This window comes from Salmo salar, chromosome ssa03, assembly GCF_905237065.1.
Source record: "Salmo salar chromosome ssa03, Ssal_v3.1, whole genome shotgun sequence".
In the NCBI taxonomy this organism is placed as follows: Eukaryota; Metazoa; Chordata; class Actinopteri; order Salmoniformes; family Salmonidae; genus Salmo; species Salmo salar.
The window spans coordinates 98,347,570-98,419,658 of NC_059444.1; the positions used below are offsets into that span (position 1 = coordinate 98,347,570).

Here is a 72,089-nt window from a genome sequence, read left to right on the forward strand (position 1 = left end):
TTTAGTTCTATCAAGTTCATATTTATATCCAAAAACAGCGTTTTACTATGGCATTGATGTTGAGGAAATCGTTTCCCTCCAATAACCGGCAGTCAAGTCAGCGTAACAAATTAAATAATTAAAATTAGAAAACATTGGTAAAATATTATATTGTCATTTAAAGAATTATAGATTTACATCTCTTGAACGCAATCAACTTGCCAGATTTAAAAATAACCTTACTGGGAAATCACACTTTGCAAAATATTCCTAAACCCCTGTGTTTTTCAATGGGATAGGTTTAAAGTCAATACAACACATCAGGTATCCACTTCCTGTCAGAAAATGTCTCAGGGTTTTGCCTGCCAAATGAGTTCTGTTATACTCACAGACACCATTCAAACAGTTTTGGAAACTTTAGAGTGTTTTCTATCCATATATAATAAGTATATGCATATTCTAGTTACTGGGTAGGATTAGTAACCAGATTAAATCGGGTACATTTTTTTATCCAGACGTGCAAATGCTGCCCCCTAGACCCAACAGGTTAAGGACACAATCCCTGATCGTATAGCGACGTACATTAACGAATGGAAAGTTAAAACTGTCGCTGAAGCTGCGGTTTTGGCGGACGAATATGTTTTGACTCACAAAACTGTTTTTTCAGAACCCCGTATTCGGATTGAGTGTAGGCGTTCGGAGAGATTTGGACCTCGCTCACCGAGATACTCTGGTTCACGGGCAGAGTTTTATTCAACTAGGGTTGAGCCTGACTCCCGTGGTAAAACTGACTTTGGTCAAGAGTGTCACTACTGTCAAGGCTCAGGTCATTGGAAAAACGAATGTCCAGTTCTTAGGTCTAAGGATAAATTCAGTACAGGTGCTTTTGTTAAATCTAAGCCTTAGGCGTTAGCTGCGCCTGTTCCAAATCAGTTCACTCCTGACACATTGTCTCATGCCCAGGGGCATGTGAAAGTCCATATTGATCCAGACCATTTACCTTTCATTATGGAGGGTTTTGTGTCTCTGTTAGGAAGTAAGAACCTAGTGCCAGTGAAGATCCTAAGAGACACAGGTGCCTCTGAATCATTTGTGTTGGAATCTGTGTTACCCTTCTCTGCTGAGATTCGGGGAATAGTGTTCTAATTAGGGGAATAGGTTTGAACACTGTCAGTTCCGTTGCATAGACTAATGTTGGATTGTGGACTGGTGAAAGGTGAGGTTGTTGTTGGGGTGCGTCCTTCATTGCCTATTGAGGGTATTGACGTTATCCTTGGGAATAACTTGGCTGGTGAGCGTGTGTGGCCTGTCGTGTTTCCATCTCTAGTGGTTTCCACTAAACCATCAATTGTAGGGATTCCTGATGAGAGTGCGCAGAGTTTCCCCAGAGGTGTTCTCTGCGTGTGCAGTGACACGTTCTATGATTCATGGCGAACTGGTCACTGCGCCGATAAATGAGAACACCACAAAGACGTCTGTCACTGTTTTCCCTGTTATCCCGTTATCTGTATCCCGCTCCGATCTGATCGATGCGCAACGGTCTGACCCCACATTAGAAGAGTTGATTGACCAAATTGTGCCTGTGGAACAGTTGGGTGATGTCGCACATGGCAATTTTCTCCAAGAGGATGTCCTGATGAGAAAATGGGTGTCTCATGGTAGTTGTTTTCTGGGGGAGGCGATTAGTCAGGTTGTTGTACCAGTTAAGCTCTGTGAGTTGGTTTTGACAACTTCTCACAATGACGTTGCTGGACATATGGGTGTGAGGAAAACCTACAATCGCATATTAAGACATTTCTTTTGGCCTAGATTGAAGAGAGATGTTTCTGATTTCATCAGAACTTGTCACACCTGTCAATTAACTGGTAAACCTAATCAAGCTATTAATCTTACATCTAGACGTTCCGCTAGCGGAACACCTGCTCCAATATCCAATGATAGGTGTGGCGCGAATTACAAATTCCTCAAAAATACTAAAACTTCCATTTTTCAAACATATGACTATTTCACAGCATTTTAAAGACGAGACTCTCCTTTATCTAACCACACTGTCCGATTTTAAAAAGGCTTTACAGCGAAAGCAAAACATTAGATTATGTCAGCAGAGTACCAAGCCAGAAATAATCAGACACCCATTTTTCAAGCTAGCATATAATGTCACAAAAACCCAGAAGACAGCTAAATGCAGCACTAACCTTTGATGATCTTCATCAGATGACACACCTAGGACATTATGTTATACAATACATGCATGTTTTGTTCAATCAAGTTCATATTTATATCAAAAAACAGCTTTTTACAATAGCATGTGACGTTCAGAACTAGCATACCCCCCCGCAAACTTCCGGGGAATTTGCTAACAATTTACTAAATTACTCACGATAAACGTTCACAAAAAGCATAACAATTATTTTAAGAATTATAGATACAGAACTCCTCTATGCACTCGATATGTCCGATTTTAAAATATCTTTTTGGTGAAAGCACATTTTGCAATATTCTAAGTACATAGACCAGCCATCACGGGCTAGCTATTTAGACACCCGGCAAGTTTAGCCTTCACCAAAATCAGATTTACTATTATAAAAGTTTGATTACCTTTTGTTGTCTTCGTCAGAATGCACTCCCAGGACTGCTACTTCAATAACAAATGTTGGTTTGGTCCAAAATAATCCATCGATATCCAAATAGCGGCGTTTTGTTCGTGCGTCCCAGACACTATCCGAAATGGTAAATCAGGGTCGCGCGCATGGCGCAATTCGTGACAAAAAAAATTCTAAATATTCCATTACCGTACTTCGAAGCATGTCAACCGCTGTTTAAAATCAATTTTTATGCAATTTATCTCGTAAAAAGCGATAATATTCCGACCGGGAATCTCCTTTTCGGCAAACAGAGGAAAAATCACAAAGACGGGGCGGCCAGGGCACGCGCCTAAGCCCACAGTCCCTTGATCGGCCACTTGAGAAAGGCGATAATGTGTTTCAGCCTGGGGCTGGGATGACGACATTCAGGTTTTTCCCGGGCTCTGAGCGCCCATGGAAGACGTAGGAAGTGTCACGTTAGAGCAGAGATCCTTTGTAAAAGATAGAGATGGCAAAGAAGTTCAAGAAATGGTCAGACAGGCCACTTCCTGTAAAGGAATCTCTCAGGTTTTGACCTGCCATTTGAGTTCTGTTATACTCAAAGACACCATTCAAACAGTTTTAGAAACTTGAGTGTTTTCTATCCAAAGCCCATAATTATATGCATATTCTAGTTACTGGGCAGGAGTAGTAACCAGATTAAATCGGGTACGTTTTTTATCCAGCCATGAAAATACTGGATACCCTAGCCATAACAGGTTAAGCATGTACCACTGTTGCCTATTCCTGTACTCAGCCAACCTTTTGAGTACCTGATTATTGATTGTGTTGGTCCTCTGCCTCGTTCTAAAAAGGGTAGTAATTATTTGTTGACTGTGATGTGTCAGACCACTAGGTTTCCTGCTGCCTATCCTCTCCGGTCTATCACGACTAAGTCTTTTAAAAGCTTTGACTCCGTTTTTCTCACTGTTTGGAATCCCTAAGGTCATTCAGAGTGATCAAGGATCAAATTTCACCTCTAATCTCTTTGGACAGGTTCTCCAACAGCTCCATATTAAACACAATTTGTCTAGCGTCTATCATGCGCAAAGTCAAGGAGCACTGGAACGTTTCCATCAAACACTTAAGTCTTTGTTGAGAGCTTATTGTACTGAGATGGATAAGGATTGGGAGGAGGGGTTGCCTTGGTTACTGTTAGCCGCTAGGGAGGTTTCACAGGAGAGCACAGGTTTCAGTCCAAATGACCTTGTGTTTGGACATAGGTTGCGTGGACTTTTATCTGTTCTCCAGGATGACTGGAAGTCTCCCGAGCGTCCTCAGTCCCTGTTATCCTATGTGTGTGATTTCCGGCGACGCTTGTACGCCCGCTGGTGAAATGGCTAAAGAAAAGCTATCGTCTTCACAGGACAGGATGAAGGGCATATTTGATCGCCGAACTGAGCCTCGTCACTTTAGTCCAGGTGACCAGGTTCTTGCTCTGCTGCCAATTGTTGGTTCTCCTTTTCAAGCCAAGTTTCAAGGTCCATATACAGTGGTGCGCCAGTACACTGAGCAAAATTATCTAGTTGCCACTCCAGAACGGAGAAAAGCACACCAACTGTGCCATGTAAATCTGTTAAAACCCTATTATACACATTACTCTGGGACTGAACAGTGGGAGTCTACAGAGGATGGTAAACCTGTTCTTTTGGCTGATACTGTTACTTCCTTTGGTTCTTCTCATGCTAGGTCTGTGCATGAGGAGGAAGATGTTCCTGGTCCCGACGATTGCATACTGCAAGGTAGATTGAAAAATTCAGAGACACTGGATATTTTGGACAACCTTCTAACTCATCTACCTGTGGATGGGCGGAAAGAGATGGTTGGTCTGATTCGAAAATTTCCAGATTTGTTTTCTGATACGCCTACACGTACAAACTTGATAGAGCATGATATTGACATTGGAGATGCTGATCCCATTCGTCAGCGGTTCTATAGAGTTTCTGCAGAGAAACTGCGTTGTCTGGATGCTGAGGTCAGGTACATGCTGGAGAGTAAGATAGCAGAGCCTTCTTTCTCCAGTTGGGCTTCTCCCTGTATCTTGGTCAGTAAACAGGACGGAACAAACAGATTTTGTACGGACTACCGTAAGGTAAACGGTGTCACAAAGCCAGATTCATTTCCTCTTCCTCGGATTGCGTAGATCAATTCGGCACAGTGTCACGCCCTGACCTGAGAGAGACTTTTTTATGTCTCTATTTTAGGTTTGGTCAGGGTGTGATTTGGGTGGGCATTCTATGTCCTTTTTTCTAGGTTTTTGTTTTTCCTTTGTTTTGGCCTGGTATGGCTCTCAATCAGGGACAGCTGTACATCGTTGTCACTGATTGGGAGTCATACTTAGGCAGCCTGTTTTCCTTTGGGGTTTTGTGGGTAGTTGTTTTCTGTCTTGTGTGTTCACCTGGCAGAACTATTGACTTTCGTTTTCTTGTGTAATTTAAAGTGATTCATTAACCTGTTAGGGCTAGGGGGCAGTATTTGCACGGCTGGATAAAAAAAAATGTACCCGATTTAATCTGGTTACTAATCCTACCCAGTAACTAGAATATGCATATACTTATTATATATGGATAGAAAACACGCTAAAGTTTCTAAAACTGTTTGAATGGTTTCTGTTATACTCACAGACCTCATTTGGCAGGCAAAACCCTGAGACATTTTCTGACAGGAAGTGGATACCTGATGTGTTGTATTACCTTTAAACCTATGCCATTGAAAAACACAGGGGCTGAGGAATATTTTGGCACTTCCTATTGCTTCCACTAGATGTCACCAGCCTTTACATAGTGTTTTGAGTCTTCTGGAGGGAGATCTGACCGAACAAGAGCCATGGAACGATGATGGCCCATTAGACACCTGGCGCGCGAGTTCATGTTGGGTACCCTCGTTCCAATACGTTATAAAAGAGAATGCATTCGTCCACCTTGAATATTATTCATGTTCTGGTTAAAAAAAGGCCCTAATGATTTATGCTATACAACGTTTGACATGTTTGAACGAACGTAAATATATTTTTCCCCCTCGTTCATGACGAGAAGTCCGGCTGGCTTAGATCATGTGCTAACAAGACGGAGATTTTTGGACATAAATGATGAGCTTTTTTGAACAAAACTACATTCGTTATGGACCTGTGAAACCTGGAAGTGACATCTGATGAAGAGAATCAAAGGTAATGGATTATTTACATAGTATTTTCGATTTTAGATCTCCCCAACATGACGTCTAGTCTGTATCGCAACGCGTATTCTTCTGGGCGCAGTGCTCAGATTATTGCAAAGTGTGATTTCCCAGTAAGGTTATTTTTAAATCTGGCAAGTTGATTGCGTTCAAGAGATGTAAATCTATAATTCTTTAAATGACAATATAATATTTTACCAATGTTTTCTAATTTTAATTATTTAATTTGTGGTGCTGACTTGACTGCCGGTTATTGGAGGGAAACGATTTCCTCAACATCAATGCCATAGTAAAACGCTGTTTTTGGATATAAATATGAACTTGATAGAACTAAAAATGCATGCATTGTCTAACATAATGTCCTAGGAGTGTCATCTGATGGAGATTGTAAAAGGTTAGTGCATCATTTTAGCTGGTTTTATGGTTTTGGTGACCCTGTCTTTGAATTGACAAAACATTACACACAACTCTTGTAAATGTACTGTCCTAACATACTCTAAATTTATGCTTTCGCCGTAAAACCTTTTCGAAATCGTAAAACGTGGTTAGATTAAGGAGATGTTTATCTTTCAAAGGGTTTAAAATAGTTGTATGTTTGAAAAATTTGAATTTTGACATTTATTTGGATTCAAATTTGCCGCTCTTGAAATGCACCTGCTGTTGATGGAGTGCACCACGGGTGGGACGCTTGCGTCCCACCTAGCCCATAGAGGTTAAAGTTAATATGAGCACTTACCACGCTGCATCTTGGTCCCCTCTTTCAGATGATCTTTACAGAACTACCAACCACAACTGGATCAAGCAGCGTTCTCGGGAGGGGATGGACACCTGGTCTCATCAGGAGTGGATTGGGAGGAGAGACTGGACTTGGGGCCAGGTGATCGACAGATATCGGAGCCTACCCGGGAAGAACGAGAGGCAGCCCACAATTTCTTTTGGGGGGGGGGCATACGGGTAGTTTGGCTGGACCAGGGGTGAGGCCTGAGTCAACTACCCGTGCTTTTTGTGGTAAGCATGTGCCTGCCTCTCGCACTCTCTCTCCAGTGCGCCTGCCCAGCACGTCCTGTTCCTGCTCTTCGCACTAGCCTTGTAGTGCGCACTCCCAGTCCAGAGCCTCGGGCGACAGTTCCCCGTCCAGAGCTTCCGGCGACAGTTCCACGTCCAGAGCTTCCGGCGACAGTTCCACGTCCAGAGCTTCCGGCGACAGTTCCACGTCCAGAGCTTCCGGCGACAGTTCCCCGTCCAGAGCTTCCGGCGACAGTTCCCCGTCAAGAGCTTCCGGCGACGTTTTACAGTCCGGAGCCTGCAGAGACGGCCTACAGTCCGGTGCCTGCAGAGACGGCCTACAGTCCGGAGCCTGCAGAGACGGCCTACAGTCCGGAGCCTGCAGAGACGGCCTACAGTCCGGAGCCTGCAGAGACGGCCTACAGTCCGGAGCCTGCAGAGACGGCCTACAGTCCGGAGCCTGCAGAGACGGCCTACAGTCCGGAGCCTGCAGAGACGGCCTACAGTCCGGAGCCTGCAGAGACGGCCTACAGTCCGAAGCCTGCAGAGACGGCCTACAGTCCGAAGCCTGCAGAGACGGCCTACAGTCCGAAGCCTGCAGAGACGGCCTACAGTCCGAAGCCTGCAGAGACGGCCTACAGTCCGGAGCCTACAGAGACGGCCTACAGCCCTGAGCCTCCAGCAACGCTCCTCAGCCCGGAGCCTCCAGTGCTCCCCCACAGCCCGGTCTATCCTGTGCCTCTTCCACGGACCAGACCTCCAGTAGCTTTCCCCAGCCTGTTGAGTCATGTGCCTGCTCCCAGAGCCAGGCCTCCTGCATGTCTCCACAGCCTGGTGAGTCCTGTGCCTGCTCCCAGAGCCAGGCATCCTGCATGTCTCCCCAGCCTGGTGAGTCCTGTGCCTGCTCCCAGAGCCAGGCCTCCTGCATGTATCCCCAGCCTGGTGGATGCTGTGCCTGCACCCAGAGCCAGGCCTCCTGCAAGTCTCCCCAGCCTGGTGAATCCTGTGCCTGCGCCCAGAGCCAGGCCTACGGCAAGTCCTTACAGTCCGGCCCAGCCCGAGTGGCCCGCCTGTCCTCCGGCCCAGCCCGAGTGGCCCGCCTGTCCTCCGGCCCAGCCCGAGTGGCCCGCCTGTCCTCCGGCCCAGCCCGAGTGGCCCGCCTGTCCTCCGGCCCAGCCAGAGTGGCCCGCCTGTCCTCCGGCCCAGCCAGAGTGGCCCGCCTGTCCTCCGGCCCAGCCAGAGTGGTACGTCTGCCAGGGTCAGCCCGAGTGGCCCGTCTGCCCGGCGCAGCTATCGGCGCCACCGAAGTGGTGACGCCGAGGGTGGAGCGAGGTCCACGTCCCGCACCTGAGCCACCTCCAGGATAGGTGGGTTGGGGAGGGAGGGTGTAGCACAGTGCCGTCGTTGACGGCAGCCACCTTCCCTTTCCTCCCTTATTGTTTAGGGGGTTTTGTTTATTGGTTTTGTTGGGGTATTGGGGATTTTTTGTGTTTTCTTTTTTAACCTGTCTGGGCCAGTGGGCCGCTTGCGTCCCACCCTAATCAGCAAAACCTCATAAATGCTATAACTTCAATTTCTCAAACATATGACTATTTTACAACGTTTTATAGATACACCTCTCCTGAATCGAACCACGTTCCTCGTCAGGAATGAGCAAAAAATATATATTTAAGTTCGTTCAAACATGTCAAACGTTGTATAACATAAATCTTTAGGGGCTTTTTCAACCAGGGCTTCAATAATATTCCATTGGGACGGTTGCATTGTTTTTCAAAACGTTTCGAAAAGGGAGAGTACCCATGGGCGCCGACGTCACAATGGTAATGGCCCATCACCTGTGACCAATATCAACAGCCTCTCTTTGGGTCAGTTACTACCATAGAAGACTCAATCCACTTTGTAAAGACTGGGGACATCTAGTGGAAGCCATAGGAAGTGCTAAATGATTCACAAGCCCCTGTGTGTTTCAATGGCAAATGTTTGAAGTGATATCCACACATCAGATTTCAGTTTCCTGTCAGGATTTGTCTCAGGGTTTTGACTGCCATATGAGCTCTGTTATACTCACAGACACCATTCAAACAGTTTTAGAAACTTTAGGGTGTTTTCTATCCAAATCAAACAATTATATGCATATTCTAGTTACTGGGCAGGAGTAGTAACCAGATTAAATCGGGTACATTTTTTATCCGGCCGTGCAAATACTGCCCCCTATCCCCAACAGGTTAACCTCTTACATCTAGACGTTCCGCTAGCGGAACACCTGCTCCAATATCCAATGATAGGCGTGGCGCGAATTACAAATTCCTCAAAAATACAAAAACTTCAATTTTTCAAACATATGACTATTTCACAGCATTTTAAAGACAAGGCTCTCCTTTATCTAACCACACTGTCCGATTTCAAAAAGGCTTTACAGCAAAAGCAAAACATTAAATAATGTCAGCAGAGTACCAACCAGAAATAATCAGACACCCATTTTTCAAGCTAGCATATAATGTCACAAAAACCCAGAAGACAGCTAAATGCAGCACTAACCTTTGATGATCTTCATCAGATGACACACCTAGGACATTATGTTATACAATACATGCATGTTTTGTTCAATCAAGTTCATATTTATATCAAAAAACAGCTTTTTACATTAGCATGTGACGTTCAGAACTAGCATACCCCCGCAAACTTCCGGGGAATTTGCTAACAATTTACTAAATTACTCACGATAAACGTTCACAAAAAGCATAACAATTATTTTTAGAATTATAGATACAGAACTCCTCTATGCGCTCGATATGTCCGATTTTAAAATAGCTTAGCACTCACCAATATCAGATTTACTATTATAAAAGTTTGATTACCTTTTGTTGTCTTCGTCAGAATGCACTCCCAGGACTGCTACTTCAATAACAAATGTTGGTTTGGTCCAAAATAATCCATCGATATCCAAATAGCGGCGTTTTGTTCGTGCGTCCCAGACACTATCCGAAATGGTAAATCAGGGTCGCGCGCATGGCGCAATTCGTGACAAAAAAAATTCTAAATATTCCATTACCGTACTTCGAAGCATGTCAACCGCTGTTTAAAATCAATTTATCTCGTAAAAAAGCGATAATATTCCGACCGGGAATCTCCTTTTCGGCAAACAGAGGAAAAATCACAAAGACGGGGGCGGCCAGGGCACGCGCCTAAGCCCACAGTCCCTTGATCGGCCACTTGAGAAAGGCGATAATGTGTTTCAGCCTGGGGCTGGGATGACGACATTCAGGTTTTTCCCGGGCTCTGAGCGCCCATGGAAGATGTAGGAAGTGTCACGTTAGAGCAGAGATCCTTTGTAAAAGATAGAGATGGCAAAGAAGTTCAAGAAATGGTCAGACAGGCCACTTCCTGTAAAGGAATCTCTCAGGTTTTGACCTGCCATTTGAGTTCTGTTATACTCAAAGACACCATTCAAACAGTTTTAGAAACTTGAGTGTTTTCTATCCAAAGCCAATAATTAAATGCATATTCTAGTTACTGGGCAGGAGTAGTAACCAGATTAAATCGGGTACGTTTTTATCCAGCCGTGAAAATACTGCCCCCTAGCCATAACAGGTTAAGAAATAATGTATAGCGCAAAGCCTTATTTTTATATTGCCAAACAGCTTAAAACAGATTTACATCAACTTCTGCAGATGTCAGTGGGGAAATGGTTTCTGTCTCTCTCATGGTTCTGAACTCTATGCTGGAGTCACCACTCTAATGAATAATTTCAATGGAAGTATTTTGCACTCAGACTGGGACCCTTTGGTCACTTTCTGTGACTTGTCATCAACTGTAACAACATCATTCTTACCAACATTTACTGGTTCAATAACAAACTTGAAAATGATCAGTGACTTGACTCTTTGGAAAAGCGTATTCTCCATTGGCTAACCAAGTTCCCTAATGCTTTACTTATAGTAGGTGGGGATTTTAATATTTCTGTGAATAATGTAATGAATAGATGGTCTCTGGGACAGTCCACTTCTATGAATATACGTTTGAGGCAGTTTGTGGAAAGGTTTGATATTATAGATATTTGGATAGTAAAGTTTCCTAATGACTAGTCTTTCACTTGGAGTAATAAGACCCGGTCCAGACAATCACCACAGATCTTTGGTTGGTGTCTAAATGTTTTGATAAACAGGCTATTTCTGTTAACCTGTTGGGGCTCGGGGGCAGTATTGAGACATTTTGAAAAAAATATGTGCCCATTTTTAACTGCCTCCTACACCAACTCAGAAGCTAGGATATGCATATTATTAACACATTCGGATAGAAAACTCTGAATTTTCTAAAACAGTTTGAATGGTGTCTGTAAGTATAACAAAACTCATATTGCAGGCAAAAACCTGTGAAAAATAGATTTAAAAAAATGTGAATTTTGTGACTGTACTATTTAGTGTCATTGTTTTATAGATACCATAGTGAGAAAGGATTCATTTCGCAACACCTACGGCTTCCACTAGATGTCAACGATCTTTATAAAGTTGTTTGAAGCGTCTATGATAAACAGAGAGCAAATTAGAATCCAAGGAAGTTGACATGTCATCACTTCATTTTTTTGCGCCTGCGCATAAATCTGAGAAACGTGAGTTTGTCATCATTTTTATCTAGACATAGGATAGGTTGTGTGAAAATATTACTGATGTTTAACGTTAAAAATGGACCAAAAGATTAATGCTAAACAACATTTGACATGTTTGAACGAACATAAATAGATTATTTACTAGGTTTTTTTAGCTTTTCGGCGTGATTTTACAAGCCCCCCAACCACGTTTTGTGGGAGCATAATGAACGCTAAGTACTTGGTGTTATTTGGACATAAATTATGAACTTTGTCAAAAGAAACCACATTTGTTCCGGACCTGGAATGCCTTCCGGACCTGGGATCCTGCCTTCTGATGGAGATAATCAAAGGTAAGGGGGTATTTACAATGTTATTATCGATTTTAGATGATGCTAACTGTATAGCATAGCCTGTTGTTCTTAGCATAGCACCCCGTTTATTGCAAAATGTGATTTCCCAGTAAAGTTATTTTGAGATCTGGCCATTCGGTAGCAATTACGAGATGATAATATATTATTCTTTGAATGACAATATTATAATTTACCAATGTTTTCGAATAGTAATTTTGTTATGTTCACCGGAAGCATTTCAGAGAAGAAAAAAATCTGAATTTCACGCTACTGTAAAATGCTGTTTTTGGATATAAATATGAACTTGATGGAACAAAAAATGCATGTATTGTATAACATAATGTCCTAGGAGTGTCATCTGATGGAGATTGACAAAAGTTAGTGCATAATTCAAGCTGGTTTCTGCTTTTGGTGACACCTGACCTTGAATTGAAAATGGATGTTTGTACTTTTGTGGCTATGTACTGTCCTAACATAATCTAACTTTATGCTTTTGCCGTAAAGCCTCTTTGAAAATCGAACAATGTGGTTAGATTAACCTCTATGGGACCGGCGGGACGAATTCGTCCCACCTACGTAACATCCACTGCCAGCCTGTGGCGCGATTTTCAAAATCTTCAAAATCCTATTACTTCAATTTCTCAAACATATGACTATTTTACAGCCATTTAAAGATAAGACTCTCGTTAATCTAACCACACTGTCCGATTTCAAAAAGGCTTTACAACGAAAGCAAAACATTAGATTATGTCAGCAGAGTACCAAGCCAGAAATAATCAGACACCCATTTTTCAAGCCAGCATATAATGTCACCAAAACCCAGAAGACAGCTAAATGCAGCACTCACCTTTGATGATCTTCATCAGATGACAACCCTAGGACATTATGTTATACAATACATGCATGTTTTGTTCAATCAAGTTCATATTTATATCAAAAACCAGCTTTTTACATTAGCATGTGACGTTCAGAACTAGCATACCCCCCGCAAACTTACGGGGAATTCGCTAACATTTTACTAAATTACTCACGATAAACGTTCACAAAAAGCATAACAATTATTTTAAGAATTATAGATACAGACCTCCTCTATGCACTCGATATGTCCGATTTTAAAATAGCTTTTGGTGAAAGCACATTTTGCAATATTCTAAGTATATAGCCCAGGCATCACGGGCTCGCTATTTAGACACCCGGCAAGTTTAGCACTCACCATAATCATATTTACTATTATAAAAATGTCATTACCTTTTGTTGTCTTCGTCAGAATGCACACCCAGGACGTCTACTTCAATAACAAATGTTGGTTTGGTCCAAAATAATCCATCGTTATATCCGAATAGCGGCGTTTTGTTCGTATGCGTCCAGACACTATCCGAAATAGTAAAGAAGTGTCGCGCTTGGCGCAATTCCTGACAATAAAATTCAAAGTATTCAATTGCCGTACGTCGAAGCATGTCAACCGCTGTTTAAAATCAATTTTTACGTCATTTTTCTCGTAGAAAAGCGGTAAAATTCCGACAGGGAATCTCCTTTTCGGCAAACAGAGGAAAAAATCCCAAAGGCGGGGGCGGTCGGGGTCACGCGCATAAGCTAGTGTCTCTTGATGGGCCACTTGAGAAAGGCGATAATGTGTTTCAGCCTGGGGCTGGAATGACGACATTCTCTTTTTCCCGGGCTATGAGAGCCTATGGACGACGTGGGAAGTGTCACGTTAGAGCAGAGATCCTTAGTAAATGATAGAGATGGCAAAGAAGTTCCAGAAATGGTCAGACAGGCCACTTCCTGTAAAGGAATCTCTCAGGTTTTGACCTGCCATTTGAGTTCTGTTATACTCACAGACACCATTCAAACAGTTTTAGAAAATTTAGGGTGTTTTCTATCCATATGTAATAAGTATATGCATATTCTAGTTACTGAGTAGGAGTGGTAACCAGATTAAATCGGGTATGTTTTTTATCCAGCCGTGTCAATGCTGCCCCCTAGCCCTAACAGGTTAAGGAGATGTTTATCTTTTAAAGTGTAAAATAGTTGATGGTTTGAGAAATTGAAATTATTAGATTTTTGATGTTTTGAATTTCCAGCCTTGTTAGCAATCCCGACTCGGGGTTCATTGCTAACCTGTAGCCCCAACAGGTTAACATCCTGGTCACTGCCCTTACTGATCATAGAGCTATTTATATTGACATTACACTGTTTCTCTGATAATGGCCCTTACTGATCATAGAGCTGTTGTTACGAATCCCTTTGGCCCTGCAGTCTAGGGGGGATGGCAACGAGACCGTAACATCATGCAACTTATAATAGTGATAAGAAACAGTGAGAACCAATAACCACAGACAACTACAATCTACCGTCAAACTCTAATGGTTTATTTATAAACACATGGTAATGGGGTGTGAGAAAAGGGGCTGAGCTGGACCCAAGCAAAGAAACAATAATCCAAAAACACCCCTAAGCTAGACTAGCCTACCTCAATAACAGCTAGCTAACTATCCAAAAATACAGTGGGTGGTCCGCCCAGTTCTAACTAGGGTACTTAGACAAAGTATTCCTACGGGTAATGTATGCCCATGGGCGACTTGTCTTGGTACCCCCTTTTCTCACCAACAAACAAACAGTCAACACTTTAACAAAAACAATACTCACAGGTGGGATGGACAAAGTGACATGTAGTTGCAAACCAAAAGAGAGATCAATACAGAAAGCGAGCTGGGAACATAGAGCAAGATTGAGAGAGAATGAGCACAAAGATTGATCTTGAGCTGGGGAGAAAACAACTGACTGGGTTTTTAAACCAAGGGAAAGGGGCTGTGATAGGTTGAGGGAAAAGGAACAGGTGTCTTCTGATTGGGGACTGATTGATGACTGATTGGGGAGTGATGATTGTCACCTGTGAGGGGAGAAGGAGAGAAAAGAAATACACAGGATACACACTTGTATCCGTAACAGCTGTTTATATTGACATTACACTGTTTATCTCTGATAATGGCCCTTACTGATCATAGAGCTGTTTATATTGACATTACACTGTTTATCTCTGATAATGGCCCTTACTGATCATAGAGCTGTTTATATTGACATTACACTGTTTATCTCTGATAATGGCCCTTACTGACCATAGAGCTGTTTATATTGACATAACACTGTTTATCTCTGATAATGGCCGTTACTGACCATAGAGCTGTTTATATTGACATTACACTGTTTATCTCTGATAATGGCCCTTACTGACCACAGAGCTGTTTATATTGACATTACACAGTTTATCTCTGATAATGGCCCTTACTGACCATAGAGTTGTTTATATTGACATTACACTGTTTATCTCTGATAATGGCCCTGGCAGAGCATCCTATTGGAAGCTTAATAGCTCTATTAAAACATGAGTTGGTCCAGATGGAGATAAACAATGTAATTACACACTTCTGGAACAATGCTATGAATAACAATTCATACAGTAATAACTGGGAGATGTTTAAATATGAGGTTGGAAAATATGCAAGAAAACATGGGAGTATTGTTGCCAAGACCAGGAGAGCTGAAGAAGAAAGTGTTATTACAAAGATCACCTGTCTTGTTCAAAAGCCTGTTGAATGTCTATCAGATGTTAAATGACTTTAACATATTGGACCAAAAAACCTGTATGGATGGTATATTATCAGCTATTAGCAATAAGCATTATCACCTGCAACCCAACTGATGCAGCATAGTGGCTATAAATACATAGGCTGAAGCATGGGGTTTGTCTATCTACATTATCACCTGTATCAACTGATGCAGCATAGTGACTATAAATACATAGGCTGAAGCATGGGGTTTGTCTATCTACATTATCACCTGTATCAACTGATGCAGCATAGTGACTATAAATACATAGGCTGAAGCATGGGGTTTGTCTATCTACACAATCACCTATATCAACTGATGCAGCATAGTGGCTATAAATACATAGGCTGAAGCATGGGGTTTGTCTATCTACACTATCACCTGTATCAACTGATGCAGCAGTGTCCACATGGTCTGATAAACACTCCTAACAACCAGACCACTAGGAGGTGTCCACATGGTCTGATAAACACTCCTAACAACCAGACCACTAGGAGGTGTCCACTTGGTCTGATAAACACTCCTAACAACCCCACCACTAGGAGGTGTCCACATGGTCTGATAAACACTCCTAACAACCCCACCACTAGGAGGTGTCCACATGGTCTGATAAACACTCCTAACAACCCCACCACTAGGAGGTGTCCACATGGTCCTAAAGCAGACTGTTGCATCATTTTGTATCACATTTCAGTGATTAAACTGGTCAGATTGCTTGCGATTAGAGTGTTGTGCCACTAACCGAAAGGACACTGGTTCAAATACCTGAGCTGGATGATGAATGTGTGAATTATCTTGTCATCTTTTTGGGTAACCACAATGGAACATCTTTAAGGACATAAACTGGCAGAACAGGTTTCAGCAAAGTATGGAGTCATTGTTTTCAGGAAGGTGTACCTACGGCCACCTGAACTACTGCCCTTCAAAGACAAACAGCAGTCTACACAAACAGTGATTCTGAGAAAAATGGCCTGAAAGTTTGTTTTCTAGTCCATGCATATCAACCCTGACTACTGATCTGACCTATGACCCCTAAAATACTGATACAGCACTCTGCCTTGGTATGACCTTAAACAGCTGTATGGGTAATGAAAAAGCAAAGTGCAGCATGTAGAAATCTAAATGTGTTGATCCAGCTTTCTTGTTGTTTTTCTGTTTGATGGAAACAGTTTGAGAGTTCTAACTACATTCCAACTGTATTTAATGGTGTTATGTAGTTGTGTTGTCATGTTGTGAATGTTGTATTGTAGTAACCCTCAACTGTATTTAATGGTGTTATGTAGTTGTGTTGTCATGTTGTGAATGTTGTATTGTAGTAACCCTCAACTGTATTTAATGGTTTTATGTAGTTGTGTTGTCATATTGTGAATGTTGTATTGTAGTAACCAACTGTATTTAATGGTGTTATGTAGTTGTGTTGTCATGTTGTGAATGTTGTATTGTAGTAACCCTCAACTGTATTTAATGGTGTTATGTAGTTGTGTTGTCATGTTGTGAATGTTGTATTGTACTAATCCTCAACTGTATTTAATGGTGTTATGTAGTTGTGTTGTCATGTTGTGAATGTTGTATTGTAGTAATCCTCAACTGTATTTAATAGTGTTATGTAGTTGTGTTATCATGTTGTGAATGTTGTATTGTAGTAACCAACTGTATTTAATGGTGTTATGTAGTTGTGTTGTCATGTTGTGAATGTTGTATTGTAGTAACCAACTGTATTTAATGGTGTTATGTTGTTGTGTTGTCATGTTGTGAATGTTGTATTGTAGTAACCCTCAACTGTATTTAATGGTGTTATGTAGTTGTGTTGTCATGTTGTGAATGTTGTATTGTAGAAACCCTCAACTGTATTTAATGGTGTTATCTAGTTGTGTTGTCATGTTTTGAATGTTGTATTGTATTAGGCCTAACCCTCACCAATTTTTCCAGTGACGGAGAGAGCCACCAAACAAGACACAGAGACAGCAACAGAAGAATAGGATATGATGGAGAGAGACACCAGACAAAACATAGAGAGAGCAACAGATGACACAGAGAAAGTGAGGGAGAGAGACACCAGACAAGACACAGAGAAAGTGATGGAGAGAGACACCAGACAAGACACGGAAACAGCAACAGACGACACAGAGAAAGTGATGGAGAGAGGCAGAGGAGGGGAGAGCACACAGCAGACTGTATCAGTAAGCTGCTATAGGGATTCTAATTACTGCATTGTGTGTGTGTGTGAGAGAGAGAGTTTAGGTGTTGTAGGATTCTTTAATCAGTGTGGCTCATTGGAGAGGTCAGAGTCTATGTTTGAAGTTGTGGAGTGGTTTTTGGCAATACACTTTAGATGTATTCAAGGATTTAGCTGTTGAAATTCTGTCCTGGACCCCCCTACTGGCTATGGGCTAAGCCACCAATGTCTTCAAATCCTAGGGGAGAGAGGAGCTGCTACCCCTGGGGAGAGAGGAGCTGCAACCAGGAGAGACTGCGACCCTGCTCTATAAGAGCTTAACGATTGGTGATTGTTGGGGCACGATTGGCAGGAGCTTCAGTGATGAAGACTGCTGAACTTGCTGATGTTTCACAATATGCCACGGCCGTCTCAGTCACCAGGTCTCAACACAATTGAACACCACCATCAATAAAACACCAAATGATGGAATTTATCTTTCAACGACCGAATGGTCATCCAGACTGTTTCTATTGAGAGATAAAAGGTAAGACGATGATTGTTATGTGTATTAATATAGTTGATGATATTATGTGTATTAATATAGTTGATGATATTGTTATGTGTATTAATATAGTTGATGATATTGTTATGTGTATTCATATAGTTGATGATATTGTTATGTGTATTCATATAGTTGATGATATTATGTGTATTCATATAGTTGATGATATAGTTATGTGTATTAATATATTTGATGATATTATGTGTATTCATATAGATGATGATATTGTTATGTGTATTCATATAGTTGATGATATTGTTATGTGTATTAATATAGTTGATGATATTGTTGTGTGTATTCATATAGTTGATGATATTGTTATGTGTATTCATATAGTTGATGATATTGTTGTGTGTATTCATATAGTTGATGATATTGTTATGTGTATTCATATAGTTGATGGTATTGTTGTGTGTATTCATATAGTTGATGATATTTTTGGTGGACAGTGTTATAATAGTCCTACTCTCCTTAAAATGTTTTTGATATAAATTAGATATGTGGGGTGAATTCGTTCTGTGCGCATCTGTGTGCCCCAGGGTGATCCTACACTATCTACAATCTAAAAGGGTTCTTTGTGTCATAAAATAAGTCGTACTCATCGTTGAAAATGTCATACATGCGAGAGACGGACCAAGGCGCAGCGGAAGTGTGGACACTCATGTTTCTTTAATCAACAAAACAAGTAAAGTATCCACTGGAAAACCAAAAACAAAACCATGAACAGTACTTACACCGGTGACAGTGTGGCAGGCTCAAACCAACGCAGTGCACACAACAATTCCCCACAAATGACAACCACAAACACACCCTAATATATGGGACTCTCAATCAAAGGCAAATAGATAACACCTGCCTTCAACTGAGAGTCCCAACCCCAATTAACCAAAACATAGAAACAAACACACTAGACTAAACATAGAATACATGAAAACCAAACAGTGCCCAAAAACCCCGGAATGTTTAAATCAAATGCCCCTTCAACAAACACACCACCCCGAACCACATAAAACGAATACCCTCTGCCACGTCCTGACCAAACTACAATACTAATTAACCTTATACTGGCCAGGACGTGACACTTTGGCTGTCCCCATAGGAGAACCCTTTGTAGAACCCTTTTTGGTACTAGGTAGAACCCTTTTGGGTTCCATTAAGAACCATTTCCACAGAGGGTTCTACATGGAAGCCAGAAGGGTTCTACCTGGAACCCAAAATAATCTCCTATGGGGACAGCCGGAGGACCCGTTTGGAACCCTTTATTCTAAGTATGTACTGTATCATAGGTCTATAGACTTGTCTTCTCAAAACACAACAAGCAACAAACAAACATGTTCTCTTTATAATCTACTGTTAACTCTTTTCACTCAGGAAGGTATGTTGTGTGAAAGAGAGACAAATAAATATTGTTCGAGAGACTAACAACAACTTACACTTCCTCAAAACAGGTTGTGTGTATTCATTAGTGCCCACCGTAGCAAAACATTTGGCAACAGAAACCGTTTAGGTAACGTTGTACAGCGTTTAGAGTAAACTGTTTATGTTTTATTTAACATTTTAAAACTGTTGGCTGTGGAGTAAACTAATGAATACAACCCAGGTTGTTGCCTACGACTCGGCATGTTGATACCTGCCTCTTGCTGTAACCTGAACGTACCCTGGGGCGTATACTATGATACAGGCTTGATATACTGGTTTTCTAAAGTTAGCCAGCTTCAGTTAGCTTCACATTCCAGCTCAGGCGTCATCCATCAGAATATACAGAGCGCTAGTCATCAGGAAGCTGCTCTCTCAGCAGAACAGAAAATATCTCAATGACTTGACATGTTCTGGTTGTGAATTCAGGCTACAAGGTAAGACTCTTCCCAGGGATTATTGTAAAGTGTGTAGAGAAATTAAATGTATGGTGTAATGTTAGTATAGTGAATGACAGTAAAACACCCCTAACAGTCTACTACTACTGAGACAGGTTGGTGTAATGTTATGTCACAGTTGTCTTCGTCTTCTGACGATAATGCGAAATCGTCATCAGAAAATGTGGACCAAAACGCAGCAGGTACGTGAATGCTCATCTTGATTTTTAATTAATCTCAAAAATGAACATACAAAATAACAAAACACAAAAAACGAACACTCGACAAATAAACAGTCTGGTAAGGCACAAGGCTATACACAGAATAATTACCCACAAATCACACACACACCCTAATATATGGGACTCTCAATCAAAGGCAGATAGACAACACCTGCCTTCAACTGAGAGTCCCAACCCCAATTAACCAAACATAGAAACACACACACCAGACTAACCATAGAATACAACCACATAGACCATCAACCAAAAACCCAGAAATACTAAATCAAACACCCTTTACACAAACACAACACCCCGAACCACATAAAACAAATACCCTCTGCCACGTCCTGACCAAACTACAAAAACAATTAACCTTATACTGGCCAGGACGTGACAGTACCCCCTTTAAAGGTGCTACCCCAGAAGCACCTTAAAAAATAACCCCAAGCAACACCAACAAAAAAAAGTCCCCTTTTCTAAAGGGAGGGAAGGGAGGGTGGCTGCCGTCAACGACGGCACTGTGCTACACCCCCCTCCCCAACCCACCTATTTCTGGAGGTGGCTCTGGTTCCGGCCGTTCCAGGCTGTCGGGCCACTCTGGCATCGCCGAGGGGCAGTCGGGCCAGTCTGGCATCGCCGGGGGCAGTCGGGGCAGTCTGGCAATTCGGGAGGCAGTCTGGGCAGTCTGGCAACTCGGGACAGTCTGGGCAGTCTGGCAATTCGGGACAGTCTGGGCAGTCTGGCAATTCGGGACAGTCTGGGCAGTCTGGCAATTCGGGACAGTCTGGGCAGTCTGGCAATTCGGGACAGTCTGGGCAGTCTGGCAATTCGGGACAGTCTGGGCAGTCTGGCCACTCCGGCAGGTCAGGGCAGTCTGGCCACTCCGGCAGGTCAGGGCAGTCTGGCCACTCCGGCAGGTCAGCGCAGTCTGGCCACTCCGGCAGTTCAGCGCAGTCTGGCCACTCCGGCAGTTCAGCGCAGTCTGGCCACTCCGGCAGTTCAGCGCAGTCTGGCCACTCCGGCAGTTCAGCGCAGTCTGGCCACTCCGGCAGTTCAGCGCAGTCTGGCCACTCCGGCAGTTCAGCGCAGTCTGGCCACTCCGGCAGTTCAGCGCAGTCTGACCACTCCGGCAGTTCAGCGCAGTCTGACCTCTCTGGCGACTGTTGACTGGCGGGCAGCTCTGACGACTGTTGACTGGCGGGCAGCTCTGACGACTGTTGACTGGCGGGCAGCTCTGACGATGACTGTTGACTGGCGGGCAGCTCTGACGATGACTGTTGACTGGCGGGCAGCTCTGACGATGACTGTTGACTGGCGGGCAGCTCTGACGATGACTGTTGACTGGCGGGCAGCTCTGACGATGACTGTTGACTGGCGGGCAGCTCTGACGATGACTGTTGACTGGCGGGCAGATCTGACGATGACTGTTGACTGGCGGGCAGCTCTGATGATGACTGTTGACTGGCGAGGCTGGGTTGACGCACTTGTAGCCTGGTGCGTGGTGCTGGTACTGGGCTTACCAGATTATGTACACGCACCTCCAGGCTAGTGCGGGGAGCGGGAACAGGACGAGTTGGACTGGGTTGACGCACTTCCGGGTCCGCACGAGAGACAGGAGCTGGAAACCCAGGGCTATGGAGGCGCACAGCCGGTCTAGATCTTACCTCCTGCACAACCCGCCTTGGCTGGATGGAACTAGTAGCCCTGTACGAGCGGGGTGCTCGTACAGGGCAGACTGGGCTGTGCAGGGGCCTGATGGTAGCCGTGCGTAGAGCGGGAGTTGGGTAGCCTGGTCCTCGGAGGCGTACCGGCGACCAAATGCGCTGCGCAGGCATCCTCCTACCAGGCTGGATGCCCGCTCTAGCACGGCACCTGCGAGGGGCTGGAATAACGCGCACCGGACTGTGCGTGCGTATGGGTGAGATAGTGCGCTCCTCAGCGAAACATAGCGCTCTCCACCCCATACGCTCCTCCATATAACCACGAGTAGCTGGCTTCCGGCTCTTCTTACGCCTAGCCAAACTACCCGTGTGCCCCCCCCAAAAATGTTCTTGGGGGTGCCTCTCGTGCTTCTCCTTCAGCGCGTACTTGGCCTCGTACCACCGCCTCTCTGCCTTGGCTGCCTCAATTTCCCACTGCGGGCGTCGATAATCCCCAGCCTGATGCCAGGGTCCGGCCCCGTCCAGAACTTCCTCCCAAGTCCACTTCTCCCGCCAGTCCAACTCAAACTCCGTCTGCTCCTTCCTCTGCTGCTTGGTCCTTTGGTGGTGGGTGATTCTGTCACAGTTGTCTTCGTCTTCTGACGATAATGCGAAATCGTCATCAGAAAATGTGGACCAAAACGCAGCAGGTACGTGAATGCTCATCTTGATTTTTAATTAATCTCAAAAATGAACATACAAAATAACAAAACACAAAAAACGAACACTCGACAAATAAACAGTCTGGTAAGGCACAAGGCTATACACAGAATAATCACCCACAAATCACACACACAAACACACCCTAATATATGGGACTCTCAATCAAAGGCAGATAGACAACACCTGCCTTCAACTGAGAGTCCCAACCCCAATTAACCAAACATAGAAACACACACACCAGACTAACCATAGAATACAACCACATAGACCATCAACCAAAAACCCAGAAATACTAAATCAAACACCCTTTACACAAACACAACACCCCGAACCACATAAAACAAATACCCTCTGCCACGTCCTGACCAAACTACAAAAACAATTAACCTTATACTGGCCAGGATGTGACATGTTAGTATAGTGAATGACAGTAAAACACTCCTAACAGTCTACTACTACTGAGACAGGTTGGTGTAATGTTAGTATAGTGAATGACAGTAAAACACTCCTAACAGTCTACTACTACTGAGACAGGTTGGTGTAATGTTAGTATAGTGAATGACAGTAAAACACTCCTAACAGTCTACTACTACTGAGACATGTTGGTGTAATGTTAGTATAGTGAATGACAGTAAAACACCCCTAACAGTCTACTACTACTGAGACAGGTTGGTGTCAGTTTAATCATACAACATGGAGCTGACTGGATGTGGTCAAGTCAAATTCAATACATCAATATTCATATATTATAGTTCTACATTTAACATTTCATATGATAATGTAATTGTATCATAGTTCCACTATAGTGTAGTGATCCTCTACATTTCATATGATAATGTAATTGTATCATAGGTCCTCTATAGTGTAGTGATCCTCTACATTTCATATGATAATGTTATTGTATCATAGTTCTACTATAGTGTAGTGATCCTCTACATTTCATATGATAATGTAATTATATCATAGTTCCACTATGGTGTAGTGATCCTCTACATTTCATATGATAATGTAATTGTATCATAGTTCCTCTATAGTGTAGTGATCCTCTACATTTCATATGATAATGTAATTGTATCATAGGTCCTCTATAGTGTAGTGATCCTCTACATTTCATATGATAATGTAATTGTATCATAGTTCTACTATAGTGTAGTGATCCTGTACATTTCATATGATAATGTAATTGTATCATAGTTCCTCTATAGTGTAGTGATCCTCTACATTTCATATGATAATGTAATTGTATCATAGTTCTACTATAGTGTAGTGATCCTCTACATTTCATATGATAATGTAATTGTATCATAGTTCCTCTATAGTGTAGTGATCCTCTACATTTCATATGATGCGTAGGTTGTTTGCCTTTTACATGTGCATCCTGAGTTTGATTCCCTGCCCCGCTGATCACTACATTGGTGTCAGAAATGGTGTCTGAGACTTGCTTTTTTTTAAATTGCATTTGGGACAGTGTGAGCCATGTAACAATTCCCACCATGTGGGTTAAGCCTATTCACTTCCCTGCCCGCTGTTTGCCTACAATATTAATAGCATAGGCTACCCGACATTCGTTGAACAAAGAGACACAATAAAATGAGTGAAAGGATTTTAGGATAATATCAGTAAGTGTTGATTTAGAGTTGTCTTCTGTGTTTAGACTTCTAGTTGCCTTTATCAACAGGGTGAAATGTAATAAATGACATCTCCTCAGAGTTGGGAAGATCCTACATCTGTACACATTATTTAACATGGTGACATGGTGCTGCTAGTGATAGAAAACATTAAGAGACAGAATACAGGCAGTGGAGTTTGCACAAAGTTTACATACAACAATATATTGAACTAGGTAGACTGAGCATAGAGCTAAAAGCTATAAGCACGGGGAAGAAACTGTTCAGATGGGGGTCTATAACATCCAATCACGTAGGTTTACAGCAGCTGACAGTTACAACTTCATTGCTAATAACTCAAACTGCCTTATTTAACAAAAGACATCATCTCTGTACAGATGTAGGATCTGAATTTGATCACCCTGTTGCAGGAAAACTAAAACTTGTAGTGTATTTGATGTTTTAAAAGTCTTCTGAAGTTTGTCATTTCCACATTCCACTTTAAAATGTTAATTATAATCCACATACTTTTCCTGCTGTAGTAAACTGTCTCAAATTAAGATCCTACATCTGTAGCAAAATACCTGTCTCCATGTATTCTCCTTTGACCATTGTTATTTGACATCTTGTATTTACTGTTGTTTAGGCTGGTAGAATGAGTTGCCAGTGAAAGCTACTTCATCTGCAAGAAAACAGACGGCTGCACCAGTGACTGTCAGAAGTTTTGTGATTTCCTCATATGAACGTGAAAGTAAGTGTGTAGTCTACGCAGTTACAAAACGGCTGTTGAAACTGTGGAACATATTTCTCGGTAACATTAGAAGTTGGATAAATGTGTTGATATGTAGGAAAGATGGGCAAACTCTCATTGGTCTTGGCTTTCTACAAACTGTTATAAGGTTAGTCTATGTCAGACATTCAATTATCAGAGTAGGTTTGAGCTATGATCTCTGTGAACTGATCTGAACAGGTTTAGACTGGTCATCTATGATATGTAGGTTATATACAGTACATTCTCTGTCCTGCTACTGGTAGGACTAGAACATTATGTTCATCTGAACAGGTTTAGACTGGTCATCTATGATATGTAGGTTATATACATTACATTCTCTGTCCTGCTACTGGTAGGACTATAACATTATGTTGATCTGAACAGGTTTAGACTGGTCATCTATGATATGTAGGTTATATACAGTACATTCTCTGTCCTGCTACTGGTAGGACTATAACATTATGTGAACTGATCTGAACAGGTTTAGACAGGTCATCTATGATATGTAGGTTATATACAGTACATTCTCTGTCCTGCTACTGGTAGGACTATAACATTATGTTGATCTGAACAGATTTAGACTGGTCATCTATGATATATTTGACTAGGCAAGTCAGTTAAGAACAAATTCTTATTCACAAAGACCGCCTAGCCCGGCCAAACATGGACGACACTGTTCCAATTGTGAGCTGCCCTATGGGACTCCCAACCACAGCCAGATGTGATGCTGCCTGGATTCAATCCAGGGACTACAGTGACATCTCTTGCACTGAGATGCAGTGTCTTAGACCACTGTGCCACTCGGGAGCCAGAGTCGAGGTTTAGACCTCTAAACATTTAGATCACTATACATTATAACCTAGTCTACTTTATATTATATAACATCTACATATCACTAACAACCACTACTATACATTATAACCTAGTCTACTTTACATAATATAACACCTACATATCACTAACAACCCACTACTTTACATAATATAAAATATCTTACTTGATGCAAATAAACTTTCTGAATGGATCAATGATTTCCCCCTCAGATCAATCAGATCAATCATGTCCGTTTTAGCCCTTCTGTCTATATTCTCAGATAGTTTAGAAAAGAACAGACTGAAAGACAATAAATAGCCTACTTTTAATGAATAAAAATAAGTGTGAGACATGGCCTTGTGTTGCTGTACTGTCTAGAACTACCTTAACAAACAGTGACTTATTATTATTATTGACAGTTACCATGGAGATGAAATGTCAGAACTACATGTTCATGTGATGCATTAAATCACCTGACTGTTTCTATGTCTGTTAGTAAATGTTTTATTTCTCAAAGAGATAATGAATAAATGAGAACAATAATTAGTTGTCACTGTGTTAACCACAACCAACATGCTGGATCTCTGTTTAGGGGACAGTGCTCTAAAAATGAGTCTCTCTGGGGAGAGAGAGGAGGGGGGACCTGCCTCTAAAATGAGTCTCTCTGGGGAGAAAGAGGAGGGGGTCCCTGTCTATAAAATGCATCTCTCTGGGGGACATGACACCAAAGCTAAGAGGTGAGATAACAATTTTAGGAATAATTTATTAAGTTTATTTCCAAAATAAATAGCTATCTTAAGATGAATGCAGTTACTGTAAATCTCTCTGGATAAGAGCATCTGCTAAATCAGGGGTTCTCAATCCGGGGTCTGTGGAGGTACTGCAGGGGTTCCACGGCACCCTGACTGTACTCGTTGCAATGTTTGACATTTGATAGAATTTTCACATGACACAACCACTTTGCCTACTCTTAATTATTGACTAATATAATGGAATGCATATTTTCTTTACCAATTCTGATCGTTGTTACAATAAGAATTTTGACAATTTTACCATTATATCAACACACTCTTCACACCCGTTTAACAACTCTAAATAGCTTTGGCATAGTGGGCATCAAGTCCCTTGCCAATAATGTTGCCTACAACGTTGCATACAATGTTCATTTTCATCGAACACAGATTACGCCCGAGATGCCTTCAATTTGCCTAATTTATAGCCATGCCCAATTTAGGATTGTTTTTTAACAACGTGATGTTGCTCTCCAAAGGGAGAACTTGAAATAACATGATGTAGATAATTAAATAATCAAAAGAAAAACGTGTTAATTTTACACTCTTAGAAAAGAAGGTTCCTTATAGAACCAAAAAAGCTTCTATCACTTATATGGAACCACTAAAAAGTTATATATATTTTTGGGTTCAGTGAAGAAGAACTTCTCGAGTTCTGATCAACAAAAGGTTAATGTTTTGATGATGTGAACCCTCCAGTGGTCAGATCAATTCTGCCTGTTTTTTCCAGCGCCCGGCCCAGGATTTGAACCTGCCGCCTTTCGGCCACAGGTCCAACTCCTGCCGCACTCCAACTCCTTAGCCGCTGGGTGAAAACCTGAGTTAATCTTCAGAAATAAACATGAGTTAATCTGCCAAAATGAAGACAAAATAATCACTTGTTATACATAATTATTATACATAAATCATTGCCAAAAGCACAAGACATATATTATTTATGGATTGATCATATAGAAATATAAAACATTATTTTTAACTACTACAAAGCATTTACATGTGGAGCAGGAACCACTGACTCGCTGCATTATTCTATAGTATTATCAAGACACCTGCTGTTAAAGCTTAACTACTTAGGACAGCTCACGAGGTGTCCTAAATATCTGCCCACTAGGTGGGACTAGAGACTTCATGCATAGCTTTAATTTATACCCATAAGTGTCAAATATATTTTTTCTCAGCACTTATACGACCAATTTTCTACTCTGAGACGCTTTGTGGATATGGGCCCAGATCTCAAAATATTGTTATAAAAAAAGTTGAATGTTTGTTTAACATAATAATAATAAAAAATGAATATTACTAATGTAACCCACTGTAAAGACTGGGTTTAGTTGATTGTGTTGCACTGCTCATGTCCGCGTTCTGGAACTGTCCGCGTCCCGTACAGAACGTCCGCATCCACGTCCGGTGTGGCGCCAAGCATATTGTCCGGTTATGTGCAAAGTGTGCTGAGGTGACCTTGGGGAATAATGACTGAGTTTGTTACAGTGTTGAAACGCCGAAGTTTATTGTTCAATTTGCTTTTTGGTCAGGGACAGTATGAGTGTAGCCAGATCCTTTTCACTCTCTATCCTTGTTTCATTTTGTGGTTCACCTGATTCGTCATCATCATTGAGACAGATGAACGACCTGCTAGTTATCCAAGCTAGTCGGTACAGCTAGGTAAGCTAGCTAGCTACTCTACCAGCAGCATCCTAGTTATCCTAGCTAGTCGGTACAGCTAGGTAAGCTAGCTAGCTACTCTACCAGCAGCATCCTAGTTATCCTAGCTAGTTGGTACAGCTAGGTAAGCTAGCTAGCTACTCTACCAGCAGCATCCAAGTTGTCCTTGCTAGTCGGTACAGCTCGGTAAGCTAGCTAGCTACTCTACCAGCAGCATCCTAGTTATCCTAGCTAGCTACTCTACCAGCAGCATCCTAGTTATCCTAGTTAGTCAGTACAGCTAGGTAAGCTAGCTACTCTACCAGCAGTACCCTAGTTATCCAAGCTAGTCGGTACAGCTAGGTAAGCTAGCTAGCTACTCTACCAACAGCATCCTAGTTATCCAAGCTAGTCGGTACAGCTAGGTAAGCTAGCTAGCTACTCTACCAGCAGCATCCTAGTTATCCTAGCTAGTCGGTACAGCTAGGTAAGCTAGCTAGCTAGCTACTCTACCAGCAGCATCCTTGTTATCCTAGCTAGTCGGTACAGCTAGGTAAGCTAGCTAGCTACTCTACCAACAGCATCCTAGTTATCCAAGCTAGTCGGTACAGCTAGGTAAGCTAGCTAGCTACTCTACCAGCAGCATCCTAGTTATCCTAGCTAGTCGGTACAGCTAGGTAAGCTAGCTAGCTAGCTACTCTACCAGCAGCATCCTAGTTATCCTAGCTAGTCGGTACAGCTAGGTAAGCTAGATAGCTACTCTACCAGCAGCATCCTAGTTATCCTAGCTAGTCGGTACAGCTAGGTAAGCTAGCTAGCTACTCTACCAGCAGCATCCTAGTTATCCTAGCTAGTCAGTACAGCTAGGTAAGCTAGCTAGCTACTCTACCAGCAGCATCCTAGTTATCCTAGCTACCACTACATCATCACCGGCTGCTGCATTTCTTGTGGACCGATGGAGCTCCCCGGTTGTTTCTTCCACCTGTTAAATCCCGTGGAGGGCTTCTCCCTCTCTCGTTGACGGATGCTGGCTACCTCTGTCCGGTTCTCCTCTCTTCATTAGATAGACGGTAACTTTAATGTTTAACCCCTCTGTGTCCAATGACCAATCTTTTGGCTATTATTTTTGGGGCGTCTCAAGTAGGCTGGACACATTCCATTTTTTTTTATTCTCAGCTGCCTCACCAATGTCTGTAAGTAAAGTAATAACTTTTAATTGCTAAATATTTTCAATAGATGGCAGCATAAGACCACGAAACATCAGTTATATGCTAACGTTACATGCAGCAATATGATTGACATAAAATAGCATGCAACCACAGACTATATGTCCCATGATTTTCTAAAATGGTCACTCATTACTTTAGTTAGCTATATATCTCGTATTAGGCCTGTGTTGCTTTTGGGAGAGCAACATAATAGTGACTATAGCAGGTATTGAACCCCGGGTAAATTATCACTAGTCAGAACCTCAACCTTAGTATACATGCATTATAAAAAAATCATCTTAATATCTGATATTGGGAGTAAACAACCTCGGAACAGAAAAGACGAGTGCGTCTTCCAGCCCACCAATAAATGACATAATTCAACCCTCCCGGTTAGTAAATTTACCTCAACATTTTACCTTTAAATTAAATTTACCTCAACATGCCCCTGGCTTGCGCGAGAAGGCAGAGCAGGTCGATGCTGGTTGATGAATTAGAGAATAAATGTACTGGGAAAATACGTTTTTCTAGACCAGAGGTGACTGAATTAAGGTTCAGGCTTAATGATAATCGTTATATTAATGAAGTGTAAAACATGAGCATAAAAACAGGTAATAATAAACATGAATCATCGCTTTTTCAGTCCTTCCTCTTGCATCAGCAGTGTAGAGAGGGACAGAAAGAAGCGCGGGGAGAGGTGGTGTATCCACGGAGAACTAAACTAATATTATGAAATATCATTTGTGGTCTTATGCTGCCATCTATTGGAATTATTTAGCAACTGCAGTACAACTGAATAATTTGAAAATTCCTTACTAAAGTTTGGCTGGATAATAGAACGAGTCAAAATTCCCCCAAGGCTGAAAAACAGCTTTAGAACGTTGGCTAAGCTGGAACACTAATGCGAGCCCATAGCTAATGAATGGAATGGAACACTAGTACGAGCCCATAGCTAATGAATGGAATGGAACACTAGTGCGAGCCCATAGCTAATGAATGGAATGGAACACTAGTGCGAGCCCATAGCTAATGAATGGAATGGAACACTAGTGCGAGCCCATAGCTAATGAATGGAATGGAACACTAGTGCGAGCCCATAGCTAATGAATGGAATGGAACACTAGTGCGAGCCCATAGCTAATGAATGGAATGGAACACTAGTGCCAGCCCAGAGCTAATGAATGGAATGGAACACTAGTGCCAGCCCATAGCTAATGAATGGAATGGAACACTGATTGGTATGTCCTGTGTTGGTTGTTGCTGAGAGAGAGAGAGAGCTGATTGGTATGTCCTGTGTTGGTTGTTGCTGAGAGAGAGCTGATTGGTACGTCCTGTGTTGGTTGTTGCTGAGAGAGAGAGCTGATTGGTATGTCCTGTGTTGGTTGTTGCTGAGAGAGCTGATTGGTATGTCCTGTGTTGGTTGTTGCTGAGAGAGAGAGCTGATTGGTATGTCCTGTGTTGGTTGTTGCAGAGAGAGAGAGCTGATTAGTATGTCTTGTGTTGGTTGTTGCTGAGAGAGAGAGCTGATTGGTACGTCCTGTGTTGGTTGTTGCTGAGAGAGAGAGCTGATTGGTATGTCCTGTGTTGGTTGTTGCTGAGAGAGAGATCTGATTGGTATGTCCTGTGTTGGTTGTTGCTGAGAGAGAGAGCTGATTGGTATGTCCTGTGTTGGTTGTTGCTGAGAGAGAGCTGATTGGTATGTCCTGTGTTGGTTGTTGCTGAGAGAGAGAGCTGATTAGTATGTCCTGTATTGGTTGTTGCTGAGAGAGAGAGAGCTGATTGGTACGTCCTGTGTTGGTTGTTGCTGAGAGAGAGAGAGAGAGAGAGAGAGAGAGAGAGAGCTGATTGGTATGTCCTGTGTTGGTTGTTGCTGAGAGAGAGAGCTGGTTGGTATGTCCTGTGTTGGTTGTTGCTGAGAGAGAGAGAGCTGATTGGTACGTCCTGTGTGTGTCAATAGGACACAGTTTATTTTAATTATTGACATTGTTTGTAGTATTCTGTTTTTGTTCCCAGGGGGGAAGGGGAAGGCACCTAGGGAGTGCTTAGGCAAGAGACCTGCGGGCATACATAACCCATACTATTTACTGTCTATGCACACTAGGTAAGACCTGGGCATACATAACCCATACTATTTACTGTCTATGCACACTAGGTAAGACCTGGGCATACATAACCCATACTATTTACTGTCTATGCACACTAGGTAAGACCTGGGCATACATAACCCATACTATTTACTGTCTATGCACACTAGGTAAGACCTGGGCATACATAACCCGTAGTATTTACTATCTATGCACACTAGGTAAGACCTGGGCATACATAACCCGTAGTATTTACTGTCTATGCACACTAGGTAAGACCTGGGCGGACCATCCCCTGTATTTTGGTTAGCGCACCAGGTGGTGCTAAGTTAGGTAAGTAGTGGGTAGGTCACCAGGTGGTGCTAAGTTAGGTAAGTAGTGGGTAGGTCACCAGGTGGTGCCAAGTTAGGTCAGTAGTGGGTAGGTCACCAGGTGGTGCTAAGTTAGGTCAGTAGTGGGGAGGCAGGTAAAATAGGAGAGAGGGATACATTTACTTTCTTTGCTTTGGTTCTGTCCAGCCCCTTTTCCCCAAATTTACCGTGTGAAGGAATAAATTCCCAGTAAATGGTAAATTCTCTGCCTTTTGTCATCCTTACTCGCACCTACAATCCCATACCTCTATCACTCCACCTACAGTCCCATACCTCTTTCACTCCACCTACAGTCCCATACCTCTTTCACTCCAGCTACAGTCCCATACCTCTTTCACTCCAGCTACAGTCCCATACCTCTTTCACTCCACCTACAGTCCCATACCTCTTTACCTCCACCTACAGTCCCATACCTCTTTCACTCCACCTACAGTCCCATACCTCTTTCACTCCACCTACAGTCCCATACCTCTTTCACTCCACCTACAGTCCCATACCTCTTTACCTCCACCTACAGTCCCATACCTCTTTACCTCCACCTACAGTCCCATACCTCTTTACCTCCACCTACAGTCCCATACCTCTTTACCTCCACCTACAGTCCCAAACCTCTTTACCTCCACCTACAGTCCCATACCTCTTTCACTCCACCTACAGTCCCATACCTCTTTCACTCCACCTACAGTCCCATACCTCTTTCACTCCTACAGTCCCAAACCTCTTTACCTCCACCTACAGTCCCATACCTCTTTACCTCCACCTACAGTCCCATACCTCTTTACCTCCACCTACAGTCCCATACCTCTATACCTCCACCTACAGTCCCATACCTCTTTACCTCCACGGGGAGTTGAGTTGTAGCAGGGTGTTGCGTTCCCTCTTCATAGAGGCGTGCGTAACAGCAGCATAAGACCACGAAGCATCAGTTATATGCTACAAGCAGCAATATGATTGACATAAAATAGCATGCAACCACAGACTATATGTCCCATGATTTTCTAAAATTGTAACTCTAGTTAGCTATATATCTGGTATTAGGGCTGTGTTGCTTCAGGGAGAGCAACAAAATAGTGACTATAGCGGGTATTGAACCCCGGGTAAATTATCACTAGTCAGAACCTCAACCTCAGTATACATGCATTATAAAAAATCATCTTAATATCTGATATTGGGAGTAAACAACCTCGGAACAGAAAAGACAAGAGTGCGTCTTCCAGCCCACCAATAAATTACATCATTCAACCCTCCCGGTTAGTAAATTTACCTCAACATGCCCTTCTTCTTCACATAAAAACAGGTAATAATTAACATGAATCATCATTATATTACTTTACAGTAATCTGTTAAATGCTTTTTCAGTCCTTCCTCTTGCGTTAGCAGTATGGAAAGGGACAGAAAGAAGCTTACACAGGAGTTTTCCTGTGAGGGTGAGTGGTGGTGTATCCAGGGAGAAAACTAATCTTCTGAAATGTCATTTGTGGTCTTATGCTGCCATCTATTGGAATTATGTAGCAACTGCAGTAGTACTGAATGATGTTTAATTCCTTACTAAAGTAGTAATTACTCAGAATTGCAAAATATACAATCTTCTAGTTAATTTTATCACTTACGTCTGTCTGTCTGTCTCACTGTCTGTCTGTGTCTGTCTCACTGTCTGTCTGTCTGTGTCTGTCTCACTGTCTGTCTGTCTGTGTCTGTCTCACTGTCTGTCTGTCTGTGTCTGTCTCACTGTCTGTCTGTCTGTCTCACTGTCTGTCTGTCTGTGTCTGTCTCACTGTCTGTCTGTCTGTGTCTGTCTCTCTGTCTGTCTGTCTGTCTGTCTGTCTGTCTGTCTGTCTGTCTGTCTGTCTGTCTGTCTGTCTGTCTGTCTGTCTGTCTGTCTGTCTGTCTGTCTGTCTGTCTCACTGTCTCTGTGTGTCTCACTGTCTCTGTGTCTGTCTCACTGTCTCTGTGTCTGTCTCACTGTCTCTGTGTGTCTCTCTGTCTCTCTGTGTGTCTGTCTGTGTCTCTGTCTCACTGTCTCTGTGTCTGTGTCTGTGTCTGTCTGTGTCTGTCTCACTGTGTCTGTGTCTGTCTCACTGTGTCTGTGTCTGTCTCGTCTGTCTGTCTGTCTGTCTGTCTGTCTGTCTGTCTGTCTGTCTGTCTGTCTGTCTGTCTGTCTGTCTGTCTGTCTGTCTGTCTGTCTGTCTGTCTGTCTGTCTGTCTGATCCCGAGCTCTTCTTATGTTTCCCCATCTGAGATCAGAGTAGATGAGAGATGTAATGTTTGTCTCTGTTGTGTTGAAGACCAATCAAGCAGGAGAGACCAGCCTCCCCTGTTCCCAGCTGTGTGTCTATGAAGAGTGACCAGTCTATGGACCGTCCTATATGTTTTAGAGAGGGAGACTTTTCTACTGAACAAAGGTAAGAAGAACTTGTCTCTAGTCATTTCTCCTCTCACATTTTACCATTTATTTTCGTTGTTTTCATAATCCATAGGCTAATCCTTTTGTCCATTTCATAGTCCTAAAACAATATTAAACAAACACAACATTCCCTTCCTGTGTGTGTGTGTGTGTGTGTGTGTGTGTGTGTGTGTGTGTGTGTGTGTGTGTGTGTGTGTGTGTGTGTGTGTGTGTGTGTGTGTGTGTGTGTGTGTGTGTGTGTGTGTGTGTGTGTGTGTGTGTGTGTGTGTGTGTGTGTGTGTACTCCCTGGATGAGGAGATGTAATCTCATGTTTTGTCCACAGAAACCAACAGGAGAGATCAGAGTCAGAGATTCTCAGTGGTCAGTCTGCCCAGAGTCATCAAACAGACCTGGCCTCCATATTCAGAGTATGTGGTCCTGTTATGTACATTTGTTTTTGTTAAGCTTAAGTAAAGTTAATCTGTCAATCATTTATTAATGTGTTTATGAGAAAGCATTTCTTCTCTTGCTTAACTTATTTACTTAATTTTTTTCAGTTGCTTGAAGAGAATATTATGACATTTGTGAAGAACGAGCTGAAGATGTTCAAGAGGATTCTTAGTCCAGAACTCCCAGAAGGCTTTGAGAGTCAGAAGCAGGATAAGGAAGTGGTGGATGCTGAAGATGAGAAGCAGGAGAGCAGTGCCAGAGAGGGGGCTCTGAAGATCACACTGCACGTCCTGAGGAAAATGAACCAGAAGAAGCTTGCTGACACACTAGAGAAAAGTAAGAGCTGTCTGCCTCATGTTGAATGCTGTTTTATAACATTTAAAAGCTGTAGCTAAAGTACAGCTAAAGTAGCTGTGTAACTCAATAATATTGTAGCAGCCTCAACACAACACCTAGTGACCTCATCAAGTAGCAGCAGGGATGTGTTGTGGTGATTCAATTAGGAGAGAGAGAGAGAGAGAGAGAGAGAGAGAGACAACATTAATAATACCATCAATAATACCAATAATAATATAATCAGTCACACCAGTCTGTAATACATTATGAGAACATTTACACATTTACATAGACAGTTAAGATAATAAATTATTATAATTTAAAATTTACAACAGTCCTCCAATACTGTAGGCATTAAAACAGACATAATATTAATATCCTCTGTGTTATTTCTTCATTCAGATGAGCTTGCTGTGATTTGCCAACGTGAACTCAAATCTAATCTTAAGAAGAAGTTTCAATGTTTATTTGAGGAGATCGCTAAACAAGGAAACCCAACACTTCTCAATAAGATCTACACAGAGCTCTACATCACAGAGGGTGGAACAGGAGAGGTCAATAATGAAAATGAGCTGAGACAGATTGAGACCACAACCAGGAAACAAGCAAGACCAGAGACAGCAATCAAATGTAACGACATCTTCAAACCCCTGGACAAGACAAACTTATCAGAACTGTGCTGACAAAGGGAGTCGCTGGCATTGGAAAAACAGTCTCTGTGCAGAAGTTCATTCTGGACTGGGCTGAAGGAAAAGCAAATCAGGATGTCCAATTTGTATTTTCATTCGCTTTTCGGGAGCTGAATTTGATGAAAGAGGACAAACACACTTTCATTGAACTTCTCAATCACTTCTCAATGGAAACCAAAGAATCAAAAATCTCCAACTACAACAAGTACAAAGTTCTGTTCATCTTTGATGGTCTGGATGAGTGCCGACTGCCCCTAGACTTCCAGAAGAACAAGATCTGTTGTGACGTCACAGAGTCAACCTCAGTGGATGTTCTGCTGACAAATCTCATCAAGGGAAATCTGCTTCACTCTGCTCTCCTCTGGATAACTACCCGACCTGCAGCAGCCAATAAGATCCCTTCAGGATGTGTTGACCAGGTGACAGAGGTACGAGGGTTCAATGACACACAGAAGGAGGAGTACTTCAGGAAGAGATTCCGTGATGAGGACCTGGCCAACAGAATCATCTCACACATAAAGACATCAAGGAGCCTCCACATCATGTGCCACATTCCAGTCTTCTGTTGGATTTCTGCAATAGTCCTTGAACACATGTTGGAATATAAGAGAGAAGAGATGCCCAAGACAATGACTGAGATGTACACACACATTGTGGTGTTTCATACCAAACAGAAGAATGAAAAGTATCTTTGGAGAAGGATTCTCCCTGATCTTCTCCTTGATGTACTTGACTGTTTCTTCATGGCTCTGTGAGCTTCTTCTTGTCTTTGTCAGTAGACCTCGTTAAGTGCTTCTGATTGGACTCCAGTGAGAGGCCCAGAAGGAAGCGGAGGAACAGGTCCAGGTTTCCTGTCTCACTTTGTAAGGCTTTATCCACAGCACTCTTGTAGACGGTAACTTTACGCCTTTGTCTGATCCTCACAGAAAGGTTCCTGGACGTTGTTTGCAGTTTGTCCATTAGATTCCCATCACTCTTGTAGAAAGTTACTTCAGGCTCATCTTTTGTTTTCAGATTGTTCATTACATTCTCATTGTTGTTGATAAATGAGAGAAACACATATAGAGCAGCCAGAAACTCCTGAATGCTCAGATGAACAAAGCAGTACACCTTGTCCTGGTACAGCCCACATTCCTCTTTAAAGAGCTGTGTGCACAATCCTGAGAACACTGAGGCTTCATTGACATCAATGCCAGCCTCTTTCAGGTCTTCTTCATAGAAAATCAGAATGCCATTCACAAGCTGTTGAAAAGCCAGTTTTCCCAGTGACAGAATGATCTCTTTATTCCAGTGTGGACCTGTCTCTTCCTTCCCAGAGAGGAGCATCAATCTGTTCCACTGTCTGAATGAACTGAATGACCATTTTCTAGTGGAGGAGATCCAAAGCTACCTGAGATCAGGAAGTCTCTCAAAACCCAACCTGTCACCTGCAGTGGTCAGCTCTGGTCTTTGTGTTGCTGACTTCAGAAAAGGAGCTCGATGTGTTTGACCTGAAGAAATACTCCAGATCAGAGGAAGGTCTTCTGAGGCTGCTGCCAGTGGTCAAAGCCTCCAGAGCTGTTCTGTGATTAAATAAAATACATGTAAGAACTAATCATCAGGAAGAAATATGAAGTTTAGAGAAAAATATGTATATAATGTTATATTGAAAAATGTATTGAATAAATGCATTGTTTTGCATGTATATAATATTATATTGAAAACCATTTTGAATCGGTGTATTGGTGTTCACATTAGTATGACGATATAACCATACAATTATATTAGAAGGAAGATGAATCTATATGTTGTTGGAGAGAATAAACCAAATGCATCTGCCATTGTCCTTCTACACTACTTGTTAAATTAACAGTGTGTTTGTGAATTCATGATGATCTCTTTGTCAGGCTGTCAGGCTGTCAAGTCACAGAGGAAAGCTGTGCTTCTCTGGCCTCAGCTCTGAGGTCAAACCCCTCACACCTGAGAGAGCTGGACCTGAGCTACAATCACCCAGGAGACTCAGGAGTCAGACTGCTCTCTGCTGGACTGGAGGATCAACACTGCAGACTGGAGAAACTCAAGTATGGAGAGGGTTTATGTCAATGTTCATATCAGACATGTTTGACTTATCAGGCTAGTTAACCTCTATGGGCTAGGCGGGACGAATTCGTCCCACCTACGTAACAGCCAGTTGAAGCCTGTGGCGCGATTTTCAAATACCTTAAAAATCCTATTACTTCAATTTCTCAAACATATGACTATTTTACAGCTATTTAACCTGTTAGGGCTAGGGGGCAGCATTTGCACGTCTGGATAAAAAAAATGTACCCGATTTAATCTGGTTACTAATCCTACCCAGTAACTAGAATATGCATATACTTATTATATATGGATAGAAAACACTCTAAAGTTTCTAAAACTGTTTGAATGGTGTCTGTGAGTATAACAGAACTCATTTAGCAGGCAAAACCCTGAGACATTTTCTGACAGGAAGTGGATACCTGATGTGTTGTATTGACTTTAAACCTATCCCATTGAAAAACACAGGGGCTGAGGAATATTTTGGCACTTCCTATTGCTTCCACTAGATGTCACCAGCCTTTACAAAGTGTTTTGAGTCTTCTGGAGGGAGATCTGACCGAACAAGAGCCATGGAACGATGATGTCCCATTAGACACCTGGCGCGCGAGTTCATGTTGGGTACCCTCGTTCCAATACGTTATAAAAGAGTATGCATTCGTCCACCTTGAATATTATTCATGTTCTGGTTAAAAAAGGCCCTAATGATTTATGCTATACAACGTTTGACATGTTTGAACGAACGGAAATATATTTTTTCCCCTCGTTCATGACGAGAAGTCCGGCTGGCTTAGATCATGTGCTAACAAGACGGAGATTTTTGGACATAAATGATGAGCTTTTTTGAACAAAACTACATTCGTTATGGACCTGTGATACCTGGAAGTGACATCTGATGAAGAGAATCAAAGGTAATGGATTATTTACATAGTATTTTCGATTTTAGATCTCCCCAACATGACGTCTAGTCTGTATCGCAAGGCGTATTTTTCTGGGCGCAGTGCTCAGATTATTGCAAAGTGTGATTTCCCAGTAAGGTTATTTTTAAATCTGGCAAGTTGATTGCGTTCAAGAGATGTAAATCTATAATTCTTTAAATGACAATATAATATTTTACCAATGTTTTCTAATTTTAATTATTTAATTTGTGACGCTGACTTGACTGCCGGTTATTGGAGGGAAACGATTTCCTCAACATCAATGCCATAGTAAAACGCTGTTTTTGGATATAAATATGAACTTGATAGAACTAAAAATGCATGCATTGTCTAACATAATGTCCTAGGAGTGTCATCTGATGGAGATTGTAAAAGGTTAGTGCATCATTTTAGCTGGTTTTATGGTTTTGGTGACCCTGTCTTTGACTTGACAAAACATTACACACAACTCTTGTAAATGTACTGTCCTAACATACTCTAAATTTATGCTTTCGCCGTAAAACCTTTTTGAAATCGTAAAACGTGGTTAGATTAAGGAGATGTTTATCTTTCAAAGGGTGTAAAATAGTTGTATGTTTGAAAAATTTGAATTTTGACATTTATTTGGATTCAAATTTGCCGCTCTTGAAATGCACCTGCTGTTGATGGAGTGCACCACGGGTGGCACGCTAGCGTCCCACCTAGCCCATAGAGGTTAAAGACAAGACTCTCGTTAATTGAACCACACTTTCCGATTTCAAAAAGGCTTTACAACGAAAGCAAAACATTAGATTATGTCAGCAGAGTACCAAGCCAGAAATAATCAGACACCCATTTTTCAAGCTAGCATATAATGTCACAAAAACCCAGAAGACAGCTAAATGCAGCACTAACCTTTGATGATCTTCATCAGATGACACACCTAGGACATTATGTTATACAATACATGCATGTTTTGTTCAATCAAGTTCATATTTATATCAAAAAACAGCTTTTTACATTAGCATGTGAAGTTCAGAACTAGCAAACTTCCGGCGAATTTACTAACAATTTACTAAATTACTCACGATAAACGTTCACAAAAAGCATAACAATTATTTTAAGAATTATAGATACATTACTCCTCTATGCACTTGATATGTCCGATTTTAAAATAGCTTTTCGGTGAAAGCACATTTTGCAATATTCTAAGTACATAGCCCGGCATCACAGGGCTAGCTATTTAGACACCCAGCAGGTTTAGCACTCACCGATATCAGATTTACTGTAAGAAAAATGGACTTACCTTTCCTGTTCTTCATCAGAATGCACTCCCAGGACTTCTACTTCAATAACAAATGTAGGTTTGGTCCAAAATAATCCATAGTTATGTTCCAACAGCGACGTTTTGTTCGTGCGTCCCAGACACTATCCCAATGGTAAATAACGGTCGCACGCACGGCGCATTTCGTGACAAAAGATTTCTAAATATTTCATTACCGTACTTCGAAGCATGTCAACCGCTGTTTAAAATCAATTTTTATGCCATTTTTCTCGTAAAAAAGCGATGATATTCCGACCGGGAATCTGCAATTAGATAAACAGCCGAAGGAAAATATATCACTGGGTCGAATCGGGCACGCGCCTAATTCCATTGTCCTCTGATGGGCCACTTGGCAAAGGCGATAATGTGTTTCAGCCTGAGGCTACCTCGTCATCGTTCAGGTTTTTCCCGGGCTCTGAGAGCCTATTGGAGCCCTAGGAAATGTCACGTTACAGCTAAGATCCTGACTCTTCAATAAACAGAAGCAAGAACAACAACACATTGTCAGACAGGCCACTTCCTGAATGAAACCTTCTCAGGTTTCTGCCTGCCAAATGAGTTCTGTTATACTCACAGACACCATTCAAACAGTTTTAGAAACTTTAGGGTGTTTTCTATCCATATGTAATAAGTATATGCATATTCTAGTTACTGGGTAGGAGGGGTAACCAGATTAAATCGGGTACGTTTTTTATCCGGACGTGAAAATACTGCCCCCTATCCCAAACAGGTTAAAAACCTCTTACATCTAGACGTTCCGCTAGCGGAACACCTGCTCCAATATCCAATGATGGGCATGGCGCGAAATACAATTTCCTCTAAAATCCGAAAACTTCAATTTTTCAAACATATGACTATTTCACAGCATTTTAAAGACAAGACTCTCGTTAATCTAACCACACTGTCCGATTTCAAAAAGGCTTTACAGCGAAAGCAAAACATTAGATTATGTCAGCAGAGTACCCAGCCAGAAATAATCAGACACCCATTTTTCAAGCTAGCATATAATGTCACAAAAACCCAGAAGACAGCTAAATGCAGCACTAACCTTTGATGATCTTCATCAGATGACAATCCTAGGACATTATGTTATAACAATACATGCATGTTTTGTTCAATCAAGTTCATATTTATATCAAAAAACAGCTTTTTACATTAGCATGTGACGTTCAGAACTAGCATACCCCCCGCAAACATCCGGTGAATTTACTAAATTACTCACGATAAACGTTCATAAAAAACATAATTATTTTAAGAATTATAGATACAGAACTCCTCTATGCACTCGATATGTCCGATTTTAAAATAGATTTTCGGTGAAAGCACATTTTGCAATATTCTCAGTAGATAGCCCAGCCATCACGGCTAGCCATTTAGACACTGACCAAGTTTAGCCCTGATCAAACTCCGATTTACTATTACAAAAGTTTCATTACCTTTGTTGTCTTCGTCAGAATGCACTCCCAGGACTGCTACTTCAATAACAAATGTTGGTTTGGTACAAAATAATCCATCGTTATATCCGAATAGCGGCGTTTTGTTCGTGCGTTCCAGACACTATCCGAAATAGTAAAGAAGGGTCGTGCGCATGGCGCAATTCGTGACAAAAAAATTCTAAATATTCCATTACCGTACTTCGAAGCATGTCAACCGCTGTTTAAAATCAATTTTTATGCCATTTTTCTCGTAGAGAAGCGATAATATTCCGACCGGGAATCTCCTTTTTGGCAAACAGAGGAAAAAATCACAAAGACGGGGGCGGCCAGGTCACGCGCCTAAGCCCACAGTCCCTTGATCGGCCACTTGAGAAAGGCGATAATGTGTTTCAGCCTGGGGCTGGGATGACGACATTCAGGTTTTTCCCGGGCTCTGAGCGCCTATGGACGACGTAGGAAGTGTCACGTTAGAGCAGAGATCCTTAGTAAAATATAGAGATGGCAAAGAAGTTCCAGAAATGGTCAGACAGGCCACTTCCTGTAAAGGAATCTCTCAGGTTTTGACCTGCCATTTGAGTTCTGTTATACTCACAGACACCATTCAAACAGTTTTAGAAACTTTAGGGTGTTTTCTATCCATATATAAGTATATGCATATTCTAGTTACTGGGTAGGATTAGTAACCAGATTAAATCGGGTACGTTTTTTAATCAGCCGTGAAAATACTGCCCCCTAGCCATAAGAGGTTAGACACCGACCAAGTTTAGCCCTGACCAAAGTCAGATTTACTATTACAAAAGTTTGATTACCTTTGTTGTCTTCGTCAGAATGCACTCCCAGGACTGCTACAATAACAAATGTTGGTTTGGTCCAAAATAATCCATCGTTATATCCAAATAGCGGCGTTTTGTTCGATGCGTTCCAGACACTATCCGAAATGGTAAATCAGGGTCACGAGCATGGCGCAATTCGTGACAAAAAATTCTAAATATTCCATTACCGTACTTCGAAGCATGTCAACCGCTGTTTAAAATCCATTTTTATGCCATTTTTCTCGTAAAAAGCGATACTATTCCGACCGGGAATCTCCGTTTAGGTAAACAGAGGAAAGAAAACAATGCTTTCGGTCGACGCGGGCACGAGCCTGAGTCTCACAGTACTGTAACCAGCCACTACCCAAACGCGCTACTTTTTTTCAGCCAGAGCCTGCAAAGCCACGATTCAGCTTTTTGCCGCCTTCTGAGAGCCTATGGCAGCCGTAGGAAGTGTCACGTAACAGCAGAGATCCTTTGTAATGGATAGAGATGGCAAAGAAGGCCAAGAAATGGTCAGACAGGGTACTTCCTGTACAGAATCTTCTCAGGTTTTGACCTGCCGTTTGAGTTCTGTTATACTCACAGACACCATTCAAACAGTTTTAGAAACTTTGGAGTGTTTTCTATCCAAAGCCAATAATTATATGCATATTCTAGTTACTGGGCAGGAGTAGTAACCAGATTAAATCGGGTACGTTTTTTATCCAGCCGTGTCAATACTGCCCCCTAGCCCTAACAGGTTAACAGAACTGTTTCTCACCAGTTAGTCCCTTTTCTGTTGGAGGTCTCCTGGGACTGATGGTGTATCTGCTGAGTTTAACAGAACTGTTTCTGTTGGAGGTCTCCTGGGACTGATGGTGTATCTGCTGAGTTTAAAAGAACTGTTTCTCACCAGTTGGTCCGTTTTCTGTTGGAGGTCTGTTGGGACTGATGGTGTATCTGCTGAGTTTAACAGAACTGTTTCTGTTGCAGGTCTCCTGGGACTGAAGGTGTATCTGCTGAGTTAAACAGAACTGTGTCTCACCAGTTGGTCCCTTTTCTGTTGGAGGACTCCTGGGACTGATGGTGTATCTGCTGAGTTTAACAGAACTGTTTCTGTTGGAGGTCTCCTGGGACTGATGGTGTATCTGCTCAGTTTAACAGAACTGTTTCTCACCAGTTAGTCCCTTTTCTGTTGGAGGTCTCCTGGGACTGATGGTGTATCTGCTGATTTTAACAGAACTGTTTCTGTTGGAGGTCTCCTGGGACTGATGGTGTATCTGCTGAGTTTAACAGAACTGTTTCTGTTGGAGGTCTCGTGGGGACTGATGGTGTATATGCTGAGTTTAACAGAACTGTTTCTGTTGGAGGTCTCCCGGGACTGATGGTGTATCTGCTGAGTTTAACAGAACTGTTTCTGTTGGAGGTCTCCTGGGACTGATGGTGTATCTGCTGAGTTTAACAGAACTGTTTCTCACCAGTTAGTCCCTTTTCTGTTGGAGGACTCCTGGGACTGATGGTGTATCTGCCGAGTTTAACCTCTATGGGCTAGGTGGGACGCTAGCGTGCCACCCGTGGTGCACTCCATCAACAGCAGGTGCATTTCAAGAGCGGCAAATTTGAATCCAAATAAATGTCAAAATTCAAATTTTTCAAAAATACAACTATTTTACACCATTTGAAAGATAAACATCTCCTTAATCTAACCACGTTTTACGATTTCAAAAAGGTTTTACGGCGAAAGCATAAATTTAGAGTATGTTAGGACAGTACATTTACAAGAGTTGTGTGTAATGTTTTGTCAAGTCAAAGACAGGGTCACCAAAACCATAAAACCAGCTAAAATGATGCACTAACCTTTTACAATCTCCATCAGATGACACTCCTAGGACATTATGTTAGACAATGCATGCATTTTTAGTTCTATCAAGTTCATATTTATATCCAAAAACAGCGTTTTACTATGGCATTGATGTTGAGGAAATCGTTTCCCTCCAATAACCGGCAGTCAAGTCAGCGTCACAAATTAAATAATTAAAATTAGAAAACATTGGTAAAATATTATATTGTCATTTAAAGAATTATAGATTTACATCTCTTGAACGCAATCAACTTGCCAGATTTAAAAATAACCTTACTGGGAAATCACACTTTGCAATAATCTGAGCACTGCGCCCAGAAAAATACGCGTTGCGATACAGACTAGACGTCATGTTGGGGAGATCTAAAATCGAAAATACTATGTAAATAATCCATTACCTTTGATTCTCTTCATCAGATGTCACTTCCAGGTATCACAGGTCCATAACGAATGTAGTTTTGTTCAAAAAAGCTCATCATTTATGTCCAAAAATCTCCGTCTTGTTAGCACATGATCTAAGCCAGCCGGACTTCTTGTCATGAACGAGGGGAAAAAATATATTTCCGTTCGTTCAAACATGTCAAACGTTGTATAGCATAAATCATTAGGGCCTTTTTAACCAGAACATGAATAATATTCAAGGTGGACGAATGCATACTCTTTTATAACGTATTGGAACGAGGGTACCCAACATGAACTCGCGCGCCAGGTGTCTAATGGGACATCATCGTTCCATGGCTCTTGTTCGGTCAGATCTCCCTCCAGAAGACTCAAAACACTTTGTAAAGGTTGGTGACATCTAGTGGAAGCAATAGGAAGTGCCAAAATATTCCTCAGCCCCTGTGTTTTTCAATGGGATAGGTTTAAAGTCAATACAACACATCAGGTATCCACTTCCTGTCAGAAAATGTCTCAGGGTTTTGCCTGCCAAATGAGTTCTGTTATACTCACAGACACCATTCAAACAGTTTTAGAAACTTTAGAGTGTTTTCTATCCATATATAATAAGTATATGCATATTCTAGTTACTGGGTAGGATTAGTAACCAGATTAAATCGGGTACATTCTTTTTATCCAGACGTGCAAATGCTGCCCCCTCGCCCTAACAGGTTAACAGAACTGTTTCTCACCAGTTAGTCCCTTTTCTGTTGGAGGTCTCCTGGGACTGATGGTGTATCTGCTGAGTTTAACAGAACTGATTCTGTTGGAGGACTCCTGGGACTGATGGTGTATCTTCTGAGTTTAACAGAACTGTTTCTATTGGAGGTCTCCTGGGACTGATGGTGTATCTGCCGAGTTTAACAGAACTGTTTCTCACCAGGTAGTCCCTTTTCTGTTGGAGGACTCCTGGGACTGATGGTGTATCTGCTGAGTTTAACAGAACTGTTTCTGTTGGATGTCTCCTGGGACTGATGGTGTATCTGCTGAGTTTAACAGAACTGTTTCTGTTGGAGGTCTCCTGGGACCGATGGTGTATCTGCTGAGTTTAACAGAAATGTTTCTGTTGGAGGTCTCCTGGGACTGATGGTGTATCTGCTGAGTTTAACAGAACTGTTTCTCACCAGTTGGTCCCTTTTCTGTTTGAGGTCTCCTGGGGAATGATGGTGTATCTGCTGAGTTTAACATAACTGTTTCTGTTGGAGGTCTCCTGGGACTGATGGTGTATCTTCTGAGTTTAACATAACTGTTTCTGTTGGAGGTCTCCTGGGACTGATGGTGTATCTGCCGAGTTTAACAGAACTGTTTCTCACCAGTTAGTCCCTTTTCTGTTGGAGGACTCCTGGGACTGATGGTGTATCTGCTGAGTTTAACAGAACTGTTTCTGATTGGAGGACTCCTGGGACTGATGGTGTATCTGCTGAGTTTAATAGAACTGTTTCTGTTGGAGGTCTCCTGGGACTGATAGTGTATCTGCTGAGTTTAACATAACTGTTTCTCACCAGTTGGTCCCTTTTCTGTTGGAGGTCTCCTGGGACTGATGGTGTATCTGCTGAGTTTAACATAACTGTTTCTCACCAGTTAGTCCCTTTTCTGTTGGAGGTCTCCTGGGACTGATGGTGTATCTGCTGAGTTTAACAGAACTGTTTCTGTTGGAGGACTCCTGGGACTGATGGTGTGTCTGCTGAGTTTAATAGAACTGTTTCTGTTGGAGGTCTCCTGGGACTGATGGTGTATCTGCTGAGTTTAACAGAACTGTTTCTGTTGGAGGTCTCCTGGGGACTGATGGTGTATCTGCTGAGTTTAACATAACAGTTTCTCACCAATTGGTCCCTTTTCTGTTGGAGGTCTCCTGGGACTGATGGTGTATCTGCTGAGTTTAACATAACTGTTTCTCACCAGTTAGTCCCTTTTCTGTTGGAGGTCTCCTGGGACTGATGGTGTATCTGCTGAGTTTAACAGAACTGTTTCTGTTGGAGGTCTCCTGGGGACTGATGGTGTATCTGCTGAGTTTAACAGAACTGTTTCTGTTGGAGGACTCCTGGGACTGATGGTGTATCTGCTGATTTTAACAGAACTGTTTCTGTTGGAGGTCTCCTGGGACTGATGGTGTATCTGCTGAGTTTAACACAACTGTTTCTGTTGGAGGTCTCCTGGGGACTGATGGTGTATCTGCTGAGTTTAACATAACAGTTTCTCACCAATTGGTCCCTTTTCTGTTGGAGGTCTCCTGGGACTGATGGTGTATCTGCTGAGTTTAACATAACTGTTTCTCACCAGTTAGTCCCTTTTCTGTTGGAGGTCTCCTGGGACTGATGGTGTATCTGCTGAGTTTAACAGAACTGTTTCTGTTGGAGGTCTCCTGGGACTGATGGTGTATCTGCTGAGTTTAACAGAACTGTTTCTGTTGGGGGTCTACCGGGACTGATGGTGTATCTGCTGAGTTTAACAGAACTGTTTCTGTTGGAGTTCTCCTGGGACTGATGGTGTATCTGCTGAGTTAAACAGAACTGTTTCTGTTGGAGGTCTCCTGGGACTGATGGTGTATCTGCTGAGTTTAACAGAACTGTTTCTCACCAGTTAGTCCCTTTTCTGTTGGAGGACTCTTGGGACTGATGGTGTATCTGCCGAGTTTAACAGAACTGTTTCTCACCAGTTAGTCCCTTTTCTGTTGGAGGTCTCCTGGGACTGATGGTGTATCTGCTGAGTTTAACAGAACTGTTTCTGTTGGAGGTCTCCTGGGACTGATGGTGTATCTGCTGAGTTTAACAGAACTGTTTCTGTTGGAGGACTCCTGGGGACTGATGGTGTATCTGCTGAGTTTAACAGAACTGTTTCTGTTGGAGGTCTCCTGGGACTGATGGTGTATCTGCCGAGTTCAACAGAACTGTTTCTCACGCGTTAGTCCCTTTTCTGTTGGAGGACTCCTGGGACTGATGGTGTATCTGCTGAGTTAAGCAGAACTGTTTCTGATTGGAGGACTCCTGGGACTGATGGTGTATCTGCTGAGTTTAACAGAACTGTTTCTGTTGGAGGTCTCCTGGGGACTGATGGTGTATCTGCTGAGTTTAACAGAACTGTTTCTGTTTGAGGTCTCCTGGGACTGATGGTGTATCGGCTGAGTTTAACAGAACTGTTTCTCACCAGTTGGTCCCTTTTCTGTTGGAGGTCTCCTGGAACTGATGGTGTATCTGCTGAGTTTAACATAACTGTTTCTCACCAGTTAGTCCCTTTTCTGTTGGAAGTCTCCTGGGACTGATGGTGTATCTGCTGAGTTTAACAGAACTTTTTCTGTTGGAGGTCTCCTGGGGACTGATGGTGTATCTGCTGAGTTTAACAGAACTGTTTCTGTTGGAGGACTCCTGGGACTGATGGTGTATCTGCTGAGTTTAACAGAACTGTTTCTCACCAGTTGGTCCCTTTTCTGTTTGAGGTCTCCTGGGGAATGATGGTGTATCTGCTGAGTTTAACATAACTGTTTCTGTTCGAGGTCTCCTGGGACTGATGGTGTATCTGCTAAGTTAAACAGAACTGTGTCTCACCAGTTGGTCCCTTTTCTTTTGGAGGACTCCTGGGACTGATGGTGTATCTGCTGAGTTTAACAGAACTGTTTCTGTTGGAGGTCTCCTGGGACTGATGGTGTATCTGCTGAGTTTAACAGAACTGTTTCTCACCAGTTGGTCCCTTTTCTGTTGGAGGTCTCCTGGGACTGATGGTGTATCTGCTGAGTTTAACAGAACTGTTTCTGTTGGAGGACTCCTGGGACTGATGGTGTATCTGCTGAGTTTAATAGAACTGTTTCTGTTGGAGGTCTCCTGGGACTGATGGTGTATCTGCTGAGTTTAATAGAACTGTTTCTGTTGGAGGTCTCCTGGGACTGATGGTGTATCTGCTGAGTTTAACAGAACTGTTTCTCACCAGTTGGTCCCATTTCTGTTGGAGGTCTCCTGGGACTGATGGTGTATCTGCTGAGTTTAACAGAACTGTTTCTGTTGGAGGACTCCTGGGACTGATGTTGTATCTTCTGAGTTTAATAGAACTGTTTCTGTTGGAGGTCTCCTGGGACTGATGGTGTATCTTCTGAGTTTAATAGAACTGTTTCTGTTGGAGGTCTCCTGGGACTGATGGTGTATCTGCTGAGTTTAACAGAACTGTTTCTCACCAGTTGGTCCCATTTCTGTTGGAGGTCTCCTGGGACTGATGGTGTATCTGCTGAGTTTAACATAACTGTTTCTCACCAGTTAGTCCCTTTTCTGTTGGAGGTCTCCTGGGACTGATGGTGTATCTGCTGAGTTTAACAGAACTGTTTCTGTTGGAGGTCTCCTGGGGATTGATGGTGTATCTGCTGAGTTTAACAGAACTGTTTCTGTTGGAGGTCTCCCGGGACTGATGGTGTATCTGCTGAGTTTAACAGAACTGTTTCTGTTGGAGGTCTCCTGGGACTGATGGTGTATCTGCTGAGTTTAACAGAACTGTTTCTGTTGGAGTTCTCCTGGGACTGATGGTGTATCTGCTGAGTTTAACAGAACTGTTTCTCACCAGTTAGTCCCTTTTCTGTTGGAGGACTCCTGGGACTGATGGTGTATCTGCCGAGTTTAACAGAACTGTTTCTCACCAGTTAGTCCCTTTTCTGTTGGAGGACTCCTGGGACTGATGGTGTATCTGCCGAGTTTAACAGAACTGTTTCTCACCAGTTAGTCCCTTTTCTGTTGGAGGTCTCCTGGGACTGATGGTGTATCTGCTGAGTTTAACAGAACTGTTTCTGTTTTAGGTCTCCTGGGACTGATGGTGTATCTGCTGAGTTAAGCAGAACTGTTTCTGATTGGAGGACTCCTGGGACTGATGGTGTATCTGCTGAGTTTAACAGAACTGTTTCTGTTGGAGGTCTCCTGGGGACTGATGGTGTATCTGCTGAGTTTAACAGAACTTTTTCTGTTGGAGTTCTCCTGGGACTGATGGTGTATCTGCTGAGTTTAACAGAACTGTTTCTCACCAGTTAGTCCCTTTTCTGTTGGAGGACTCCTGGGACTGATGGTGTATCTGCCGAGTTTAACAGAACTGTTTCTCACCAGTTAGTCCCTTTTCTGTTGGAGGACTCCTGGGACTGATGGTGTATCTGCCGAGTTTAACAGAACTGTTTCTCACCAGTTAGTCCCTTTTCTGTTGGAGGTCTCCTGGGACTGATGGTGTATCTGCTGAGTTTAACAGAACTGTTTCTGTTTTAGGTCTCCTGGGACTGATGGTGTATCTGCTGAGTTAAGCAGAACTGTTTCTGATTGGAGGACTCCTGGGACTGATGGTGTATCTGCTGAGTTTAACAGAACTGTTTCTGTTGGAGGTCTCCTGGGGACTGATGGTGTATCTGCTGAGTTTAACAGAACTGTTTCTGTTTGAGGTCTCCTGGGACTGATGGTGTATCTGCTGAGTTTAACAGAACTGTTTCTCACCAGTTGGTCCCTTTTCTGTTGGAGGTCTCCTGGAACTGATGGTGTATCTGCTGAGTTTAACATAACTGTTTCTCACCAGTTAGTCCCTTTTCTGTTGGAAGTCTCCTGGGACTGATGGTGTATCTGCTGAGTTTAACAGAACTTTTTCTGTTGGAGGTCTCCTGGGACTGATGGTGTATCTGCAGAGTTTAACAGAACTGTTTCTGTTGGAGGTCTCCTGGGGACTGATGGTGTATCTGCTGAGTTTAACAGAACTGTTTCTGTTGGAGGACTCCTGGGACTGATGGTGTATCTGCTGAGTTTAACAGGACTGTTTCTCACCAGTTGGTCCCTTTTCTGTTGGAGGTCTCCTGGGACTGATGGTGTATCTGCTGAGTTTAACAGAACTGTTTCTGTTGGAGGACTCCTGGGACTGATGTTGTATCTTCTGAGTTTAATAGAACTGTTTCTGTTGGAGGTCTCCTGGGACTGATGGTGTATCTTCTGAGTTTAACAGCACTGTTTCTGTTGGAGGTCTCCTGGGACTGATGGTGTATCTGCTGAGTTTAACAGAACTGTTTCTGTTGGAGGACTCCTGGGACTGATGGTGTATCTGCTGAGTTTAACACAACTGTTTCTGTTGGAGGTCTCCTGGGACTGATGGTGTATCTGCTGAGTTTAACAGAACTGTTTCTCACAAGTTGGTCCCATTTCTGTTGGAGGTCTCCTGGGACTGATGGTGTATCTGCTGAGTTTAACAGAACTGTTTCTGTTGGAGGTCTCCTGGGGATTGATGGTGTATCTGCTGAGTTTAACAGAACTGTTTCTGTTGGAGGTCTCCTGGGACTGATGGTGTATCTGCTGAGTTTAACAGAACTTTTTCTGTTGGAGTTCTCCTGGGACTGATGGTGTATCTGCTGAGTTTAACAGAACTGTTTCTCACCAGTTAGTCCCTTTTCTGTTGGAGGACTCCTGGGACTGATGGTGTATCTGCCGAGTTTAACAGAACTGTTTCTCACCAGTTAGTCCCTTTTCTGTTGGAGGACTCCTGGGACTGATGGTGTATCTGCCGAGTTTAACAGAACTGTTTCTCACCAGTTAGTCCCTTTTCTGTTGGAGGTCTCCTGGGACTGATGGTGTATCTGCTGAGTTTAACAGAACTGTTTCTGTTTTAGGTCTCCTGGGACTGATGGTGTATCTGCTGAGTTAAGCAGAACTGTTTCTGATTGGAGGACTCCTGGGACTGATGGTGTATCTGCTGAGTTTAACAGAACTGTTTCTGTTGGAGGTCTCCTGGGGACTGATGGTGTATCTGCTGAGTTTAACAGAACTGTTTCTGTTTGAGGTCTCCTGGGACTGATGGTGTATCTGCTGAGTTTAACAGAACTGTTTCTCACCAGTTGGTCCCTTTTCTGTTGGAGGTCTCCTGGAACTGATGGTGTATCTGCTGAGTTTAACATAACTGTTTCTCACCAGTTAGTCCCTTTTCTGTTGGAAGTCTCCTGGGACTGATGGTGTATCTGCTGAGTTTAACAGAACTGTTTCTGTTGGAGGTCTCGTGGGGACTGATGGTGTATCTGCTGAGTTTAACAGAACTGTTTCTGTTGGAGGACTCCTGGGACTGATGGTGTATCTGCTGATTTTAACAGAACTGTTTCTGTTGGAGGTCTCCTGGGACTGATGGTGTATCTGCAGAGTTTAACAGAACTGTTTCTGTTGGAGGTCTCCTGGGACTGATGGTGTATGTGCTGAGTTTAACAGAACTGTTTCTGTTGGAGGTCTCCTGGGACTGATGGTGTATCTGCTGAGTTTAACAGAACTGTTTCTGTTGGAGGTCTCCTGGGACTGATGGTGTATCTGCTGAGTTTAACAGAACTGTTTCTGTTGGAGGTCTCCTGGGACAGATGGTGTATCTGCTGAGTTTAACAGAACTGTTTCTGTTGGAGGTCTCCTGGGACTGATGGTGTATCTGCTGAGTTTAACAGAACTGTTTCTGTTGGAGGTCTCCCGGGACTGATGGTGTATGTGCTGAGTTTAACAGAACTGTTTCTCACCAGTTAGTCCCTTTTCTGTTGGAGGTCTCCTGGGACTGATGGTGTATCTGCTGAGTTTAACAGAACTGTTTCTGTTGGAGGTCTCCTGGGACTGATGGTGTATCTGCTGAGTTTAACAGAACTGTTTCTCACCAGTTAGTCCCTTTTCTGTTGGAGGTCTCCTGGGACTGATGGTGTATCTGCTGAGTTTAACAGAACTGTTTCTGTTGGAGGTCTCCTGGGACTGATGGTGTATCTGCTGAGTTTAACAGAACTGTTTCTGTTGGAGGTCTTCTGGGACTGATGGTGTATCTGCTGAGTTTAACAGAACTGTTTCTCACCTGTTGGTCCCTTTTCTGTTGGAGGTCTCCTGGGACTGATGGTGTATCTGCTGAGTTTAACCTCTCTGGTCTAGGCGGGACGAATTCGTCCCACCTACGCAACAGCCAGTTGAATCCCGTGGCGCGATTTTCAAATACCTTAGAAATGCTATTACTTCAATTTCTCAAACATATGACTCTTTTACACCATTTTAAAGACAAGACTCTCGTTAATCTAACCACACTGTCCGATTTCAAAAAGGCTTTAGAACGAAAGCAAAACATTAGATTATGTCAGCAGAGTACCCAGCCAGAAATAATCAGAAACCCATTTTTCAAGCTAGCCTATAATGTCACAAAAACCCAGAAGACAGCTAAATGCAGCACTAACCATTGATGATCTTCATCAGATGACACACCTAGGACATTATGTTTTACAATACATGCATGTTTTGTTCAATCAAGTTCATATTTATATCAAAAAACAGCTTTTTACATTAGCATGTGACGTTCAGAACTAGCAAACCTCCGGTGAATTTACTAAATTACTCACGATAAACGTTCACAAAAAACATAACAATTATTTTAAGAATTATAGATACAGAACTCCTTTGTGCAATCGAGGTGTCCGATTTTAAAATAGCTTTTCGGTGAAAGCACATTTTGCAATATTCTGAGTAGATAGCCCAGCCATCACGGCTAGCTATTTTGACACCAACCAAGTTTAGCCCTGACCAAAGTCAGATTTACTATTACAAAAGTTTGATTACCTTTGATGTTCTTCGTCAGAATGCACTCCCAGGACTGCTACTTCAATAACAAATGTTGGTTTGTTCCAAAATAATCCATCGTTATATCCAAATAGCGGTGTTTTGTTCGTGCGTTCAGGACACTATCCGAAGTGTAAATAAGGGTCACGAGCATGGCGCAATTCGTGACAAAAAAAATCTAAATATTCCATTACCGTACTTCGAAGCATGTCAACCGCTTTTTAAAATCCATTTTTATGCAATTTTTCTCGTAAAAAAGCGATAATATTCCGACCGGGAATCTGCGTTTAGGTAAACAGAGGAAAGAAAACAAAGCATTCGGTCGACGCGGGCACACGCCTGAGTCTCACAGTACTGTAACCAGCCACTACCCAAACACGCTACATTTTTCTGCCAGAGCCTGCAAAGCCACGATTCAGCTTTTTGCCGCCTTCTGAGAGCCTATGGGAGCCGTAGGAAGTGTCACGTTATAGCAGAGATCCTCAGTCTTCAATAAACAGAGGCAAGAAGAACGACACCTTGTCAGACAGGCCACTTCCTGCATGAAATCTTCTCAGGTTTTTGCCTGCCATATGAGTTCTGTTATACTCACAGACACCATTCAAACAGTTTTAGAAACTTTAGGGTGTGTTCTATCCAAAGCCAATAATTATATGCATATTCTAGTTACTGGGCAGGAGTAGTAACCAGATTAAATCGGGTACGTTTTTTATCCAGCCGTGTCAATACTGCCCCCTAGCCCTAACAGGTTAAACTGGGATAGAGGATCACTCTGTAAATGTATTAAACTGTGATAGAGGATCAATCTGTAAATTTATTAAACTGTGATAGTGATAGAGTATCACTTTGTAAATGTATTAAACTGGGATAGAGGATCACTCTGTAAATGTATTAAACTGTGATAGGGATAGAGGTTCACTATGTAAATGTATTAAACTGTGATAGAGGATCACTCTGTAAATGTATTAAACTGTGATAGAGGTTCACTCTGTAAATGTATTAAACTGTGATAGAGGATCACTCTGTAAATGTATTAAACTGTGATAGAGGATCACTCTGTAAATGTATTAAACTGTGATAGAGGTTCACTCTGTAAATGTATTTATTAGAAACATAATTTGACATGTTTCGACGAACTTTACCGGTACTATTAGGATGTATTCGTCTGCATGGTTTGACCACCTTGGAGCCAGTGGATTACTGAACACAATGCGCCAACAAAACTGAGATTTTGGGATATAAAGAGGGACTTTATCGAACAAAACAAACATTTATTGTGTAGCTGGGACTCTTGTGACTGCAACCATATGAAGATCTTCAAAGGTAAGTGATTACTTTTATCGGTCTTTCTGACTTTTGTAATTCCTTTACTTGGTTGTAAAATGATTGTATGCTTTTGAAAACGGGGCGCTGTCCTCAGATAATCACATTGTATGCTTTCGCCGTAAAGTCTTTTTGAAATCTGACGAAGCAGCTGGATTAACAACAAGTTCATCTCTAAGCCGATGTATAAAACTTGTATTGTTATGAATGTTTATTATGACTATTTCTGTATTTTGAATTTGGCGCTCTGCAATTTCACCGGATGTTGTCGAGGTGGGTCGCTAGCGGAACGCCGGCGCCAGAGAGGTTAAGCAAGGCACTTACACCTAATTTGCTCTAGGGGTGCCGTAATAGTATGACTGACCCTGTAAAACAACACATTTCAATGCACCTATCTGGTGTCTGTAACAATAAAACATTTAAAAAAGCTAGCTAACATAAAGAAAATGACAGCATAGATTTTTTTTATTACAACAGTTAATTAACAATGCTGTTTATAAATTTTGTTGACATTCATCCAAGGACAGCTTGACTTGCATTACACTCTCACTGCAGAAAGTGTTCTCATGTTATTGACAAACCAGAAATGTCACATATCTGTTTGACAGTTACCCTGGATGATGAATGTGGGAACTATCTTGTCATCTTTTTGGGTAATCACATTGGAACATTCTAGTCTTTAAGGACTTGAACTAGCAGAACAGGTTTCAGCGAAGTATGGTGTCATTGTTTTCAGGAAGGTGTAACCATTACGATAGGAGGGACAGGAGGCAGACTAAGTACAAGGGCAGCCACCTGAACCACTGCTCTACAAAGACAAACAGCATCTACACAACCAGCCACCTGAACTACTGTCCTACAAAGACAAACAGCATCTTCACAAACAGCCACCTGAACTACTGTCCTACAAAGACAAACAGCATCTACACAAACAGCCACCTGAACTACTGTCCTACAAAGATAAACAGCATCTACACAAACAGCCACCTGAACTACTGTCCTACAAAGACAAACAGCATCTACACAAACAGCCATCTGAACTACTGTCCTACAAAGACAAACAGCATCTACACAAACAGCCATCTGAACTACTGTCCTACAAAGACAAACAGCATCTACACAAACAGCCACCTGAACTACTGTCCTACAAAGACAAACAGCATCTACACAAACAGCCACCTGAACTACTGTCCTACAAAGATAAACAGCATCTACACAAACAGCCACCTGAACTACTGTCCTACAAAGAGACAAACAGCCACCTGAACTACTGTCCTACAAAGACAAACAGCATCTACACAAACAGCCACCTGAACTACTGTCCTACAAAGATAAACAGCATCTACACAAACAGCCACCTGAACTACTGTCCTACAAAGACAAACAGCCATCTGAACTACTGTCCTACAAAGACAAACAGCATCTACACAAACAGCCACCTGAACTACTGTCCTACAAAGACAAACAGCATCTACACAAACAGCCACCTGAACTACTGTCCTACAAGACAAACAGCATCTACACAAACAGTCACCTGAACTACTGTCCTACAAAGATAAACAGCATCTACACAAACAGCCATCTGAACTACTGTCCTACAAAGACAAACAGCATCTACACAAACAGCCACCTGAACTACTGTCCTACAAAGACAAACAGCATCTACACAAACAGCCACCTGAACTACTGTCCTACAAGACAAACAGCATCTACACAAACAGCCACCTGATCTACTGTCCTACAAAGACAAACAGCATCTACACAAACAGCCACCTGATCTACTGTCCTACAAAGATAAACAGCATCTACACAAACAGCCACCTGAACTACTGTCCTACAAAGACAAAGAGCATCTACACAAACAGTGAGTCTGAGAAAAATGGTTTTCAAGTTCGTTTTTTTGGCCATGAATATCAACCATGACCACTGATCTGACCTATGACCCCTAAAATACTGATACTACACTCTGCCTTGGTATGACCTTAAACAGCTGTCTGGGTAATGAAACAGCAAAGAGCAGCATCTAGAAATCTAAATGTGTTGATCCAGATTTCTGGTTGTTTTTCTGTTTGATGGAAACAGTTTGAGAGTTCTAACTACATTCCAACTGTATTTAATGGTGTTATGTAGTTGTGTTGTCATGTTGTGAATGTTGTATTGTAGTAACCAACTGTATTTAATGGTGTTATATAGTTGTGTTGTCATGTTGTGAATGTTGTATTGCAGTAACCAACTGTATTTAATGGTGTTATGTAGTTGTGTTGTCATGTTGTCAATGTTGTATTGTAGTAACCCTCAACTGTATTTAATGGTGTTATGTAGTTGTGTTGTCATGTTGTGAATGTTGTATTGTAGTAACCCTCAACTGTATTTAATGGTGTTATGTAGTTGTGTTGTCATGTTGTGAACGTTGAATTGTAGTAACCAACTATATTTAATGGTGTTGTGTTGTCATGTTGTGAATGTTGTATTGTAGTAACCAACTGTATTTAATGGTGTTATGTAGTTGTGTTGTCATGTTGTGAATGTTGTATTGTAATAGACCTAACCCTCACCAATCTTTCCAGTGATGGAGAGAGATATCAGACAAGACACAGAGATAGTAACAGAAGAACAGGATATGATGGAGAGAATTCCTAGGGGAGAGAGGCGCTGCTACCCCTGGGGAGAGAGGAGCTGCTACTCCTGGTGAGAGAGGAGCCATACCCCTGGGGAGAGAAGAGCTGCTACCCCTGGGGAGAGAGGAGCTGCTACCCCTGGGGAGAGAGGAGCTGCTACCCCTGGGGAGAGAGGAGCTGCAACCCCTGGGGAGAGAGGAGCTGCTAACCCTGGGGAGAGAGGAGCTGCTACTCCTGGGGAGAGAGGAGCTGCTGCCCCTGGGGAGAAAGGAGATGCTACCCCTGGTGAGAGAGGAGCTGCTGCCCCTAGGGAGAGAGTGGAGGTGCTACCCCTGGGGAGAGAGGAGCTGCTACCCCTGGGGGGAGAGGAGCTGCTACCCCTGGGGAGAGAGGAGCTGCAACCAGGAGAGACTGCGACCCTGCTCTATAAGAGCTTAACGATTGGTGATTGTTGGGGCACGATTGGCAGGAGTTTCAGTGATGAAGACTGCTGAACTTGCTGATGTTTCACAATATGCCACGGCCGTCTCAGTCACCAGGTCTCAACCGAGTTGAACACAACCATCAATAAAACACCAAATGATGGAATTTCTTGTGGAAGAATGGTGTCACATCCCTCCAATAGAGTTCCAGACAGTTGTAGAATGTATGCCAAGGCACATTGTAAGAGCTGTTAAGAGAAGGAGTCTTAGCGAGAACAGGCAGAACCTGATATGTAAATGAACAGAGCAAACGAAAGTAACTTTCAACGACCGAATGATCATTCAGACTCTGTTTCTATTGAGAGATAAAAGGTAAGACGACGATTGTTCTGTGTATTCATATAGTTGGTGATATTGTTATATGTATTAATATAGTTGATGATATTGTTATGTGTATTCATATAGTTGATGATATTGTTGTGTATTAATATAGTTGATGATATGTGTATTCATATAGTTGATGATATTGTTATGTGTATTCATATAGCTGATGATATTGTTATGTGTATTCATATAGTTGATGATATTGTCATGTGTATTAATATAGTTGATGGTATTGTTGTGTGTATTCATATAGTTGATGATATTTTTGGTGGACAGTGTTATAATAGTCCTACTCTCCTTAAAATGTTTTTGATATAAATTAGATGCGGGGGGTGAATTCGTTCTGTGCCCATCTGTGTGCCCCAGGGTGATCGCTCCTACACTATCTAGAATCTAAAGGATTCTTTGGCTGTCCCCATAGGAGAACCCTTTGAAGAACCCTTTTTGGTACTAGGTAGAACACTTTTGGGTTCCATGAAGAACCCTTTCCACAGAGGGTTTTACATTGAAGCCAGAAGAGTTAAACCTGGAACCCAAAAGTGTCTCCAATGGGGACAGACGGAGGACCCGTTTGGAACCCTTTATTCAAAGAGTGTACTTTATCATAGGTCTATAAACTTGTCTTCTCAAAACAGGCTTAAAACACAACAAGCAACTAACAAACATTTTCTCTTTCTAATCAACTGTTAATGCTTTTCACTCAGAAAGGTATTTTGTGTGAAAGAGAGACAAATAAATATTGTGGAGAGACTAACAACAACTTACACTTCCTCAAAACAGGTTGTGTGTATTCATTTGTGCCCACCGTAGCAAAACATTTGGCAACAGAAACTGTTTAGGTCACATTGTACAGCGTTTAGAGTAAACTGTTTATGTTTTATTTAACATTTTAAAACTGTTGGCTGTGGAGTAAAGTAATGAATACAACCCAGGTTGTAGCCTAAGACTTGGCATGTTGATACCTGCCTCTTGCTGAAACCTGAACGTAGCCTGAGGGGTATACTATGATACAGGCTTGATATACTGGTTTTCTAAAAATAGCCAGTTTCAGTTAGCTTCACATTCCATCTCAGACCTCATCCATAAGAATATATAGAACAGAACAGAAAAAATCTCAATGAAGTCAGGCTACAAGGTGACAATCCTGCCAGGGCTAGTTAGTATACTGAATGACAGTAAAACACTCCTAACAGTCTACTACTACTGAGACAGGTTGGTGTAATGTTAGTATAGTGAATGACAGTAAAACACTCCTAACAGTCTACTACTACTGAGACAGGTTGGTGTAATGTTAGTATAGTGAATGACAGTAAAACACTCCTAACAGTCTACTACTACTGAGACAGGTTGGTGTAATGTTAGTATAGTGAATGACAGTAAAACACTCCTAACAGTCTACTACTACTGAGACAGGTTGGTGTAATGTTAGTATAGTGAATGACAGTAAAACATTCCTAACAGTCTACTACTACTGAGACAGGTTGGTGTAATGTTAGTATAGTGAATGACAGTAAAACACTCCTAACAGTCTACTACTACTGAGACAGGTTGGTGTCAGTTTAATCAGACAAAATGTAGCTGACTGGACGTGGTCAAGTCAAATTCAATATATCAATATTCAGATATTATAGTTCTACATTTAACATTTCATATGATAGTGTAATTGTATCATAGTTCCACTATAGTGTAGTGATCCTCTACATTTCCTATGATAATGTAATTGTATCATAGTTCCTCTATAGTGTAGTGATCCTCTACATTTCATATGATAACGTAATTGTATCATAGTTCCACTTTAGTGTAGTGATCCTCTACATTTCATATGATAATGTAATTGTAACGGTTGTCGTCGGGAATGGAGGACCAAAACGCAGCAGGAATGTGGATGCTCATCTTGCATTTATTTTAAAACAAAGTGAACACCAAAATAACAAAAAGAAGAACTCACGAACAACAAAACAGTCTTGTCATGCTCACACACACAAAACAAGAAACAATCTCCCACAAACACTACACCAAACAATTACCCATATACAGGACTCTCAATCAGAGGCAACGAGAAACACCTGCCTCCAATTGAGAGTCCAGCACCCAAACCTAAACATAGAAAACCTAAACTAGACAGAATGCAGAAATACAACCTAGAACATACTAACCTAGAACATACACCCAAAACCCAGGAACACATAAATCAAACACCCCTCTACAACACACACAAAACCCACACCATGCAAAACAAACATCCCTCTGCCACGTCCTGACCAAAATACTAAACAACTACTCCCTCTGCTGGTCAGGACGTGACAGTAATTCTATCATAGTTCCACTATAGTGTAGTGATCCTCTACATTTCATATGATAGTGTAATTGTATCATAGTTCCACTATAATGTAGTGATCCTCTACATTTCATATGATAATGTAATTGTATCATAGTTCCACTATAGTGTAGTGATCCTCTACATTTCATATGATAATGTAATTGTATCATAGTTCCTCTATAGTGTAGTGATTCTCTACATTTCATATGATAATGTAATTGTATCATAGTTCCTCTATAGTGTAGTGATCCTCTACATTTCATATGATAATGTAATTGTATCATAGTTCCACTATAGTGTAGTGATCCTCTACATTTCATATGATAATGTAATTGTATCATAGTTCCTCTATAGTGTAGTGATTCTCTACATTTCATATGATAATGTAATTGTATCATAGTTCCTCTATAGTGTAGTGATTCTCTACATTTCATATGATAATGTAATTGTATCATAGTTCCTCTATAGTGTAGTGATCCTCGCTATATGAGCCACGTCACAATTCCAACCAAGTTACACAGTTGGTGCCAATGTCGCGATGCGTAGGTTGTTGGCCTTTTACATGTGCGACCTGGGTTCGCTTCCCTGCCCAGCTGTTTGCTACATTGGTGTCAGAAGTGGTATGGTGTCTGTGAGGCCATCAGAATGCATGGACCGGATGTGTGAGGGGTCTGAGTAGTTGAAGCACGTGACTTGCTTTTATAGGGAGCAGTGTCAGCCAGGTTACAATTCCCATCGCAGCTATAGGGTATAACCCTGTTTATACTGATACTGGGTTAACCCTGTTTATACTGATACTGGGTTAACCCTGTTTATACTGATACTGGGTTAACACTATTTATACTGATACTGGGTTAACACTATTTATACTGATACTGGGTTAACCCTGTTTATACTGATACTGGGTTATCACTATTTATACTGATACTGGGTTAACCTATTTATACTGATACTGGGTTAACACTATTTATACTGATACTGGGTTAACACTATTTATACTGATACTGGGTTAGCCCTATTAAGTCACTTCCTGACCAATATTTAGGTATTATTTGTATTATATTTGGTCAGGACGTGGCAGAGGTATATTTGTTTTGTATTATGGGGTTTTGTGTGTGGTGTAGTGGGGTGTGTTAGTTTTGGTATAGGTTCTAGGTTTGTTTTTCTATGTGTAGTTTTGGGTGCTGGACTCTCAATTGGAGGCAGGTGTTTCTAGTTGCCTCTGATTGGGAGTCCTATAAGTAGGTGTGTGTTTGTTTGGTAGGTTGTAGGTAGTTGTATTTTGCACTGTTAGTTATAACCGGCGAAAAACTGTCATTTGTCTTTCTTGTTTTCACGTGTGCACATTCATTTAATAAATTAAGATGATGAGCACTAACTCCTCTGCGTATTGGTCCACGTTCTCCGACGATGATTTCGCTATATCGTCTGACGACGAAGAAATCTGTGACATACTGATACTGGGTTAACCCTATTTATACTGATACTGGGTTAACCCCAAAGGCGGCGCTCCCAGTGGCCGGAGACTTTAATGCAGGGAAACTTGAATCAGTTCTACCAAATCTCTATCAACATGTTAAATGTGCAACCAGAGGGAAACACATTCTAGATCACCTGTACTCCACACACAGAGACACGTACAAAGCTCTCCCTCGCCCTCCATTTGGTAAATCCGACCACAACTCTATTCTCCTGATTCCTGCTCACAAGCAAACATTAATGCAGGAAGCACCAGTGACTCGGACTATAAAAAAATGGTCAGATGAAGCAGATGCTAAACTACAGGATTGTTTTGCTATCACAGACTGGAGCATGTTCCGGGATTCTTCCGATGACATTGAGGAATACACCACATCAGTCACTGGCTTTATCAATAAATGCATTGAGGACATCGTCCCCACAGTGACTGTACATACATGCCCCAACAAAAAACCATGGATTACAGGCAACATTCGCACTAAGCTAAAGGGTAGAGCTGCTGCTTTCAAGGTGCGGGACTCTAACCCGGAAGCTTACAAGAAATCCCGCTATGCCCTGCAACAAACCATCAAACAGGCAAAGCGTCAACACAGGGATAAGATTGAATCATACTACACCGGCTCCGACGCTCGTCGGATGTGGCAGGGCTTGCAAACTATTACAGACTACAAAGGGAAGCACAGCCTCGAGCTGCCCAGTGACACAAACCTACCAGTTGTGCTAAATCACTTCTATGCTTGCTTCGAGGCAAGCAACACTGAGGCATGCATGAGAGCATCAGCTGTTCTGGATGACTGTGTGATCACGCTCTCCGTAGCCGACGTGAGACAAGACCTTTAAACAGGTCAACATACACAAGGCTGCGGGGCCAGACGGTTTACCAGGACATGTGCTCCGGGCATGTGCTGACCAACTGGCAGGTGTCTTCACTGACATTTTCAACATGTCCCTGATTGAGTCTGTAATACCAACATGCTTCAAGCAGACCACCATAGTCCCTGTGCCCAAGAACACCAAGGTAACCTGCCTAAATGACTACCGACCTATAGCACTCACGTCCGTAGCCATGAGGTGCTTTGAAAGGCTAGTAATGGCTCACATCAACACCATTATCCCAGAAACCCTAGACCGACTCCAATTTGCATACCGCCCAAACAGATCCACAAATGATGCAATCTCTATTGCGCTCCACATTGCCCATTCCCACCTGGACAAAAGGAACACTTATGTGAGAATGCTATTCATTGACTACAGCTCAGCGTTCAACACCATAGTACCCTCAAAGCTCATCACTAAGCTAAGGAACCTGGGACTAAACACCTCCCTCTGCAACTGGATCCTGGACCTCCTGACGGGCTGCCCCCAGGTGAGGGTAGGTAGCAACACATCTGCCACGCTGATCCTCAACACTGGAGCTCCCCAGGGATGCGTGCTCTTTCCCCTCTGTACTCCCTGTTCACCCACGACTGCATGGCCAGGCACAACTCCAACACCATCATTAAGTTTGAATACGACACAACAGTGGTATGCCTGATCACCAACAACGACGAGACAGCCTATAGAGAGGAGGTCAGAGACCTGGCTGGGTGGTGCCAAAATAACAACCTATCCCTCAACGTAACCAAGACTAAGGAGATGATTGTGGACTACAGGAAAAGGAGCACCGAGCATGCCCATCGACGGGGCTGTAGTGGAGCAGGTTGAGAGCTTCAAATTCATTGGTGTCCACATCAACAAAAAACTAGAATGGTCCAAACACACCAAGACAGTCGTGAAGAGGGCACGACGAAGCTTATTCCCCCTCAGGAAACTAAAAAGATTTGGCATGGGTCCTGAGATCCTCAAAAGGTTCTACAGCTGCAACATTGAGAGCATCCTGACCGGTTGCATCATTGCCTGGTACGGCAATTGCTCAGCCTCCTACCGCAAGGCACTTCACAGGGTAGTGCATACGGCCCAGTACATCACTGGGGCAAAGCTGCCTGCCGTCCAGGACCTCTACACCAGGCGGTGTCAGAGGAAGGCCTTAAAAATGATCAAAGACCCCAGCCACCCCAGTCATAGACTGTCCTCTCTACTGCCGCATGGCAAGCGATACCGGAGTGCCAAGTCTAGGACAAAAAGGCTTTTCAACAGTTTTTACCCCCAAGCCATGAGACTCCTGAACATGTAAACAAATGGTTACCCGGACTATTTGCATTGTGTGCCGTCCCCCCCAACCCCTCTTTTACACTGTTGCTACTCTCTGTTTATCTTATATGCATAGTCACTTTAACTATACATTCATGTACATACTACCTCAATTGGCCCGACCAACCAGTGCTCCCGCACATTGGCTAACCGGGCTATCTGCATTGTGTCCCACCACCCGCCAACACCACCCACAATCACCACTTCATCATATATGCATAGTCACTTTAACCATACCACATGTACATACTACCTCAATAAGCCTGACTAACCAGTGTCTGTATATAGCCTTGCTACACTTATTTTCAAATGTATTTTTACTGGTGTTTTATTTCTTTACTTACCTACACACACACACACACACACACACACACACACACACACACACACACACACACACACACACACACACACACACACACACACACACACACACACACACCTTTTTTTTCACACGATTGGTTAAAGCCTGTAAGTAAGCATTTCACTGTAAGGTCTACACCTGTTGTATTCGGTGTAAGTGACAACTAAACTTTGATTTGATTTAAACTGATACTGGGTTAACCCTATTGATGCGATTGTTTTTTTAAATTATATTTTTCTGTCAGGAGCAGAGATTGTCACTGGTGTAGAGAGGAGTAGGCAGGAGGCAGTCACAGGTTTAGAACTACTGAATTTATTTACGCACCATAGATAAAAGCGGGACGAAACCCAAATTGCAAAATAATAAAGTACTCAGAAAACAGTAGGATAGATTCCTCTCAGGAAAACAAGCAACATTTACAATGACCAACAAAGACAAGTGACTATACGTACATAGAGATAGAGCGTTGATTTGAACCAGGTGTGAGTAATGATGACAAGACAAGTCCGGGGTAGATGATTGAAGGGCGTTTGCCAGCAGCAGGTTTAGCAGCAGCTAGAAGGCCGGCGACGACGAACGTCTGTGCTGCACAGGATGGGCAGCCATGCATAGGGTGTTTTCCTTTTTCACCAGCGATCTGGGTTCACTGCCCTGCCCCTCTGTTCACTAAAATATTAACAAAGTAGTACAATAATACGAATGAAAGGATTTTAGGATAATATCAGTAAGTGTTGATTTAGAGTTGTCTTCTGGGTTCATCCTTGTAGCTGCCTTTATCAACAGGGTGAAATGTAACAAATGACATCAGAGTTGGGAGATAACCAGTCCCTGTTTAAATCACCATGACAACCATTTCATTATTTCTCCAGAGCAGCAAGGGAATCTAGAGACTCAACCTTTGTAGAATCACAATCACCTTTATTCACCAAGTACATTTGCACATACAGATGTAGGATCTTAATTTGAGTCAGTTTACTACAGCAGGAAAATATTCCTGCAGCAACAGGAAATGTGAATTATTATGTGTATTATAATTAATGGACATTTTTGTAGGGGTTACTACATTTTTGTTAAGGGAAGCTCAAGTCTGAAATGACTAAATGGAAATTACAAACTTCAGAAGCCTTTTTAAACTTCAAATACACTACAAGTTTTATATTTCCTGGAAAAGTTATTCTGCAGTGAGGGGTGATCAAATTAAGATCCTACATCTGTACACATCATTTTACATGGTGATATGGTGCTGCTAGTGATGACAATATTTAGAGACAGAATGCAGACAGAAGAGTTTACACAAAGTTTACGTACAACATTATACACAACTAGATTTTGGTGAGGGCCACAGCATAGTCCTTTAGTCTCTATGGACCAGGTGGCCAGTTGGTGAGGGCCACAGCATAGTCCTTTAGTCTCTATGGGCCAGGTGGCCAGTTGGTGAGGGCCACAGCATAGTCCTTTAGTCTCTATGGGCCAGGTGGCCAGTTGGTGAGGGCCACAGCATAGTCCTTTAGTCTCCATGGGCCAGTTGGTGAGGGCCACAGCATAGTCCTTTAGTCTCTATGGGCCAGGTGGCCAGTTGGTGAGGGCCACAGCATAGTCCTTTAGTCTCCATGGGCCAGTTGGTGAGGGCCACAGCATAGTCCTTTAGTCTCTATGGGCCAGGTGGCCAGATGGTGAGGGCCACAGCATAGTCCTTCAGTCTCTATGGACCAGATGGCCAGTTGGTGAGGGCCACAGCATAGTCCTTTAGTCTCTATGGACTAGATGGCCAGTTGGTGAGGGCCACAGCATAGTCCTTTAGTCTCTATGGGCCAGGTGGCCAGTTGGTGAGGGCCACAGCATAGTCCTTTAGTCTCTATGGGCCAGATGGCCAGTTGGTGAGGGCCACATCATAGTCCTTTAGTCTCTATGGACCAGATGGCCAGTTGGTGAGGGCCACAGCATAGTCCTTTAGTCTCTATGGGCCAGATGCCCAGTTGGTGAGGGCCACATCATGGGGAAAGAAAAATATGATCACCCTGTTACAGGAAAACTAAAACGTGTCGTATATTTGAGTGTATTTACGCTTTTAAAAGGTTTGAGATGATGATAAATTCCACTTTTCCATTTTTAAATTGTTCATTAATTATAATCCACATAATAATTCAATTGTCCTGTTTCTGCAGGATTATTTTCCTGCTGTAGCAAACTAGGTCAAATTAAGATCCAACATCTGTAACAATATTATTCTCTCTAATGTATATGGCTATATCAGGATTTGGTTTTGACCATTTGACATATTTTATTTACTGTTGTTTAGGCTGGTTGAATGTGTTGCCTATGAAAGCTACTTCATCTGCAAGAAAACAGGCGGCTGCACCAGTGACTGTAAGTGACTTTACATAATATAACATCTACATATCACTAATAACCCACTACTATACATTATAACCTAGCCTACTTTACATAATATAACATATACATATCACTAATAACCCACTACTATACATTATAACCTAGTCTACTTTACATAATATAACATCTACATATCACTAATAACCCACTACTATGCATTATAACCTAGCCTACTTTACATAATATAACATCTACATATCACTAATAACCCACTACTATACATTATAACCTAGCCTACTTTACATAATATAACATCTACATATCACTAACAACCTACTACTATACATTATAACCTAGTCTACTTTACATAATATAACATCTACATATCACTAACAACCCACTACTTTACATTATAACCTAGTCTACTTTACATAATATAACATCTACATATCACTAACAACCTACTACTATACATTATAACCTAGTCTACTTTACATAATATAACATCTACATATCACTAATAACCCACTACTATACATTATAACCTAGTCTACTTTACATAATATAACATCTACATATCACTAACAACCCACTACTATACATTATAACCTAGTCTACTTTACATAATATAACATCTACATATCACTAATAACCCACTACTATACATTATAACCTAGCCTACTTTACATAATATAACATCTACATATCACCTAACAACCCACTACTATACATTATAACCTAGTCTACTTTACATAATATAACATCTACATATCACTAATAACCCACTACTATACATTTTAACCTAGTCTACTTTACATAATATAACATCTACATATCACTAACAACCCACTACTATACATTATAACCTAGTCTACTTTACATAATATAACATCTACATATCCATAATAACCCACTACTATACATTATAACCTAGTCTACTTTACATAATATAACATCTACATATCACTATCAACCCACTACTATACATTATAACCTAGTCTACTTTACATAATATAACATCTACATATCACTAACAACCCACTACTATACATTATAACCTAGTCTACTTTACATAATATAACATCTACATATCACTAATAACCCACTACTATACATTATAACATAGCCTACTTTACATAATATAACATCTACATATCACTAATAACCCACTACTATACATTATAACCTAGTCTACTTTACATAATATAACATCTACATATCACTAACAACCCACTACTATACATTATAACCTAGCCTACTTTACATAATATAACATCTACATATCACTAACAACCTACTACTATACATTATAACCTAGTCTACTTTACATAATATAACATCTACATATCACTAACAACCCACTACTATACATTATAACCTAGTCTACTTTACATAATATAACATCTACATATCACTAACAACCCACTACTATACATTATAACCTAGTCTACTTTACATAATATAACATCTACATATCACTAACAACCCACTACTATACATTATAACCTAGTCTACTTTACATAATATAACATCTACATATCACTAACAACCCACTACTATACATTATAACCTAGTCTACTTTACATAATATAACATCTACATATCACTAACAACCCACTACTATACATTATAACCTAGCCTACTTTACATAATATAACATCTACATATCACTAACAACCCACTACAATACATTATAACCTAGTCTACTTTACATAATATAACATCTACATATCACTAACAACCCACTACTATACATTATAACCTAGCCTACTTTACATAATATACCATCTACATATCACTAACAACCCACTACTATACATTATAACCTAGCCTACTTTACATAATATAACATCTACATATCACTAACAACCCACTACTATACATTATAACCTAGTCTACTTTACATAATATAACATCTACATATCACTAACAACCCACTACTATACATTATAACCTAGTCTACTTTACATAATATAACATCTACATATCACTAATAACCCACTACTATACATTATAACCTCATCTACTTTACATAATATCACATCTACATATCACTAATAACCCACTACTATACATTATAACCTAGTATACTTTACATAATATCACATCTACATATCACTAACAACCCACTACTATACATCATAACCTAGTCTACTTTACATAATATAACATCTACATATCACTAACAACCCACTAATATACATTATAACCTAGTCTACTTTACATAATATAACATCTACATATCACTAACAACCCACTAATATACATTATAACCTAGTCTACTTTACATAATATAACATCTACATATCACTAACAACCCACTACTATACATTATAACCTAGCCTACTTTACATAATATAACATCTACATATCACTAACAACCCACTACTATACATTATAACCTAGTCTACTTTACATAATATAACATCTACATATCACTAACAACCCACTACAATACATTATAACCTAGTCTACTTTACATAATATAACATCATGTAACATCAACATAAAATCTCCACTACATGGAGAAAATGTGAAAAATATCAATCACAACTACATGTTCATGTGATGCATTAAATCACCTGACTGTTTCTCTGTCTGTTAGTTAATGTTTTATTTCTAAGAGATAATTAATAGAACAATTGACCTTCAATAAATAGTTGTCACTGTGTTAACCACAACCAACATGCTGGATCTCTGTTTAGTTGTCACTGTGTTGACCACAACCAACATGCTGGATCTCTGTTTAGTTGTCACTGTGTTAACCACAACCAACATGTTGGATCACTGTTTAGTTGTCACTGTGTTAACCACAACCAACATGCTGGATCTCTGTTTAGTTGTCACTGTGTTGACCACAACCAACATGCTGGATCTCTGTTTAGGGGTCAGTGCTCTAAAATGAGTCTCTCTGGGAAGAGAGAGGAGGGGGACCCTGCCTCTAAAATGAGTCTCTCTGGGGAGAGAGAGGAGGGGGGCCCTGCCTCTAAAATGAGTCTCTCTGGGGAGAGAGAGGAGGGGGGCCCTGCCTTTAAAATACATCTCTCTGGGGGACATGACACCAAAGCTAAGAGGTGAGATAACAATTTTATGAAGAATTTATTAAGTTTATTTCCAATATAAATAGCTATCTTAGATGAATGCACTTACTGTAAATCTCTCTGGATAAGAGCATCTGCTAAATCAGGGGTTCTCAATCCGGGGTCTGTGGAGGTACTGCAGGGGTTCCACGGCACCCTGACTGTACTCGTTGCAATGTAAGACATTTGATAGAATTTTCACATGATACGACCACTTTGCCTACTCTTAATTATTGCCTAATATAATGGAATGCATCGGTTTTTAACTAATTGTGATGGTTGTTACAAGCAGAATTTTGACAATATTACCGTTATATCAACACACTCTTCACACCCGTTTAACAACGATAAATAGCTTTGGCATAGTAGGCATCAAGTCCCTTGCCAATAATGTTTTCTACAACGTTTTCATCGAACACATATTACGCCCTAGATGCCTTCAATTGCCCAATTTGTAGCCATGCCCAATTTAGGATTGTTTTTAACAACGTGATGTTGTGCTCCAAAGGGAGAACTTGAAATAACATGATGAAGATAATTAAATAATCAAAAGATAAATGTGTTTGTTTTACGCTCTTAGAAAAGAAGGTTCCTTATAGAACCAAAAAGGCTTCTATCACTTCCTTAATATATGGAACCACTAAAAGTGATATATATTTGTGGGTTCAGTGAAGAAGAACCTCTAGAGTTCTGATCAATGAAAGGTTAATGTTTAGAGGATATGAACCCAGCAGCCCTCCAGTGGTCAGATCAATTCCTCCCGTTTTTTCCAGTGCCTGGACCGGGATATAAACCAGCCACCTTTCGACCACAGGTCCAACTCCTGCCACAGCTCCAACTCCTTAGCCGCTGGGCGAAAACCTGAGTTAATCTTCAGAAATTAGCATAAATTAATCTGCCAAAATGAAGACAAAATGCTTTGGAGACATACATGGTATCACTTGTTATACATAAGTATTATACATAAATCATTGCCAAAAGCACAAGACATACTGTTGCATGTAGGTCTACATTATTTATGGATTTATCAAATATCAAAACATTATTTTTAACTACTACAAAGCATTTACATGTGGAGCAGGAACTACTGACTCGCTGCATTATTCTATAGTATTATCAAGACACCTGCTGTTAACTCTTAACTACTTAGGACAGCTCACGAGGTGTCCTAAATATCTGCCGACTAGGTGGGACTAGAGACTTCATGCATGGCTTTAATTTATACACATAAGTGTAAAATGTCTTTATTCTCAGCACTTATATGACCAATTCTCTACTCTGAGACGCTTTGTGGATACAGGCCTAGATCTCAAAATATTGTTATAAAAAAAGTTGAATGTTTGCTTATTAACATAAGAATAAAAAATGAATATTACTAATGTAACCCATTGTAAAGAGTGGGTTTAGTTGATTGTGTTGCACTGCTCATGTCCGCGTTCTGCGTTCTGGAACTGCCCGCCGCGTCCCCGTACTGAACTGTCCGCGTCCACGTCCGGTGTGGCGCCAAGCATATTGTCTGGTTACGCGCAGAGTGGACTGAGGTGATCTTGGGGAACAACGATGGAGTTCGCTACAGTGTTGAGATGCCAAAATTTATTGTTCAATTTGCTTTTTGCTTTAAGGTCAGGGACAGTATGTTTGTAGCCAGATCCTTTTCACTCACTATCCTTGTTTAATTTTGTGGTTCACCTGATTCGTCATCATCATTGAGACAGATGAACGACCTGCTAGTTATCCTAGCTAGTCGGTACAGCTAGGTAAGCTAGCTAGCTACTCTACCAGCAGCATCCTAGTTATCCTAGCTAGTTGGTACAGCTAGGTAAGCTAGCTAGCTAGCTACTCTACCAACAGCATCCTAGTTATCCTAGCTAGTCGGTACAGCTAGGTAAGATAGCTAGCTAGCTACTCTACCAGCAGCATCCTAGTTATCCTAGCTAGTCGGTACAGTTAGGTAAGCTAGCTAGCTACTCTACCAGCAGCATCCTAGTTATCCTAACTAGTCGGTACAGCTAGGTAAGCTAGCTAGCTAGCTACTCTACCAGCAAAATCCTAGTTATCTTATCCCCCCTCTCTCGTTGACGGATGCTGGCTACCTCTGTCCGGTTCTCCTCTCTTCACTAGATGGACGGTAACTTTAATGTTTAACCCCTCTGTGTCCATTGACCAATCTTTTGAATATTATTTTCGGGGCGCCTCAAGTAGGCTGGGCACATTCCATTTTTTTTTATTCTCAGCTGCCTCACCAATGTCTGTAAGTAAATTAATAACTTTTAATTGCTAAATATTTTCAAAAGATGGCAGCATAAGACCACGAAACATCAGTTATATGCTAACATTACATGCAGCAATATGATTGACATAAAATAGCATGCAACCACAGACTATATGTCCCATGATTTTCTAAAATGGTCACTCATTACTTTAGTTAGCTATATATCTCGTATTAGGGCTGTGTTGCTTTTGGGAGAGCAACAAAATAGTCACTATAGCAGGTATTGAACCCCGGGTAAATGATCACTACTCAGAACTTCAACCTCAGTATACATGCATTATAAAAAATCATCTTAATATCTGATATTGTGAG

The 72,089-nt window shown here is 41.8% G+C and overlaps 1 protein-coding gene and 2 long non-coding RNA genes across 3 annotated transcripts in view; all 3 read left to right on the forward strand.

Moving 5' to 3' along the window:
• The first annotated feature begins 19,785 nt into the window (after nucleotides 1-19,785).
• Nucleotides 19,786-27,842, forward strand: LOC123741764 (uncharacterized). Its single transcript, XR_006769354.1, has 3 exons — nucleotides 19,786-19,902; nucleotides 24,743-24,847; nucleotides 26,274-27,842. It is a non-coding gene; the product is annotated as an uncharacterized lncRNA (long non-coding RNA).
• A 9,276-nt stretch (nucleotides 27,843-37,118) lies between these two features.
• Nucleotides 37,119-43,296, forward strand: LOC123741763 (ribonuclease inhibitor-like). The gene is made up of 3 exons (XM_045715947.1): nucleotides 37,119-37,218; nucleotides 37,522-37,695; nucleotides 43,137-43,296. Coding segments are annotated over exons 1-3 (267 nt in total). The 5' UTR covers nucleotides 37,119-37,216; the 3' UTR covers nucleotides 43,228-43,296.
• Nucleotides 43,297-69,437: 26,141 nt separating this feature from the next.
• LOC123741765 (uncharacterized) overlaps nucleotides 69,438-72,089 on the forward strand; it is a 5,640-nt gene continuing 2,988 nt past the window's right edge. Inside the window, exon 1 of the long non-coding RNA XR_006769355.1 lies at nucleotides 69,438-69,499. This is a non-coding gene — a long non-coding RNA (uncharacterized lncRNA). The remainder of the gene's footprint in view (nucleotides 69,500-72,089) is intronic.

Excerpts from the sequence above, each read along its gene's own strand:
- LOC123741763 (XM_045715947.1), top strand. Across the intron at positions 37,696-43,136 it reads TGCAGACTGGAGAAACTCAA|GTCTCCTGGGACTGAAGGTG; the intron begins GTATGGAGAGGG and ends TTTCTGTTGCAG.